Source organism: Triticum urartu, chromosome 7A (assembly GCF_056163025.1).
Source record: "Triticum urartu cultivar PI428250 chromosome 7A, HENAU_Tu73, whole genome shotgun sequence".
NCBI classification, from domain to species: Eukaryota; Viridiplantae; Streptophyta; class Magnoliopsida; order Poales; family Poaceae; genus Triticum; species Triticum urartu.
The window spans coordinates 361288394-361360482 of record NC_141879.1 but is presented as its reverse complement, the minus strand read 5'-3'; the positions used below and the strand labels follow the sequence as shown (position 1 = coordinate 361360482).

The 72089-nt window shown below is 45.3% G+C and overlaps 1 long non-coding RNA gene across 1 annotated transcript; it reads left to right on the top strand.

Moving 5' to 3' along the window:
* The first annotated feature begins 57349 nt into the window (after positions 1-57349).
* On the top strand, positions 57350-59598 carry LOC125521078 (uncharacterized). The gene is made up of 2 exons (XR_007289002.2): positions 57350-57827; positions 57965-59598. It is a non-coding gene; the product is annotated as an uncharacterized LOC125521078 (long non-coding RNA).
* The last annotated feature ends 12491 nt before the right edge of the window (positions 59599-72089 follow it).

Here is a 72089-nt window from a genome sequence, read left to right as displayed (position 1 = left end):
AATACCAAATGTACCTTGACCGAAGTTGAAAGTGGATCGATGATCACTCCAATGTAGGACAAGGAAATAGCACAATTGGTACCAATTCTTGTCGGTTTCTCACGCCTACACAAGTAAAAGATAATGGTGGAGCTTGATTAGGATGGTGGCACAAAATTTGATGCAATTTGTAAGTGAGCTTCAATAATGTTGGAAAAGATTCGCTAGATGCAATGTAACAAGTAGACCAAGCATATAAGGTACACGGAAACACACGCGCAAAAAGATAAGTGGGGTCGTGCAACCAAGGGTGAGCCAAAATGTGGAATCCACGAAAATGCTCTTGTTGTACATGACTAGAGAGACGCTAGCACGATTGCACAATAGGCGGATACAAGAACTTGTGCACAACCTACGTATCAAGAATGCAACGACTTCTATCCCAAGTATGCTCTATGCAAGGTGTTGCTATGATATGATCCAAGATGACCGAGTATGACAATCTTAATGTTGTATGGTGCCATGGTTCTTGCTTAAAAGCTCTTTGCTTATCTTTTCTCTTTGCTTAAAAGCTTGTTTGGCTCTTTGATGTTTGAACTCTTTTCTCATGCAATGCTTGACGAACCGATATAGCAAGTGAGTATGCAATGACAACTTTGTGACACAAGAGATGATACCAAGAAATGGAACAATGATGTATGTATGCTATGGGAAGTATGATCACTAATGTGCACAAGTCTCGTTGCCGGCAATACTCAATGGCTAGTATCGATGGGTAAGCAATGCAAAGGAGTAAGGCTATGATGTCTATCAATGTAATGGCAAGAATGTTGTATCACGATACCAAGATGAATTTACCGTTGTTGCTTCGGGATGGTGTCAAAATGGTGGCACGAATACCAAAGTGTAGTCGAGGTTGTCGTTGTTGATGACACGTCCGTGGCGAAGATGAGCGGCAGTGATGTTGATGTCGAACCGTACCTAAATAGCCGAAACACAAAAGGACACGGTACCGCAACTCAAATTCTCAAACCTCGAAGTGGCAGCACATGTCGGAGTGCGAAACAGGCACAATGGTGGTGTTATGCGGAAGTGGTGATGGTGTAGAGATGGTTGAGGCAAAGATGCCAATCGGTATGGGCGGAAACTGGGCGGAACGGTAGTACCGTTGGTACATGCGGTAGTACCGCTGGTGGTACTTAAGCGGTAGTGTCATTCGGTGGGGCGGTAGTACCGCTGGTGTCGGAAAAATCACAAGATCTGGATCGGGTTGGTTTTTGGGGCGGAAAAGGATGATTACGTGGTCAAAATTCGAGCGATTTCATGGGTGGACGGTGGAGAAAATTGGGGAGAATGCTAGATCCACTTGAAACCAAGCAAATCCACGGATGAAATCCAACAAAACATGAACACACCAACAAATCACAAAAAAAATATTTGGGGCTATTTTTGGTGGGGATTTTCGAAATTGGGGAAGAACACAACAAAATTAGGCTAGAAAACAATGAGGGGGCTCCGAAATCGTGATCAACGAGGCTCTAGATACTAAGATGATGTAGGGTAGAACCCTAATCGGCCGATCTTTCATGAAAGGAGCGGATCCCGCGAAGAACACAAGGAACACGAGGGGGAAAAGAGGGAAAACACAAGGGGAATCACAAGAGGAAACACTAAACCAACACGAATAAGTCACACATGTGCTAGATCCTCGAGTACATAAGGAAAGATACACGATCCACGGACAACTAAGGACGATACAAGGGTAGCCGGTCATCTCCGTGAGGAGGTCTTGATGTTCTTCCCTAAAGAGGGGTCTTGAATCCGCTTGATGGACCTTCTCCGGTGGAGGCTCTGTAACACCCACGATGCGGCTATATCTCCCACGTGTCGGAGCACGACTTAGAGGCATAACCGCATAGTAGGCATGTCGCAAGAGGGGTAATCTTTACACATACCATGTACTGAATAAGATTGAGATAAAGAGTTGGCTTACAATCGCCACTTCACACAATACATAAATATAGCATTACATCATCCAGATACAATCAAATTTAGACTATGGAACCAAAATAAAAGAAGAAAACAACAAATGCTAGATCCCCGATCGCCCCAAGTGGGCTCCACTACCGATCGAAAGGAAAAGAAACAACACAACGAACACATTTTGAATCCTCGTCGAACTCCCACGTGAGTTCGGTCGCGTCCCCTGCACTGGCATCCTCGACACCTGCATCTGTTTTAAAGTAATCTGTGAGTCATGGGGACTCAGCAATCTCACACCCGCGAGATCAAGACTATTTAAGCTTATGGGTAGGAAAGGGTAGTGAGGTGGAGCTGCAGCAGGCACTAACATATATGGTGGCTAAATTACGCAAATGAGAGCGAGAAGAGAAGCAAAGAAACGGTCGTGAACTAGGAATGATCAAGAAGTGATCCTGAAACTACTTACGTCAAACATAACACAAGAACCGTGTTCACTTCCCGGACTCCGCCGGAAAGAGACCATCACGGCTACGCACGCGGTTGATGCATTTAAATTAAGTTAAGTGTCAAGTTCTTCTCTACAACCGGATATTAACAAATTCCCATCTGCCCATAACCGCAGGCACGGCTTTCGAAAGTTCAAAACCCTGCAGGGGTGTCCCAACTTAGCCCATCACAAGCTCTCACGATCAACGAAGGATATTCCTTCTCCCAGGAACACCCGATCAGACTCCGAATCCCGGTTACAAGACATTTCAACAATGGGAAAACAAGACCAGCAAAACTGCCTGAATGTGCCGACAAATCCCGATAGGAGCTGCACATATCTCGTTCTCAGGGCACACCGGATGAGCCAGACGTCGGGTTGGCATAGACCCTGGTTGCCCAGGGGGCGCCGGACATCGCTCAGGTTGGACCAACACTTAGAGAAGCACTGACCCAGGGGGGTTAAAATAAAGATGACCCCCGGGCTCAGGAAACCCAAGGGAAAAAGGCTAGGTGAGGCAAATGGTAAAAACCAAGGTTGGGCCTGGCTGGAGGAGTTTTATTCAAAGCGAACTGTCAAGGGGTCCCCATAACACCCAACCGCGTAAGGAACGAAAAATCAAGGAACATAACACTGGTATGACGGAAACTAGGGCGGCAAGAGTGGAACAAAACACCAGGCATAAGGCCGAGCCTTCCACCCTTTACCAAGTATATAGATGCATTAAAGTAAACAAGATATAATAAAGATATCCCAACAATAATCATGTTCCAACAAGGAACAAACTCCATCATCACCTGCAACTAGCAACGCTATAACAGGGGCTGAGCAAAGCGGTAACATAGCCAAACAACGGTTTGCTAGGAAAAGGTGGGTTAGAGGCTTGACATGGCAATATGGGAGGCATGATATAGCAAGTGGTAGGTATCGCGGCATAGCAAAAGAACGAGCAACTAGCAAGCAAAGATAGAAGTGATTTCGAGGGTATGTTCATCTTGCCTGAGATCCCGCAGGGAAGAAGAACGAGTCCATGAAGAAGATAGGCAGACGTAGTCGAACGAATCCTCACAAATCCGGAACAGAACTGAAGCTAACGAGAGAAGCAACCCGGAAAGAAGCAAGCAACATAGTAAACAACCATCACATAAACATGGCATGATGCACAATCAAGTATGATGCATGTCCAGTTTAATGAAGCAAGGCATGGCAAAGTGCACAAGCAAAACTACAAGTTAAGTGGAGCTCAATATGCAACGAGTTGCATATTGACGAAACACCACAACAATTATTTAGTTCTCTCCCGTTTATGTAACCAACAATATTAAATGTTGATTAACATGGCAAGGGGGGTGAAGCATAAAGAAATTATCTATTTAGGCAAGTTAAATGAGGCCGGAATGCCAAACAACAATTCCGGTAAAACCCCATATGCTTTTAGCAATTTAAGGCAAACAACAAATTTAAACATTTTAAATGTTATTATCATGATGCGGATGACATGTGCAAGTTTTATGCGGGTTTTATGAAAATGTTAACAAGAGCATATTATGAAGCATTTGTCATCGTGGCGGAAACGAAAGGGATGCCACGACAACGAGTCCGAAAATGATGCCACGGCAACATTCCGGTTCCGGTAACTCGATTGAGATGCCGGTGCAAAAGGAAAAGTGACGGGAGCGTGTCATGCAAAGATGATGGGGTGATCCCGGTAACCAGGTTCCCACGAGTCGATGGCATGGAAGCGAGAGACACTACGGACACAGTGCAGACAAAGGGTGCATCTCATACACCACACATGCATTCGTTCACGGGCGTCGCCTCGGTGTTATACCTTTGAAGCGTGCGGTTTTGCGGCGGTTCAAGTTCGTAGTGGAAGTAGTGGTACTCGCGGATCATAGTGGAAGTAGAGGTTCACGAGTCGAAGAGGAAGTAGTAGTTCATGTTCGAGGAGCGGTAGTGGTACACGGTCGTCATCAAACTTGGCATCACATCACGTAGTCGTACACATTCCGTATATGTTCATGTCATCGGTGTCGTGGTACTTGGGGTCTTCGAACTTTCCCATCCCATTCTTGCGACAGTCGTAGTGGAAGTAGTAGTGCTATCGTTCATCTATGATCATCGGGACGGTAGTGGAAGTAGAGGCACATGACATCTTGTCGAAAATCACGGCGGCGGTAGTTGTACACATGTTGTAGTTGAACTTGATGGAACCAATGTCCTCGAGGGTAGTCGTGGTACTCGTCGCGTTCCGGAACCGAAGTGGTACTTGGCAACATCCCGGATGGTCTTGGCGTTTCGGTGCGGTGTAGTGGTACATGTCAACGGTCATCGTGGTACTTCGTTCCGGTCCTGTAGTCATACTAGGCATCGGTGGACCTTCGAGGGACTTGCGTATCCGAAGGGGTACTTGGCGATCGACGGACGTCGTGGTACTTGATGGTCTAGGTCTTGGCGTATCCAAAATGGAAATGGTCGTCGGTGGTGGAACTTGGCGAACCCGGGGGGGGGGTATGCCTTGGCACAGTTGCGCGAAGCAAAGAAGATGAACTTGGTGGCAAAGGTTCTCGTGCTCACATAACAACGAAGACACACGGAGGCGCTGGACGCACACACGGTGGAGGCCTCAGACAGGAAGTACAGAGCAGGAAAAGGGTTGCAGGGGCTGACTGCAAAGGCAGAGCAGCAGCATGGCAAGCAGAAGGGGCCCGAGCGATGAGGCTCCATGGAGAGGCGACGGCGTAGGAGGAGAGGCTGCAGGGGCGCCGGGGTTGGCGCGGTCGGAGGCCAGGGCCACGGGGCGGAGCTTGGTGGCATCTTCCTGTCGGAGGTGATGATGGGGAGGCGTGGAGGTCGCTGGCGCGGGCGTCTGGTCGGTGCGGGGACGCGGGTCGACGGGGTAGCAGCCGGCAACGGCTTCGGTGGCCGGCGTGGTTTAGGGAGGAGGCAAACGGGCGAGGGGGATCCAGGGGTCGCCGGCGCTGAGGTACTTGTGCTGCTCGGCTTGGACGACGAACGTGCACAGGAGAAGAAGAGCTCCGGCGGGGCTGCTTGCTAACGACGGCCGGAGACGGAGGCGGGGCCCTCGGACTCGAGCGGTGGCGAGGTGCGGTGGAGATCGAGCGCGGACGCTCCTGCGTGCATGGGTGGAGCGAGAGGCCACTCCTCTCTGGCGGCGCGAGCAGGAGAAGAGGGGAGCGGGAGAGAGAGATAGAGGGGATCGGGCTCGGCTGCGTGCGCATGCGGCGCTCTCCTGGCGGCGCTTGGAAGAAGGAAGGATGAGGAGGGGTTCGAGGGAGATGGTCGGGCCTAGGGTTAGGTGGGAACCGGGCAGGCCTGGCTAGGAGATGTTGGGCCGGCCTGGGAGTCAGGCTCAAGAGGCCAGTGGGCTAAGGGGAGGTTGGACCGATGAGAGGCCTAGCTGGGCTGGACTCTCCTCTGCCTGAAACTCTCTTTCTTTTAACTATGACAAAAAACCCAAACTTGGAAGAAATGCCGAGAGGGATAGCAGTGGAGTTTGGGCAGGAAGTAAATTTTCTCAGACTCGCAAAAATGATCTTGATCCAAGAAAAATGGAAACAAACACGTGGGTGAAGTTTGAATCAAACTCATTTGAATTTAATTCAAATGGTTTTGCATAGGAAGTAGGTGATAGGGGGGTCCGAAAATGTTGAGGTTTTTGCTGGAACTCCGGAAAGTGAAGAAAGAATTTAGGGCAAAGGTTGGAGACCAAGAATTAAGATAGCAAAGGCATTGGGATATTTTGCAAGTGTGTTAGAATATTTACTATAGTTCCCTAATATATTGAGAGGATATGTTATATAGAGAAATCCCCATGTGAGTTCCCTCAATTTAAATAGATCAAAGATCTATGCATTTTATTTAGTTGAGTATTAAAACGGGTTGCATGATGACATGATGGAATGATGAATGCAACGAACCAAACAAATCACACGACAAAACCCGGAAATCATGGAAGGCACCTGAAGCTCCGGTCTTGGGGCGTCACAGGCTCGAATCTTCGTGGAGAAGGTATCCAAGTGGATGAGCATAGCTCTATCTCTCAAATGAGCTAAACCAACGCTGACCCTAACTAGGAGGATGAGGGGGAGTATATATAGTCTGAATCCACGAAAGGGTAAGTGAAGAGGGGATATATGGGCCCTAGGCCCGTTCTCTGCGCACAGGCAGGGCGGTAGTACCGGGCGACAAGCGGTAGTACCGCTTAAAGCGGTAGTGCCACTGGCACGAGCGGTAGTACCGGACCCGGGTCATGCGAACATAGGGATTTGTCGGGTTGAGCGGCAGTGGAGTGGATGCCCGGCGGTAGTACCGCTTGGAGGGCTTCAGCGGTAATGCCGCTCGTCCTGGCATGTGCGGCTCCTCTTTGGGCTCTTGTCGTCCACCTCGCTCCATAGCTCCTTCCAGGCTGGTTTCTTGTTACCTAAGCACACAAAACATCTCCGTTTGAGGTAGTAACCATGTCTCAAATGGATCGAAGTGGAATTGTGAGAGGAGAGATGTCACCTCGGTTTCAAGAGCTCTTGCATGTGCCCGTGTCATGGGTCTAAGAGGTGTCGTAGTAGATGTAGTTGGGTCCATGGGGATGGCCTTGGGATGCTCCGCGTCACATTGTGCCCAATCTGATTATGAAGGCAATTCTGCACACATCTCTGATAAGTCGCATGGGCACTCTTGAGCCCAAAAGGCATAGACACATAGCAGAAGGCTCCAAAGGGAGTTATAAAAGTTGTCTTCTCCTGGTCCTTAACTGCCATTTTGATCTGATGATAACCAGAATAAGCATCCAAAAAGCTCAAACGTTAACAACCCGCCATAGCATCGATAATTTGATCAATACAAGGGAGAGCAAAAGGATCAGCCGGACAAGCCTTGTTTAAATCCATGTAGTCAACACACATACGCCAAATGCCGTTCTTCTTAAGTACCAGCACCGGGTTAGCCAACCACTCAGGATGTCTATTGCTTCAGGAGGTAAATCGACCGTATAGTTACGCACCTTGCGAGGACCCTTGAAATCCTTGGGCAAACGCTCATTACGTAGAGCCGGTACTAAATATGGCACACCCAAATTCCTTAAGGTTACACCTAGCTCCACTGAAGTTGTCGGACGAACTGGAGAAGGTTGACGGGCCGCATACTGCGCCGCTAGCTCGGCCTCTCGACATGCTCTACCTTGATCCACCACATTCTGAGCATCAACGCCACCGCCCGTCGGGTTATGTCCGCCCACTGCTTGACACAGCCGGTTCATTGATATGCCTGCTGTAACTCCGACTCGGGCGAGGGGTGGAATGAATCATGTCCCGACTGTAAGAATAAGCCTGCTGCTGAACCAGTGCTGTCTGAAGGAGATCTCTAGCCCTCCGTGTTTCAACCGTCGTCGGAGACTCGCCTTCAACCGGGAGAGCCGCCAATCATGACGCCGCAGCGAACATGTTATCCAAAGGGTTAGAGTAATGACCTGTGGTGTCGGCACATGCTGCGGCGGGTTACTATTCTGACGGGGCGGGTCCGTCGTGCGCGGCTGAACTGGTGTACCCCTTCCAGGTGCTTCGACCCGGTTTACCGCTATCATGTTACTGGTTCCTGCTCCTGGCGTGTTAAAGAGATTTCTTGCCTCGTAAACCGAGGGCAGACGAGTCTGATGCCTCCGCCTCATGACTTCGTTTGAAGCGTTCTGATCTAGCATGAGCCGGTAAGACTATGACTGAATCCGTTGTGCTTGAGCATCCAAAGCAGCCCGCTCCTCGGCCATCCTAGCATTTTCCGTGCTAAGCTCCTCCTTGGCCTGCGCTATCTCATCGTGCAATTTTGCGACCGCCGCATTATGCTGATCCTGATCCACCGGGTTAACCACTGCTGTTAACAATGTTATCAGCTTATCCAGTAAGTCAGTTAAGACCTAACCCGGTGGGCGCACCGGGTCTCCTCCCCCGGCAGTCGTTGCCGTTGATACAATGACTCGGTCTCACCGGTGGACGACTCATCATCAGAGTAAACGATCGTCTCACCACCAGATGTCGTTCTATCCTCAGATTTCGCTCCATGGATAAATCCCACGAAGGCACAATTCATGGCGGGCTGAACCCAGGCAGGTCTCGCACGCTGAGCCGTCTCGATGATGTCGGTGCAGATGTCCGGCTTAGGGCCCGGATCGCCGATCTTGCTGATGAATACGTGAATTCCGCCGAAGGGGACCCTGTACCCGTACTCCATTGAGCCGGCCTCAGGGCCCCAGCCTGCATCGTCGATGTAGAGCTTGCGGCGGCGACTCATGATCATCCGGCCCATGACATATCCCTTGATTCCTTCGAAGTTTCCCTCTAAGAACTTGAAGCCATCATGCGATAGCCCAACAGTGGGCGCCAACTGTCGTGGAATTGTCATGGCAGATGTCCTAGTGTGAGGACTTAGTTGTGGAGCCATCGCAATGAGATTAGATTAAAGGGGTTAATCAGGACAAAGGACACGAGGAGTTTATACTAGTTCGGCCCCTTGCAGTGAAGGTAAGCCTAATCCAGTTGGAGGTGGTATTGCTAGGGTTTCGATGACCAGGGAGCGAATACGCTTAACCTGGCTCTCGATCTGTTGTTTTCCCTGTCCCTAAACCCCCGCCGGGTCATCCCTTTATATACACAGGTTGACGCCCGGCGGTTCACAGAGTCCTGGCCGTCTCATAAGCGTGTCCGGCTCGGTTTCTACTCTATCTTATAATACAAGTCATACACCTATGGTGGTTTACATTTACGGGCCCTAATCCGCCTTTGGGCTTTGGGCCTCCTTATTAAGTCTCCTTCGTGAGTCGCCATCTTCTACGTCTTCATGGGCTTCAATATTGGTAAACCATCTGGAGCATAACCCGACCCCACCTGGGCGGTTTATACTCAAGAGTTATATTCCCAACACTTTCCATGATGGGCTAGCAGATGTGGGGGATTGTTGGTGTACTGGCTATCTATCGGTTAAGGGACCTCTTCAGAAAGACTATGTCTCGGTCATCCGTTTCTCAAACACCATGCAGCACGAGAAATACAACAGAGGAGATCGAGTCTTGTGGGGAAAAGTGTGCAAACCTCTGCAGAGTGTATAAACTAATCATGGTTAGCCGTGTCTCCGGTTATGGACATCTTGAGTATCTGGTGCTTGAATTACTATGTTGATCTCATCACTTTACTTAATTAATTTGTGGGGTTATTGATTATTAATTTGGGATTGAGATGGGGTTACCATTCTCAATGTTTTTCAACCAACTTTGTAGTTAAATAAAATATATTCCTTTGTTGTAGGGAAAAACTGGCTTTACGCAAAAATGATAACCATAGAGCCTCCACTAGCCATATATGCATATAGTTATAGTTGTTACTTGTTCATTGCTCTATAGTGTTATCTTGCCAGCATATTCCATGTGCTGACCTACATAGGCTGCAATGTATTATGTTGCAGAGTTTTCAGACGAAGAGTAAGGTGCGCTAGGTCGTTGTCATACACTCAGCAATGACGTTGGAGTTGATGGACTCATTTACCCTCAAAGCTTCCGCAGTTATATTATTTAGATGGCCTTAAGCCATATTATTGTAATAAGTACTCTCTTTGAGACATTCGATGTAATAAGTGTGTGATTGCAGTCTGCTATAAATCCTTGAGTACTGTGTGTGTCAACATTACCGATCAAGGGATGACACTTATACACAGAGATTTGACCGTTTGAGGTCGGATCGCTACATGTATTATATTTAATGTGAAGTCGAAGGTTTCCGAAATACCAGGGGGAGCCCACTTGGTGAAGCCGAAGGTGTAAGCCGGATACAGCATCATCGCCGAAAAGCCGAATACAGTTCCTTTTGATCAAATTGCTTTGAAGTGTTCGGAGGAGGAATCCGCCTTGCAATGCCAAAGACAATCTGCGAGCCAGATCGTCATTGAACCCTGGTTCAGGGGCTACTGAGGGAGTCCTGGATTAGGGGGTCCCCGGGCGTCCGGGACTCATGACATGGGCCGGACTGCTGGGCTGTGAAGATACAGGATAGAAGATTTCCCTCCATGTCCAGACAGGACTCTCCTTTGCGTGTGTGGCAGGCTTGACATCCGGATGTATGGTTTCCTTCCCCTGTAAACCGACCTTGTACAAATCCTAGCCCCCTCTGGTGTCTATAAACCAGAGGGTTTAGTCTGTAGAGGCAGTCATAATCATACATGCTAGACATCTAGGGTTTAGACATTACGATCTCATGGTAGACCAACTCTTGTAACCCCTATATTCATCAAAGTCAATCAAGCAGGACGTAGGGTTTTACCTCCATCAAGAGGGCTCGAACCTGGGTAAACATCGTGTCCCCTGCCTCATGTTACCTACGATCCTTAGACGCACAGTTTGGGACCCCCTACCCGAGATCTACCGGTTTTGACACCGACAAGGAGGAGGTGACCTCCAAGAAGAAAGTACTCAAGAAAGAGTATTCTGCTACTGCCACCAAGCCTGAAATGCCCAAGAAAGCTCCTACTAAGAGAGCTATGTCAAAGGCCAGAGCCTCAACTCAAGGAACCATGGAGTTCACTCTTGAACCAAGAGAGGAAGTGGCTGCTGGAGGAAAGAAGAGGAAGGAGAGAGTCAGAAAGACCATTGCCAAAGTCATTGGCAAACCTTCTATGATGAGAGATTCTGATGAAGATGAGGAGGAGGAAGAGCCTGTTGTACCTCCTGCAAAGACTCAGAAGCTTATGGGGGATGCCATAAGGACTGGGGCTGCTCCATCTAAACCCAAGTATGCTCCCAAGCCTCCAGCACAAGCTCAAGCTCCCAGACCATCTGTACCCAAGAGATCTACCAGGAACATCCACTACAAAAAAAAGACACACCCGTGACATTTTGGGCCGAACGAATTTTTTTCCGTCATACTTATGACACTTCTATGACGATAATTGTGACAAAACCCAGTATCATCATAGATGTGGCGGGGTCCTACTTCTATGACAAAAACTCATGACAGAAAATGGGCTTTTCGGCCTGGGCGGGTCAGAGACGTAGATGCATGACATTCTTTGGGCCGTCCATGACGGAAAAAACCATGGTAGAAGCGAGGGCGAGGAAAATATAGGGGAGTTCCCGGTTACGGTGTGTGGTTGGGGGACGAGCGATGCGTGTTTCTCTCGTACATATGCGCGTGTGTGCGAGGCGTTGGGCTCTAACTGAACCCGAGCGAGGCGTTGGGCTCTAACTGAACCCGAGTGATTGCACTGCAGGCTATGCATTACTGAACCCGAGCGATCGATCGATCCCTTGCTGTTAACTGAACCCGAGTGATTCCTTCACTACTGCTGCTAACTGAAGCCGATCGAACACTGCTGCCTCCTTCCCTGGATGAACTATGAGCGTTGTTGAGGGGGTTTGGATGAACAGTTCCCGGTGGGGGGTTGGATGAACAGGAACCCGTGGTAGTAGAGGTCGTTGCTACTGAATGAATAGTACCCCGATCGATCGAGCCGCTGGATGAACAGGACCCCGTGGAGGGCTGGTTGAACAATAGCCGGTGGAGGGCTGGTTGAATAGTAGCCGGTGGAGGGCTGGTTGAACAGTAGCTGGTGGAGGGCTGGACGAATAGTAGCCTTTGGAGGGGTGGTTGAATAGGACCCCCGTGGGGAGGGCTGGTTGAACAGTAGCCGGTGGAGGAGTACGCGGTGGGGGCTGGATGAACAAGAGCCCGCAGATGAACAGTCGCAGGTGGAGGCTGGAGGAGGTCGACGGTGGATGAACAGGAGCCCGTGGAGGCTGGAGGACGTCGACGGTGAAGATGAACAGTATCCCGTGGAGTCCCGTTTTGCGGTACGCCACACCCCTGATAGAGGCAAAGGTGTCCTGATGTTTTGATGAGATGGTGGCTATTGTTTTCTGTGGGAGTCGACCTTGACGATCCGACTACGAACGTGCGAGACGTTGCGCCTTAGCAATCGCTAAACCAACTTACAAGGGTTATTGACCATGCCGGAGCACGATCAACCTGACCATGAGGGTCTGTTTCCTGCGAGCAAACAAAGAACAAGCAAGAAACTGAGATTGCAATCTGGATATTGCGAATATAAGATCAAAGGTTTATTGATCAAGGTGGGGTTCTGTGACGCCTTGGTCTGGTCGTTGGACACAAACGAAGTACGCGAAGTTGCAGCTATGGCGAACTTTTAGTCTAAACAAAACCCAAAGCCTAAACGATGCCCTAAGGGCTGTATATATGGAGGAGAGAGGGGAAATTTCATGGCCCTTGGTGGAGGGGTCCGAAACCAACCCTAACTCTTGTTTCCCCACACATACGGACTCTAAAAATAGCCTATACTTAAGTACTTCGAAAATACATGGGCCTGGCCCAATAATAAGGAGACGTAGCACCTAAAATAGCCTCTGGACGAAATTTATGAAGTGGCATCTTGTATATTTCGTCCCATGCTTCATGCACTCATTATGGTGGCTTCAGAGTCCTGGAATCATCACTTGTAACTCCGTTCTTGTTCCCCTTGCGCATGCCATCATCTCCATGCTTGAACTTGCTCCAAGGTTCATCTTTCTTGTCCAAGCTAGGCCCTTCATTTGTAAGCAAAACAAATGTATCCAATTTAGGCAGCATCATATTCTCATGAACATTAGAATCGTTACCAAGAAACGAAAGTACCTGATAATTCAATTGGCGTGCGCGAGCTCTAGTAATCGGTCCAGTGTGTATAGCAGCAGGGGTTGTGGGTGTAACAATGGTATTGATGTCCTCATCATCCTCCCCTTCTTGAAATGAAGTCGTCCTCGACGAAAGTTCATCGTCCTCACCCAAATAAGGCTTCAAATCTGCAATGTTAAAAGTGGGACTAACCCCAAAATCTACAGGCAGCTCAAGTTTATATGCATTATCATTTATTTTCTCTAACACCTTAAAAGGACCATTAGCACGTGGCATTAGCTTTGATTTGCGCAAATTAGGAAATCTATCCTTACGCAAATGTAACCAAACAAGATCTCCAGGTGCAAACAAAACATGTTTTCTACCCTTATCTCCAGCAAGTTTATATTTAGCATTCATACGCTCAATGTTTTCCTTAGTTAACTCATGCATTTTTAAAATAAATTCAGCACGTTCTTCAGCATCAAAATTAACCTTCTCTGAAGATGGAAGAGGCAACAAATCAATAGGTGCAGGAGGTAGGAAACCATACACAATTTCAAAAGGGCACATCTTAGTAGTAGAATGCAATGAACGATTATAAGAAAATTCAATATGAGGCAAGCATTCTTCCCACATTTTCTTATTATTCTTCAAAACAGCCCTAAGCATAGTAGACAATGTTCTATTGACTACTTCAGTTTGTCCATCAGTCTGGGGGTGACAAGTAGTACTAAAAAGCAGTTTAGTCCCCAACTTAGCCCATAAACATCTCCAAAAGTGGCTAAGAAATTTAGTATCACGATCTGAAACAATAGTATTTGACCCACCATGCAAGTGAATGATTTCACGAAAGAACAAATCAGCAACATTAACATTATCATCGCTTTTATGACATGGTATACAGTGTGCCATTTTCGAGAACCTATCCACGACAACCAATATGCTATCCCTCCCCTTCTTTGTTCGAGGTAAACCTAAAACAAAGTCCATAGATATATCCTCCCAAGGAACACTAGGTACAGGCAAAGGCATATATAAACCATGAGGATTGAGTCGTGACTTAGCTCTTTGACATGTAGTGCAGCGAGCAACAAAACGCTCAACATCCCGTCTCATCTTTAGCCAAAAGAAATGTGTAGCAAGTATATCCTCCGTCTTCTTGACGCCAAAGTGTCCCATTAATCCTCCTCCATGCGCCTCCTGCAACAACAAAAGACGAACGGAGCTAGCTGGAATGCATAGCTAGTTAGCACGAAACACAAATCCATCGTTAAGAATGAACTTGTTCCAAGTTCTCCCTTCCTTACAATTCTGCAATACATCTTTAAATTCAGCATCATGAACATATTGATCTTTGATGGTCTCCAAACCAAATATTTTAAAGTCAAGTTGTGAAAGCATAGTATAACGATGAGACAAGGCATCAGCAATAACATTTTCTTTACCCTTCTTGTGTTTAATGACATAAGGGAAAGTCTCAATGAATTCAACCCATTTAGCATGTCTACGGTTTAGTTTTGCTTGACTTTTAATGTGTTTCAAAGATTCATGATCAGAATGTATAACAAATTCCTTGGGCCATAAATAATGTTGCCATGATTCTAAGGTCCGAACAAGAGCATATAATTCTTTATCATAAGTAGAATAGTTCAGACTAGGCCCACTCAATTTTTCAGAAAAGTATGCAACATGTTTTCCATCTTGTAATAACACACCTCCTAATCCAATTCCACTAGCATCACATTCAAGCTCAAAAGTCTTATTGAAATTAGGAAGTTGGAGTAAAGGAGCATGTGTCAACTTATCTTTCAATACCGTGAAGGCTTCTTCCTGTGCGGTACTCCAAACAAAAGGCACATCCTTCTTTGTAAGCTCGTTGAGAGGTGCAGCAATGGTGCTGAAATCTCTCACAAAACGCCTATAGAAACCAGCGAGGCCAAGGAAACTCCTCACTTGTGTGACCGTTTTGGGCTGCGGCCAACTCTCAATAGCTTCAATCTTGGCTTTATCAACTTCAATTCCCTGTGGGGTAACAACATAGCCAAGAAAAGATACTCGGTCGGTGCAAAAGGTGCACTTTCCAAGGTTACTAAACAAACGTGCATCACGTAGAGCAATAAAAACAGCACGCAAATGTTCCAAATGTTCCTCCAAAGATTTGCTATAAATCAATATGTCATCAAAGTAAACTACCACAAATCGTCCAATGGAAGCACGTAAAACTTCGTTCATTAACCTCATGAAAGTACTAGGTGCATTAGTTAACCCAAAAGGCATGACTAACCACTCATATAATCCAAACTTAGTTTTAAATGCTGTTTTCCATTCATCTCCCAATTTCATACGAATTTGATGGTATCCACTACGCAAATCAACTTTGGAGAATATTGTCGAGCCACTCAATTCATCAAGCATATCATCTAGCCTAGGAATAGGATGACGATAACAAATAGTAATATTATTAATGCCTCTACAATCAACGCACATACGTGACGTACCATCCTTTTTTGGCACTAAAATGATAGGAACAGCACAAGGACTAAGGGATTCGCGGATATAACCTTTGTCAAGCAGTTCTTGTACTTGACACATAATCTCCTTCGTCTCCTCTGGATTGGTATGGTATGGTGCACGGTTGGGTAATGATGCACCGGGAATTAAGTCAATTTGATGCTCAATCCCTTGAATAGGTGGTAATCCCGGTGGCACGTCTTGTGGAAAGACGTCAGCGAACTCCTGCAAAATGTTAGTGACAGCAGGAGGCAAAGAGGAAGGCACGACCTCGAATGAAAATAATGCCTCTTTGCACACAAAAGCATAGCAAATAGATTTGCTAAAATCTAGATCATCAATATCAGATTTGGTGGCAAGTAAACATGCACTTTTCAATTTAATTTAAGAAGCAACACTAGATTGTTTATTATTATTAGGCTGCATTTGTTGCTCAAATTCTTTTGCCAAAATCTGATTTTCACTCTTATTTTTCTCCTGTTTTGCTTTATTAGCTCTATTAATATCATCTTTCAAAATGGAATCAGGAGTCATAGGAAGCAAAGTAATATTTTTATCCTTATGAACAAGAGTATACTGATTGTTTCTACCATGGTGTACAGAATTTTTATCAAATTGCCATGGTCTACCAAGTAATAAGGAACATGCTTGCATAGGTACCACATCACAATCAACATAATCAGCATATGTAGAGATAATAAAATGCACATGAACATTACATGTTACCTTAACCTTGCCGCTGTTGTTGAACCATTGGATGTAGTAAGGATGTGGATGTGGTCTTGTGGTGAGAGATAGATTCTCCACCATCTCCATGCTAGCCAAGTTATTGCAGCTCCCTCCATCTATGATGACGCGAACAGAACGTTGCTTCACAACTCCCTTTGTATGGAACAAATTATACCTCTGATTTTGCTCAGCTTGTGTAACCTGCACACGCAAAACACATTGAGCAACTAAACATTCATACCTATCAGCATCTTCAGCAGCCATGTATTGCGTCTCATGATCAGAATCATCTCCACCGTGTTCTTCACGTGTAATAAGAGCCAAAGTATCCTCATCATAGTCACTAGCGGACTCATACCCACCATCCTCGGTAGCAATCATCACACGCTGAGATTGGCATTCTCTCGCAAAATGTCCTCTTCCCTTACAACGACGACAAATAATATCACTTGTGTGCCCTGTTGATGCCAGGGAAGAAGAAGAGCTCTGCGCAGGTCTAGCAGGTGTGCTCTTGGCAGATAGTGGTGGTTGTGCCTGCTTTCTTGTATCACGGCTGGAGGTGGCACCTGATGGAGGTGCTGGTGGAGTGGAAGTAGAGGATGCACGTGGTGTCCATGATGAAGATCGACCCGCAGAAAAGTTAGTTCACGCTAATGCCTGTCGATCCTGCACTTCACGTTCAGCTTTACAAGCAAGCTGGAATAAACGAGTGATATTATTATACTCCTTATACTCTAGGATGGTCTGAATCTCTCTATTTAATCCACCCATAAAACATGCAAGCATAGCTTCATTCTCCTCAACAATACCACATCTAATCATGCCAGTTTGTAATTCCTGATAATATTCTTCTACAGAATTTTTTCCTTGTCTTAAACGCTGCAATTTTTGAAGTAATTCACGTTGATAATATGGTGGAACCCAATGAGTACGCATAGCAGTTTTCAAAGCAGCCCAAGTAGCAGGAATAGGATATAATCTACAATGCTCAGACCACCAAACACATGCAAAACTAGTGAATGCACAAACAGCAGCAGGAACACGTCTCTCCTCGGGATATTGTAAACATGTAAGTCGTTGTTCAGTTTCTAACTCCCAAGTAAGATATATATCAGGAACATATCTACCCTCAAATGGTGGAATATTCAATTTTAGTTTAGGGAGATGGTCATGATCTCGTACCTGAGGGTGAGCCCTACCATTGCCATTATTTGCATGTGGACGACCTGGTGGTTGCTGTGCTGGTGGTGGCACGTAGTTCTAATTTTGATCAACCTCATCCTCATAATCACCGGCAAAATCATCCTCCTCCGCATCAGCAGCAGGAGCCACAGAAGTATCAACAGCAGCACCAATAGTTTGGCCAGGCGCAAGAGGGAGACGGCTCGCTCGGCGGAGGGCTGTTTCACGATGTGTAGGTAGTCGTTGTTGTTGTTGTTGTAGAGGTGCGTTAGGTGCAGCCGGTGGTGGTGGTGGAAGATGCGCGAGCAATTCATTAAACCTGTTATCGAGCTTTGTTTCGAACGTCTTCTCCATGCCATCTATCTTCTCCATGGCCTCTTCAAATCTGTTTAGCACATCTTGCACCTGTCCACTCATCATTTGCTGAAATTTATCATGCAACTCCTTATTCGTCATGTTCTCCCAGTCAGTCTCGTCGGCTTGTGATCCTGCCATGGTTAGCAACAATAGAAACACACAAGAATATGATCCTACAGAATACTAACAAGAGGTGGTGGTGTCACAAATCCGTCAAGCCAATCTCAAATTCTTACCAGTTCTTACCCAGCAGCAGGCGGTGATCGGCAACTGTCGTAGTCAAAACTCTCAAAGCTTGGATAGAGCGATTACCAGGGAGAGTCAAACGCACGACATAGATGTATGTGGAGCTGGGAAGGCTTATAATATGGTAGCAAAAAGGGTCAGCAATAATCAATTCAGAGATGCAAAGTTGAATAAACGCTCAACGACGGTACTGTGCTGGTCCTAGGCTAGACCGTGCTAGAGACGCGAGCCTAGAACACTAACAAAATCAAGGCGCTGCACGTAAACAATGGAGGAGCACACTCTGAATTTTTTTTCTCTTTTTTTCACTTTTTTTGCACTTTTTTTCCTCTTTTTTTTGCTCCGCAACAATTTTTTTTCGAAAAAGTCTACAAATGGTCTAAAAACTGCCTAGCCAGAATTTTCCAGACTTAGTTTTTTTTGAGTTTGGAACTATTTTTCTTCTGCGGGTAGCACGGAATCTCAGGAGTCCTACTCTCTCACGACTCGGAGTATGGCGTGATCTAGAACTCGAAAACAAAGCAACAAATACTAGACACGGACTAGGACTTGTGGCGGAGATGAATCTGGTGGAACTCGGACTGTGGTGGTATATCTGGACTCGGATTGGTGGTGGTATATGGCGATGGTATATCTGGACTCGGATTGGTGGTGGTATATGGCGATGGTATATGTGGACTCGGATTGGTGGTTGTATATGGCAGCGGCGATGTATATGGTGGGGTGGTGGTATATGGTAATGATGATGACGATGGTGCGGCGGCGGCGTGACAACCTGTGAACAGAACTCGAAACTCTAAAGGACTAGACGCTAAGACCAGCAACTTGACACGACAATGCAACCGCAAATTCAACAAAGCAAATACAGAAAAGATTATGCAAAGGCTCAGATTGGTTCGGATAGGACGAACTAACCCTAATTTTTTTTAGCTTTTTCGTGGATTGTAGGTATGAAGAACAGACTCGATCTAATCTACTAAAAATTGTAAAATCTCACCGAGCAACCTGAAAATCTGATACTACTTGATAGAGGCAAAGGTGTCCCGATGTTTCGATGAGATGGTGGCTATCGTTTTCTGTGGGAGTCGACCTTGACGATCCGACTACGAACGTGCAAGATGTCGCGCCTTAGCAATCGCTAAACCAACTTCCGAGGGTTATTGACCACGCCGGAGCACGATCAACCTGACCACGAGGGTCTGTTTCCTGCGTGCAAACGAAGAACAAGCAAGAAACTGAGATTGCAATCTGGATATTGCGAATATAAGATCAAAGCTTTATTGATCAAGGTGGGGTTCTGTGACGTCTTGGTCTGGTGGTTGGACACAAACGAAGTACGCGAAGTTGCAGCTATGGCGAAGTTTTAATCTAAACAAAACCCAAAGCCTAAATGATGCCCTAAGGGCTGTATATATGGAGGAGAGAGGGGAAATTTCGTGGCCCTTGGTGGAGGGGTCTGAAACCAACCCTAACTCTTGTTTCCCCACACATACAGATTCTAAAAACAGCCTATACTTAAGTACTTCGAAAATACATGGGCCTGGCCCAATAATAAGGTGATGTAGCACCTAAAATAGCCTCTGGACAAAATTTATGAAGTGGCATCTTGTATATTTCGTCCCATGCTTCATGCACTCATTATGGTGGCTTCAGAGTCCTGGAATCATCACTTGTAACTCCGTTCTTGTTCCCCTTGTGCATGCCATCATCTCCATGCTTGAACTTGCTCCAAGGTTCATCTTTCTTGTCCAAGCTAGGCCCTTCATTTGTAAGCAAAACAAATGTATCCAATTTAGGCAGCATCATATTCTCATGAACATTAGAATCGTTACCAAGAAACGAAAGTACCTGATAATTCAAATGGCGTGCGCGAGCTCTAGTAATCGGTCCAGTGTGTATAGCAGCAGGGGCTGTGGGTGTAACAATGGTATTGATGTCCTCATCAACCCCTCCCGATGAACAGGACCCCCATTTTGACCGTAGCACTCCAACACAAGTCTGTTTCCTCTGTTTTGCGGTAGGCCACACCCCTCCCGATCAACAGGACCCTGTTTCGACCGTAGGAGGTCAGTTTCCTCCATTTTGCGGTACGCCAGACCCCTCCCGATGAACAGGATCCCGTTTCCATCGTGGTCGGTCGAACACAAGGCTGTTTCCTTCGTTTTGTGGTACGCCAGGCCTCGTTTCCATTGCCTGTTCCGTCCAAGCCGGTTGGCTCCCGATGAACAACACGCATTCCGTTGCCTCCTGATGAACATGACGCATTCCATTGCCTCCCCATGAACATGACGATGACGCAGTTTCTCCGTTTCGACCCAGCCACAGTCATGTACACATGTCCTGGTCGTACGTATGCACGAGTAGGTGTTCGAGACCCCGTCCGTATGTACGTATGTGGCCGTATTTACTTTGTTGGACCCTGGCCGTTGTACGTACGTGTACATGCTACGTGCGCGCCTCTACTACCACATGTGCGCGCCTCTACTACCATATACGCCCTTCCTCACACGGCCATGGTTCATCGCTGCAGCCTGTAGACAGGCCGATCGACCAGTATGTACGTACACGTTCGCGACCAGAATGACAACAGTATGTACGCTTTGATCGGGTGGGTCCCGACTGTCAGGCACTTCATTGCATGCGAAGATGTAGTTGGTGGGTCCCATCAGTCAGGGGGGCGAATCATTTTTTTGCCCATAATATGGACGCACTTCCTTGCATGCGAAGATGTAGCTGGTGGGTCCCAGCAATCATGGGAGGAACGTTTTTTTTCCACGAAATACGGTAGCCCATCTGGCGGGTCCCTATTGTCAGGTGGAGGAACAATTATTTTGCACGTAATAAGGAGGCACTCCTTGCTGCGGCCGTGGACCCAGCTGTCAGCCTCTCAACGTATAGTACTCTTCCGATGGAAGTCGGTCGTTGACCACATTGACCATGCCGCGCCGAGAGCACCAAGGTGGTGGACGACGGCGAGGCCTAGGAAGGGGACGACGCGGAGCCGGGGAAGACGCGGAAGTGGATGCCCACGCGGAGAGGAGTACGAGGGTTCATTGGTTCAGTTGTGGTGTGAGGATGCCGTCGTCGCAGGGCCTAACCACCGTTGGGAGTGGTAGGGGGAGGTGAGGCCTCCGCGGCAGCACAGCCGGCCACGGGAGGCAGGAGCAGGTGGCATGACCGGTGTTGCTTTGGGCGGCTGGAGCAAGAAGACCAGAGGTTGAAGAATCACAACAGTCGTTGGATGGACATCATACGGTCACTGCAGCTAGAATCGTTTATATTGACTAAGTTAACAAAGCCCTTGGTACGCGTCAACTTAGTAGGCCCACAGGTTAACCTCCGAAATGGTGCGCCCTAGATGTTAGGGGGAGAAATCATTTTTTGGCTGGCTGAAGCTAGAATATCCGAGATTGAAGAAGTACGACGTCCATTGGATGGAAATCCAACGGACACTGCTACTAGAACCGTGTGTTGACTATAAGTTGACAAGCCTTGCATACGCGTCAACTTAGTAGGCCCACAAGTGTGTGGCAGAGAACTTATAGCCCATTAGCGATTTGTAAGAATGTAAAACCCATTTTTGAATTCTAATGGAATTTACTACAGCCCATTTACAGTTTGTTAAAAGTACAACCCATTTTCTAGCTAGGACAACAATTAACAATTTCAACCAACGTTCAAAACAGAATTCAATAAAATTTCCCACATTTTGATGGGATTCGAAATATTTTTATCCCGAAATTTCTAGTCAGATTAAATACAATTTCAATATAAATTTGTATTACGTAAAAATCCAAAGAAACATTGCGTGCACAACAATTAATGAAATTAAAATTTTCAAAATCCAAAAATATTATTTTATAAAGTAATTATGTGTTTGGTACATTTTTTTATAGTTACTGCCTAGATTTATAATTACATCCCATTTATTATTTCTTAAAGCCCATTTTCTTGTTAAGCCTAATGCATCCCTCCTAGGAAAGATTTGCAGCCTAGTGGGGCGGAGAATAACAAGTTGACCTTGCCTGGGTATTCCTCAAAAAAAAGTATAGCTAGGCTAGCCATTTTCAACTTGAAAAAAATTAATGTCTGGGCTGGATATCTAGCCTGGGCTAGACGGGCCACAGCCCGCCCAGTTAATACCCTGCTCTCCTCTGAACAACAACGAAAACATCACTCAAGAAAAACTCTGCAGTGCTCACACCTCAAAAAGACAAATACTGCTCGAGATGCTTGGTCCTAGCTGTCGGTCGCTCCTTGTGCAATTCTCTCGTTTATTGACCGCATAGGTTGACAATGGTGTGCGACCATGATGTCATGAAACCAGGAGGAAGCAAAAAATGTTACAGCTGTATATAATAAGGTGGCACTAGCCTACGTGCGGCTATGGCCCTGGTGGGTCCCCACTGTCATCCTCTCCAAGTAAAGTCATCTCCTCATTCCTCATGTCGTTGACCATGTTGAGAACGCGAGATGGCGGCACCACGATGAGCGCAACAACTCGAAGGACGACGGAGAGGGCCTCGCGGGCCCTACGGATGGTCTAATACAGTGCCCGCTGCTCATTCGGGAAGCCAGGATCATAGGGCCACATGTCTGCGATGGCATTGTCGTTCGCTTGTTCACCGGTGCTTGTTGAGGAGACGGAGGTTGCAGCACAGGTCCTCCTGCGCTAGTAGCTCTTCCGCCATTAGGGCGTCGAAGTGGGCCGCACCTGCTCTATGGTGAACACGGCATGAACCGGCCTGGACAGTGGCGCTAGCTCATGGTCAGAAGCTACATCCATCGTCTGATTGTTGTCGCTCAGCTCGGCGAGCTCGCTAGCGAGCCAGCATGTCCCGGCTTCTGGACCGACCCGCTACCAAGCACGAGTCTGACTGCCCTGGCCCACCCAGACCGCCTCACTCGCCCGCGCGCGCTTTCCGCCCGAAACGGTCAGCGTTGCCCGCCCCGCTTCCCGGTGCAGGCGATTACTCCGCCTTTAAACAAGACAAGTGCCATCCGTCCGTCCGTCTGCCGCCCACACTAATGATACGCGGTTGCCGAGGCGGCTACTCTGGCGCCACACGTCCGTCCCTCCGCCGCCCACCATTGCTATATAAACTGCAGCGCCGACTATAGCCGCAGCCATCCGCCTCTGTTCCCTTTCTCCTCTCCACACCACTACTCCCACCATGGCTTCCTCGTGCTCCAGCACTCTTCGGGACGGGCGGACGACGGACCACAAGGAGATGGCAGCCATTGCTGCCGACTGGCTGGCTGGCAGGTAGCCGGAGGACGACGACGTCCCAATGGAGAACATGGTAGTCCACAATCCGACACCAACCCCCTTGATGTAGGGTAGGAACCCTAGGGGCCGATCTTTCATGAAAGGAGCGGATCCCACGAAGAACATGAAGAACACAGGGAAGAACGGAGAGAAATCACAAGGGGAAACACTCAAGAACAAGTCCAATCACACATCCACTAGACAATCAAACACACAAGATCCACAAGTTACATGAACAACAAAGGGAAAGATACAAGGTAAGGTTCATCTCCATGAGGAGGTCTTGAAGGGGGCCACCCAAGAGGGGGTCTTGAATCCAAGGGGATCTTCTTCGAAGAGGAGTCGCGGTCTCTCTCGTGCAGTAGATCCGTAATGGATGAGAAAAGCTCTATATCTAAATGAGCTACTACTTTGATAACCCTAGAAGGGAGGTGGAGGTGGTCTATTTATAGTTTGAGCCACGAAGGGGTAAGTGGGAGAGGGATCAAGGCCAAAGGCCCGCGGCTGCCCACAGGCAGGGCGGTAGTATCGGTCCTCGGGCGGTAGTATCGCTTCAGCGGTAGTACCGCTTGTATAGGCGGTAGTACCGGACATGTGCCGCTCAATCACAGGAGTTTGTCGGGTTGAGCGGCAGTAGAGCAGAAGTTGGCCGGTAGTGCGGCTTATGGGCCTTCAGCGGTAGTACCGCTTGGTGTGGGCGGTAGTACCGCTCATCCTGGACGGGGCGGATCCTCTTCTTCGTTCTCTTCCATGCTTCTCTCGTGGATGGTGTAGTTGTACACTTGTGCTCGCCCTTCTCCTCCTCGTCCATGGTGTTCAGAAAATACCTATGTATGCACACGAGAGGAGTGTCAAGTAGTATACCATCCTCGAAGGGGTCAAGTGAACACACGTAAAGGAGATGATTCACCTTTGTGTATGTGAAGTAGATATCACACGTGTCGCTTGCCGAACGGACTCTTGACATGGTGATGTTCATAGGATGCTCCGCATCATCCCCTCCCCCTTGGGAAAGATCCGACCTCGGATCAAAAACCAAATCACCATGGGAAAGAGATGGTGTTGTCGTGTAGAAGTGGACAATCACCAAGTACTTGTCAACTTGAAGCTCGAAATTGGCACTCTCCAATGTCGCACCGTCTTGGGATTCCTTGAAAGGGAGAAGGGACAACAAACACTTGGAAAAACAAATGTGGTTAGCATTAGTGCAAAACCAAGCATTCAAGTGGTGATTCACCAAACAAGTGTCGTCATCATGCAAAGCATATGTTTTGACGAAGGATTGTGACATGGCATGTAAGCACATAAATTGAGCACAAGCAAAGGTATCATGGGGACAAGCATGTAAATGTGAGGTAGTGATGCAAATATGAGTAACAAGAGAAGAGGCATCAACCTCAAGGTCATAGCAATCGTGCATAAAGCGCTCGACAAATGGTCGATGGTAGGTATAAGAAACATTCACAACACCAAATAAAATGAAGTGTCTAAACACATGGGACAAGTGTAAGATAATCCAATCATAACGTGCATAGGGTGTAGTGAAAATAGTGTGGCACTCAACACAATAGAAAGAACAATTGTTCATCATGTGTGAGGCAATCTAGTCAATCATGTGACAAGCAATGGACATGGCATATGTGAAGTGATGACATTGTTGCAACCAAACATATTATAGTAGCAAGTAGTCCAAGAATTGGATGCAACACACAAGGCATATATATCATGATGCATGGGAATGTGAAAATCATGAATGGAGGCAATATCACTAACATGTGTGCAAGCAAAGGGTCCAAGATGACAAATAAGTCTCATGGTGGAAGAAACACAAGTAGTATGATCCACAATATGCATGCTCATGGTTTGGGGGTTCTCAAAAGAGAAGGATATCACCTTGAAAGCATGTCCTTGTGCGTCCTTCACAATGCCGAAGCACACTCAAGTATGATGTAGGAGCGTCATGGTAGAAGGTGGTTCGCTCTCAAGAGCTCGGATTGTCAACTCACGTGACGTGGAATTTGACACGAAGTCCAAGTTTCCTACACATGCACAAAACAAAGCAAAGAACGTATGCGCATGGTAGATAAACACATCATCCTTCATGATGGTTCTCCTCTCTTGCACATAACCATTAGTAGCACAAGTTCATGAATAATATGATGCAACAATGGCTATATTCATGGCACTAGGTATATGGTGCAAAGAGGCAAGACAAGCATGCTTCACAAGAAAAATGTCAAAATCTCCAATAATATGTGAGAATTCTATGGGGGCAATCTCATTAGAAAGACTAAAATCATTGTTGCACTCAATACATGGAAAATCATCTAGCATCAGAGAGGCAACATATGGAGATATATGACAAGAAGCAATAAGAATCATGTGCAAAGCATGTAGATGGTTGTCATCAACCGCATGAAATGAGCAAGTATGAATCATCGGTGATGCAACAAGGCAAGCAATCATAGTATCATCATAGGAATGGGACACAAAGCAAACATGGCAATAACTAGCAATATCTCCACCAAGCTTGCAAATACACATACAAGTATGAGAATCAATCATCATGTGTAATGCAAAGCATGGGTCACAAATGCATGGCAAAAGCATAGTAATGAGCATATCATGCAAAGTGAACATGGCAAGATGGGCATAGAATATGTAGTGGACAATAACCCATAGCCAAATGAGGGTCATGTAGAAGGAATGCGCGAAGTCTTTACACGAAGAGAGAGGTGGCAAAGACACTCCATGGGATCCCATGTCATCGTTGCTCTCTAGAGCTCGTTTTGTCAACTCGTGGGATTGCGAGGTTGACAAGTATTCATGGGTACCTACACAAAAGAGACACAAGTGAAAGAAATTGTGTGTGTGGTAAATGTACACATCATCCATCATGATGTGTATGTGCACGTGAGAGTTAGCACAAGATAAGCATCGCTCAAAGAAATTTGATGCATGGTATAAGAACATGTCATCCATCATGAAAGAATTTTTGTTATGTATAACATGATGGGGATGCAAATTGAGCATACAAGTATAGCAAGTGTGTGGCACAACAATAACATTTTTATTCACGGGGAGCATATTGTGCACATAAGTATGAGGATCATGCAATGGATTGGATGGATCAAAATCTCCTAAAATGTATGAGGAAACTATGGGGGTCTCCTCATGAGCAATATTGGAAACATCATATGGAGAAAATGGGCAACACCCAAAACAATGCATATCCGAAGCTAGGTGGTCATGGCATGGCAAATGAGATAAATGATGCAAAGGAAGCATATCAATATCATCACAAGAGAAACAAATGCCAATAACCATAGGCTTGTCATCTATGCCATATGTGCAAATTGGGTTAATTTTAATGGCGTATGCATAGTCACTATGAAGAGATTGAAAATATGACATATGATTGATCTCATGCATAGCATATGACAAGTCAATCGGATTGTCAAACATGATGTGACCGAGAGAATTAACACAAGAAATCCTATGTAACATGGCATCACAACTAATAGACTCCACATGGCAATCATCATACTCATCATAAATGGGTAAATCATCGCATGGGGAAGTCACACTAGTATGAAGCATGGAAATAGGTTGATCAACATCATGCAAGCAATCAATGTCATAATAGTCCACTAGTGGGACAAGAGCATCACCTTCACCTATGTTACCTTTGTCATTCCACTCATGTGGTGTAGGTGTGGTGGGTAAGACCGAATGGTGGTCAAGATCATCATTGTGATGGAAACATGTGGGGGGTGCATCATATTCCACCACGGCCATCGTCTCGTCCAAAGGTAGGACGTAGTCGTCGCGAATCGGTGCGTCATCATATATGGGACCTAACACCAAATGAGAAGACACAATAGAGGTAGAGGTCAAGTCGTTAGTGTTGGAAGTGGCCTCACATGACCTATCAACTATGTCACTCTCTCTATGTGGTGGTTCACTCACTTCCTCGAAATAGGTGCGCTCAAACTCACATATGGTGGAGTCACTCATCTCACTCAAGAGGTGGGGGTTGTGGCTCTCCTCACATGGGAATTGTGGAGACACATCATATATGGGGCTAGTGGTGAAGTCACTCTCACTCTCAATATGGTGGCAAAAGTCACTCAAGTTATCATACGTCGCCGTGGTCGAAGGGAAAATCCCATGCTCAACCATATCATCGCCATGGATGAAGGCTGAAGATGGCACATCTTCACTCTCGCCTCCTAAGATGGAAGCATCATCCTTGCTCGTCACCATGTCGCTTGCCTCCAAAGCTTGGTCCTTGAGGGTCTCCGTAGTTGTACTCGTCGCCGCACCATCTTGAAAAAGAGTCATGGAGGACTCGGCATCATCAATGCCACAGAGAGGGATGGCGGTGAAGTCAAACGTGGGAGCATCGTCTTGGAGCTCGTCGGGCTTGGACATCTTGGTGGTACTAGCCTCATGCTCGTTCTCATGGAGCTTGGTCGTCGTGAAGTGAGCTTGGGGTGGAGAAGCTTTGGCCTTCATGAGTTCTTGTTCCGCCTTGAGAGCACCAATGTAGTTGTCATCGAGGGACTTGTAGTTCTCGAGGAAGATTGTCTTGGAGATGTCCTTGTGTAATCCCATCATGAAGTGGAACATCATTGAAATGGGGTTGTCCACGCCGGCTCGTCGCAACGCTTTCTTCATCTCCTTGAAGTACTCGTCGATGGACTTGGATCCTTGGATGGTGTTCGCCAATTGGCGTTGAAGTTGTTCCATGTAGATTGGGGCCACGAACTCATGCCGCAAAGCTCTCTTCGTCTTGGGCCAACTCATGTCGTAGGTCTCTGAAGGTGTGTGAAGCCACCATGTGGACGCATAGTCGTGGAAGTTCCTTGTCACGCACTTCATTTGATCTTCGGGAGGAACTTGATGTAGCTTGAGGTAGTCGTCCATCAAACGCTCCCACTCGAGATACTCCTCGGGTTCTTGAGTCCCATAGAAAGGAATCTCATGGTCGATGTCGAGGTCATAGTAGCTCGTGGAAGTCACGGACTTGAGCTTGGGGAGCTTCTCTTGAAGTGCTTGTGGGCGAAGATGCCGTATGTCCGTAGGCGAAGATGCCTTGAAGTCGCTTGGCGAAGATGCCAAGGGCGATGGTGAAGTCGTTGAGCGGTTGTTGGTGTTGAGCTCTTGACCTTCACGTTCATGGTGGTGATGGTGTCAATGCTGATGTGACCTTGCCGGAGATGGTGTCTCAGAGGCATGTGCTCTTGAGCGTCTTCTCGAAGATGAGGAAGACCGCTTGTAGGACTTGATGAGGGCTTTGATCTCCTCCATTTGAGCTTGCATCTTGGCATCGGTGGAGTTTTGCATGGCATCAAACTCATCGTTGTTGTTGTAGATCGAAGATGAAATGCCTTGCCTATCCATCACAAGACTCGAGCAAATATGAGTGGGAGAAAGAGAAGAACGAATACCAAATGTACCTTGACCGAAGTTGAAAGTGGATCAATGATCACTCCAATGTGGACAAGGAAATAGCACAATTGGTACCAATTCTTGTCGGTTTCTCACACCTACACAAATAAGGCTTATGGTGGAGCTCGGTGAGGATAGTGGCACAAAGATGTAAAATGTTAGCAGGAGGCAATAATGTTGAAAGAGATATACAAATTCGCAAGTGTAACAAGTAGACCAATAGCAATATGTGGCACACAGGAACACACACACGGATAGATAAATGGGGTCGTGCAACCAAGGATGAGCTCAAAATGTGGAATCGACAGAAAATGCTCTTGTTGAACAACTCTAGAGAGACGCTAGCACGATTGCTCAATAGGCGGATACGACACTTGTGCACAACCTATAGGAGAGAAAAATGCAACGACTTCTATCCCAAGTATGCTATGTATATGATGTTCCGGTGGTATGATCCAAGATGATCGGATATGACAATCTTATGCAATGTGGTATGATGCTATGGCAGTTGCTTACAAGCTCTTTGTTCACTCTTTTTCTTTGCTTAAAAGCTTATTCTCTTTTTTTTATGGCCACTTTGCGAAATGCACAAACCAAGATAGCTATTGTGTATATGCGGGAACAAACTTGAGGCACACGAGATGCTATGATACCAATATGATATGGTATGGTATGCAATGTATGGTGTAGATCACTAATGTGCACAAGTAACGTTGCCGGCAATACTCAAATGGCTAGTCTCGATAGGCAAGTGACGCAAAATGGGCTAGGGGTTATCAATGCAATGGCAAGGGAATATACAATGGAGGGATACCACGATACCAAGATGATATGGAGGTTACTGTCCGTGTCGATGATGAGTGGTGGTGATCTTGATGGAGATACCAAGATGATGGACACTCGTCCCTAAGTAGCCAAAACACCTTAGGAAACGGAAAAACCACGAACTCAAAATCTCAAATGTCAAATGGTGGTAGCGGGAATGCGGTGGTGGTTTTGTGGAAGTGCAATGATGGATTATACATGTAGGCAATGCGGAAGTGGAGGGTAAGGTTGGCTATACACGGTGTCGGATTTGAAAGCACGGTCCCTAAGTAGCCGAAACACCTTAGGAGACACAACTCACAACACTAACAAAATTGGGTTAAGTTGGGATGGTGGAAGTGTATGGTTGGTAAGCCTATGCGGAAGTGGTGGTGCTGGTTGATGAAGAAGCAACCGTCCCTAAGTAGCCTAGACACCTTAGGAGACTCAAATCACTCGTCAAGCAACCACTAATGCGATGGGGAACAAAATTGGTTAGGTTGCGGAAGTCGGTGGTGGTGATGCGGAGGTTGTGGTGGAAGCCCTAGGCAAAGATGCCAAAGTTCCAAAAATTTGATGGAATCAAATGGTGATGGTATTATTTTTTGGGAAGGTGGATGTCAAGACCTTCAAAACGAGGTAAAGAACGTCAAAAACGGACTCCGGATGAATTAGTTATGGTCAAGACGGTGAAACACCGAAGGCTGAAATGCCAGGGGCCGGACATCCGGGCTTGGGGGCCGGATATCCGGGGGCTGATGTCCAGAACCGTGCAGAATTTGTGCTCCATGAGCCGGATGTCTGGCTTGGGGCCCGGATGTCCGGCCCGATGGCCCGGATGTCCGGCCCGACGATTCCAGATCTCGTTTGGGGCGGACATTTTTGAATTGGGGGCGGAAAAGGATGATTCCAAAGGCAAAATTGGAGAGATTTCGTGGATGGGAAGTGGGGAAAATTGGGGATATGCTATATCCACTCGAAACCAAGCAAATCCATGGATCAAAATCAACAAAACTTCGTCAAACCAACAAATCACAAAAAAATGGGGCTATTTTTGGTGGGGATATTTGAAATTGGGGAAGAACACAACAAAATTAGGCTAGAAAACACAACGGGAGGCTCCGAAATCGTGATCAACATGGCTCATGATACCAAGATGATGTCATGAGACAAACTTGGCTCTGATCCAAGATGATGTAGGGTAGAACCCTAGTGGCCCGATCTTTCACGAAAGGAGCGGATCCCGCGAAGAACGCGAAGAACACGAGGAGGGAAACGAGGGGAAAATCACGAGGGGAGCACAAGAGAACACTCAAACCAACAAGTATGTTCACACATGTGCTAGATCCTCGAGTATATAAAGTAAGATACACGATCCACAATCAACTAGTTACGATACACGGTAACCGGTCTTCTCCGTGAGGAGGTCTTGAAGTTCTTCTCCGAAAGGAGGTCTTGAATCCAAAAGGATCTTCTCCGTAGAGGCCGCGGTCTCTCTCGTGGAGTAGATCTGATGTGGATGAGCAATGCTCTATCTCTAAAATGAGCTAAACCAATGCTAACCCTAAAACGTAGGTGGAGGGGGAGTATATATAGTCTAAGGGGCGAAGGGGTACATGGGCCACGGCCCAGATGCGCTGCACGCAGGCAGGGGGCCGGATGTCCGGGCGTCGGGCTGGATGTCCGGGCCTTCCCGAGACGCCGGATGTCCGGGCGCTGGGGCCGGATGTCCGGGCTGGCAGGGTCCAACCTTGCTGGTCTCTGGAATGGCGGGGTCCGGATTTCCGGGCAGGAGGCCGGATGTCCGGGGGCTCGGGACGCGCGGATGTCCGAGCTGGTCGCCGGATGTCCGGGCCCTGTAGACTTGGCCGTTGGCTCCTTGCTGCTGGTGACACTACCAGGGGCTGGATGTCCGGGCCGGGGTCGGATGTCCGGGTCCTGGAAGCTGTCTCCGTCTTCTTCCGTTGTTGCTTCCATGCTTCCCTCGCGGATGGTGTAGTTGTTCCTTGGCGCTTGCACTCCTCCTCGTCATCCGTAGTGTTCCGACAATACCTATGCATGCACACGAGAGGGGTGTCAAGTAGTATACCATCCTCGAAGGGGTCAAGTGAGCACGTGTAAAGGAGATGATTCACCTTTATGTATGTGAAGTAGATGTCGCACGTGTCACTTGCCAAACAGACTCTTGACATGGTGATGTCCATAGGATGCTCCGCATCACATTTTTGCAGTTCCCAATAATCAAGCTGAGCACCCCTATTTGCATAAATATAAAAAAGTGATTAGTATAAAGCAAACTGTACTATGAATTAACAGTTTAAATAGTCAACCTACATGATCCATGCAGAGCACACATTTAAAAAAATGGAACTCACCGGAAGGAATCGTAAAACAACATTGTATTGGCCATCACAGGAACAAAGATGCAGATCCGTGAGTCCTTCTGAGCTGAACTTAGTTTGTTCTTGTGGGCAATATGTAACCATCCTTCAACTGCTCTCTTCTTAACAAGAGAGACTTGGCTTCTTTATCCTGGCATAATCAGAACTAGGCACTTCACGCACTCCATATTCTTCTTCAGAGGAGGATGATCCTGTTGTGCAAATACAAGAGGACAACAATGCTAGCATCCCTATTTGCTCGAAAAAAGGAAAGAAAATATTTAAAACAACACAGATGAAGCACTTCTCAAGGACAATACCACTTTCTCATGACAGTATCTAACCAGTAGCACAACACCAATACAGATGAGAAAGCTCAATCATATGGATGAAATCCGTGGGCGAGTACCAGCCTTTGCCAGGGGGCTTATTGTGTAGAGCATACAGATCAAGCACTTCTCCGGAACCATCTATTGTTATCTACTGTGGTTGCCATGCTTACTATATACTGCTCGATTAGTTTAATGTTTCCGACATCTTCTTGTGCAGTTCCACTAAAATATATGGTATCTTCAAAGAAGATCCCTGTTTGCACAAGTAGAGATAATTACATATTACATTAAGAGTGGCATCAAATCAGTGGCAAAACAATTGCTCGTTCCAGCCATAGCAATAAATTAAGATGCCAAACTATATCATTACTTGTGTCATCATAGTTCCAGTGCTTCATTACAGCACCGGGAGTTGATTTTTGTTTTTCTTCTGCTTGTTCTTCCCCTTCATCACTAGGTTCAATAACAGACAAGCTTCGCCTTCAATGTAAGATTTGGCATGTCAATTAGGGAGTACAAGTATAGAACTAAACAACGATGTTAATTTTCAGATGAAAGTGGCAAAATACAGGCCAACAGTTGTGAAATATCATTATCTTACCTCAATGGGTTATTATGGTGCACATACAGATTGAAAGTCTTGTCTCCATTTGTGCAGTTCCCTATAATCAAGCAACATTAGCGTACAAGTAGCACAACATATGAAAGCACACTGCACAATCATGTGAAAGAAGGCCAGTACTAACCTCTCATGACGCGGAATTCAAACAACTCACAAGAAGAAGATCTGAACCAAATTTGCCAACACGGATAGGAAGTAAGATCTCCTCTTGTGACGTTCCACTAAGATCAAGCAATCAAGCAACATTGTCGGTGTGACATTTTGGTTGAACTGCACAAAACACTCTTAAAACAAAAGTGTTTTGTGCAGTGCAACAAAAGGTCAGAATAGCAATGAGGTGAGGTAGATAACCCTATTTACACAGAGGTGCAAAGGAAACAACTAGTGGTCAATAACGGTGGATGACACAGAAGCCAACAAAAAGAAGCATCTAACTTATCTAAATGGGAAAGAAAGCAAGATAGTAACATTTCTCAAACGGTGGCATTGATTAATATTGAAAAATAGATTATATTAACAATAAAATTCGTTAAACATGTAATTTGCTTTTAACTGTGGCATTGCATCAATTTTCCAGCGGCATTATTAGAGGGTGTTTGTTTACAGGGACATTTTGGTGTAGGGACTAAAAAAAGTCCATGTCAGTCCCATCTAAACCAAACAGGAGGGACTTTTAGGGACTAAAGAAAGAAGACCCTGAGGGAGAGTCATTTTGGGACTTTTTCCAACAGTTGCCCCTACCCCGCATCGCAGCTTGTCTCTATTAGTTCATTACTAGGGGTAATATGGTCTTTTAGCATGTCATTTAATAACCTCCAGTCCATGTTTAGTCCCTGGAACTAAGCAGGTATGGACTAGGGAGTTTTTAACCAAACAGGACCTTAGATTAACAACAGCTAAAGAGTTGCACGGGACAGTGGACGCACCAGCACCATGTGATCTACCGATGTATGAAGGGGTGATGCACAGTCTGTTGCAACAAAGAACAAAAATAACCAAGGAGCATATTTGTGTTGGTCCCAGTTTTGTTATCTTTAGACACCTTTCCCTATGTGAGCGCAGCAAATCTAGTCTCACTCAAACTCTACAGCCTTGTCCTCCAAAACAAAATATCAGTTTGTTACAGATGTGCGTACTGCGTTTGTCATTGTTTCCCCTTTCCGACCAACATAGGTGTTGGATAGCCAGTCTGTACTAGTACTTTCCCCCTTCCTTTCCTCTTTGAACCACATCCTAGATTCATGCTATACAACTTTCCCCACTACTTTCCTGTTTGATCCAACACCTAGATTCGAGTGCAGAAGCAGAAAAAGCCCACATGCAGCTAGAGCAATGCATGTGGAATAAGTAAATTATACCTTAAGGTTCTTGGGGTGGGGTTCGATGGGTGACCGAAGGCTGTTCGGCCCACACTATGTACGGCGGTGAGGAAGAAGGGGTCTGAGGCCCTCCCGCATCGCCGCTGGGTGAAAGAGAACAACTGCGCTGGTAGTGGATTCCCTTCCTCGCCGACAGCGACATCGTTAAGCCTCCTTCCCTTCCCGGCGGATGGATCCTGCCGGCTCTTTGACCAACAGTGAGGGAAGAGAGAGGCCAACGAAGTTTTGTTTAGATCTGGAGAGGGTGAGAGTGTGTGAATAGAGCAACTACAAGCACTGAGGCTCCAGCGTGTATATATATACTGGAGAGAGTGTGAAGAGTGCAAACCCTAGAAAACAAGCGCCAAGGCTGCAGCCAGCGTATACATGATGAGGTGATTATACGGTCACTACGAGATCGTATAGCTCCATATCCATCCATTTTGACCAGTCAAAGAATCCTCCTGGCACCGCCCCAGATCACTTTGTCTCTCTGTCATGCGGGGCCTACCTGTCATTGGGTGGAAGAAAGAAGTCGAACAAAAACAAAATTATGCTCAAGTGTAGTTATCGAACCCGAGATCACAAGTTCGACGAGCGAACAGGCTAACCAGCTACACTACCCCCATGTTATGTTTAACAAGAGGAAACTAACCTTTAATAAATTCCTGCATTCGTGTGCCAAGCATGTCGTGTCTTTTTTTGCGTGGGAGTCATTGGGTTTTAAATCATAATCGTGTCATGTGGCCTTGGTGGTAAGGTCTTTTGGGATTTAAAGCAGTGTTGGTAGTACAGAAATAATGCAGCCTTAGTCACCTTACTTTTCTCCACGTAGTATGTTGGGTCCCACCAGTCAGAGGGTGAAACAAAAAAATTAATAAGAAAAATTAAAAGCGCCAACGGTGTATCTTACCTCACACATCTCGCTACTACTCGTGAACATTTTCCAATTGATCCATCTATTCGCTCATGTGCTATTTTAAGTGAATCCGTATTATAACATGCACACAATTTTGGGCACTTGTATTCGACCTAAGTCAGTGTGCTGCCATATCTCGTACTACTCCCTCTGTCTAGATGTAATAAGTCACGTTACAAGGTGCAGCGGGACCAAGGTGCAAGCAGATTTTTTTTCGAAACGAGGTGCAAGCAGATTGGAGGAGAAGGAGAAACTTGACCGGTCCTTCCTCCAATCAATGCCCTGATTTCTGTCTCTAAACGCAACAATTAATCAAAGCAACTAAGAGATGCCATTTTAGCTACCATGAAGGGCCACGTATGCATCAACGCGTAGTTGCACTCCATGCATTGGGTTTCTGGGGGAGATAACAAGGCAGAGTAAGGAGCGTTTGGTTACATTGCTAGGTTGGTCATAGTGGTGAGTAACTTGGACTAGTAACATGCATATGTTACTAGTCTATGTTACTACTTTCATAGTAGGTAGTAACATATGGATGGTAACATGCAAGTCTTCTTTAATTGAGATATAGACTCATTTTACCTCGGTGTGTGTGTGTGTGTGTTTAACAGCATGTGTGGAGCTGTTTGGTTCTAGGTCTAGCATTGCCACACTTTGCCATACATTTTTGCCAAGCTTGCCTAAGGTTAGTTCATCAAAATGAGATCCACAAGTTCGCAAGCCTAAGGGAATCTTGCCACACCTTTTATGTGTATGCCATGTGGGGCCCAAGTGTGGCTTGCCTAAGGTGTGGCTTGAACCAAACACTCACCTAAGTTGGTCAAACTTGCCTAATCTTAGGTTTGGCAATCTTTGGCAAATTTAGTCACAATCCAAACAACCCCTGTGTGTTAGAGAGAGCGACACATCGACCTACTCCTACAGAGAGATGGTGTGTAGTGTACGATTTAGCCGCGAGAGTCGGTGCATCCTCTTGTTTTCGGGCGTCCGCTTGGGACAGGTAGGACATCTGCCACGCCCGCTCCTGACCAGCCTGGCCCACCCAAAGCCCCTCCGTCGCCCGCGCACGCTTCCCGCCCGAAACGGTCAGCGCCGCTCCAAAGAATCGGTGCAGCATTCATGCCCGAGCAGAGCGGACATGACCTCTCACTAGAGCCTGCATTGAAGGGAGAAGCGGATTCAAGAGTGATGGTTGCTTCGTCCGTCCAACTTACTGCAGGGTCTATGTCATTTGATGGCTCATTGGTCATTATTACTGAGGTGGTAGGACTGCCGGATGTCCCACGCTTTCGACGAAAGGAGGTACTACTAGATTATAATTTTCTCCATTCTCAGCGGAGGAGTGCGAGAGTAGTGAAAACACGCAGGCTCAGTGATTACATGGCCCACCTCACACTATCATCACATTTTCTGGACACCGTGCGACACCTAACTCTTTACATAGTACTAGTATAGTACGTAATGTAATTTATCAACGAGATAAATTTGTACAATGCTATGAAGCTTCCAGCTTCTGTTTCATGTATCTTGCGTCCAAGGTTGCCCGTTGCAACATTTCATCAAATACAAAGGAGACTAACATGCATGCTATTGCATCTCAATGATTGACAGATCATAGACAATATGTACTCCCTCCATTCCAAAATAAGTGTGTCAACTTTATGCAAACTTTAGTACAAAGTTGTACTACTATTAAGTTGACACTTATTTTGGAACAGAGACAGCTAAAGAAAAAAAATGATCCATGCAGTCCCTAGCCCTTGAACCGTAAACCCTAACTAGGCTTTAATTTGCTGGCAACATTGGAGCTTCCGAAGAAATGAATAAGTTTGCAACCCTTTGACCATCAGACCATTTTGTGTAGTTTCACCAAAATCGAGATGAGCATCGCTGTGGCAAAGAAATTGAAGAAGCATGATTAGAATAAGATTATTGGGACTAGTTGATGAGACATAAAATCATCACAAATACAGTACGTAGAAGCCAGTAGTGGTATGTGTGGGGCAAAGAAGTAGAGAAATATCCACATGGAGTGATGTAGGCAGCTGGAGCAGTGGTGCAAGCCGGCTGTAAGGGAGTTGTACCTGAGGGATGTTGGGACGTAGCTCAACCTAGTGGAGGGTGGCGGGAGGAGGCAACTGCCCACGTCGCAGCAGTGAGCAATGGACGAAGGCAACCTCACCGGCTTTGTGAGAGAGAATAGTGCGGACCCCTGATCGGGACGTGCCGATACTGGGTTTTTGCCATCGGCGACGGCGACCGCATCTACACTAAGCATCCACCCCTTCCCCCGGCGGACATGATGATAGAGGCGAAGGTGTCCCGATGTTCTGATGAGATGGTGGCTATCGTTTTCTGTGGGAGTCGACCTTGACGATCCGACTACGAACGTGCGAGACGTCACGCCTTAGCAATCGCTAAACCAACTTCCACGGGGTTATTGACCACGCCGGAGCATGATCAACCTGACCACGGGGGTCTGTTTCCTGCGAGCAAACAAAGAACAAGCAAGAAATTGAGATTGCAATCTGGATATTGCGAATACAAGATGAAAGCTTTATTGATCAAGGTGGGGTTCTGTGACGCCTTGGTCTGGTCGTTGAACATAAACGAAGTACGCGAAGTTGCAGCTATGCCGGACTTTTAATCTAAACAAAACCCAAATTCTAAACGATGCCCTAAGGGCTGTATATATGGAGGAGAGAGGGGGGAATTTCGTGGCCCTTGGAGGAAGGGTCCGAAACCAACCCTAACTCTTGTTTCCCCACACATACGGACTCTAAAAACACCCTACAATCAAGTATTTCGAAATTACATGGGTCTGGCCCAAAAATAAGGTGACGCAGCACCTAGAATGGCCTCTGGACGAAATTTATGAAGTGGCATCTTGTATATTTCGTCCAAGGCTTCATGCACTCATTATGGTGGCTTTAAAGTCCTGGAATCATCACTTGTTACTCCATTCTTGTTCCCCTTGCGCATGCCATCATCTCCATGCTTGAACTTGCTCCAAGGTGCATCTTTCTTGTCCAAGCTAGGCCCTTCATTTGTAAGCAAAACAAATGTATCCAATTTAGGCAACATCATATTCTCATGAACATTAGAATCGTTACCAAGAAACAAAAGTACCTGATAATTCAATTGACGTGCGCGAACTCTAGTAATTGGTCCAGTGTGTATAGCAGCAGGGGCTGTGGGTGTAATAATGGTATTGATGTCGTCATCATCCTCCCCTTCTTGCAATGAAGTCGTCCTCGATGAAAGCTCATCTTCCTCACCCAAATAAGGCTTCAAATCTGCAATGTTAAAAGTGGGACTAACCCCAAAATCTGCAGGCGGCTCATGTATATATGCATTATCATTTATTTTCTCTAACACCTTAAAAGGACCATCAGCACGTGGCATTAGCTTTGATTTGCGCAAATTAGGAAATCTATCCTTACGCAAATGTAACCAAACAAGATCTCCAGGTGCAAACATAACATGTTTTCTACCCTTATCTCCAGCAAGTTTATATTTAGCATTCATACGCTCAATGTTTTCCTTAGTTAACTCATGCATTTTTAAAATCAATTCAGCACGTTATTTAGCATCAAAATTAACCTTCTCCGAAGATGGAAGAGGCAACAAATCAATAGGTGCACGAGGTAGGAAACCATACACAATTTCAAAAGGGCACATCTTAGTAGTAGAATGCAATGAACGATTATAAGCAAATTCAATATGAGGCAAGCATTCTTCCCACATTTTCTTATTATTATTCAAAATAGCCCTAAGCATAGTAGACGATGTCCTATTGACTACTTCAGTTTGTCCATCAGTTTGGGGGTGACAAGTAGTACTAAAAAGCAGTTTAGTCCCCAACTTAGCCCATAAACATCTCCAAAAGTGGCTAAGAAATTTAGTATCACGATCTGAAACAATAGTATTTGGCACACCATGCAAGCGAATAATTTCACGAAAGAACAAATCAGCAACATTAACAGCATCATCGCTTTTATGACATGGTATAAAGTGTGCCATTTTCGAGAACCTATCCACGACAACAAATATGCTATCCCTCCCCTTCTTTGTTCGAGGTAAACCTAAAACAAAGTCCATAGATATATCCTCCCAAGGAACACTAGGTACAGGCAAAGGCATATATAAACCATGAGGATTGAGTCGTGACTTAGCTCTTTGACATGTAGTGCAGCGAGCAACAAAACGCTCAACATCCCGTCTCATCTTTAGCCAAAAGAAATGTGTAGCAAGTATATCCTCCATCTTCTTGACGCCAAAGTGTCCCATTAATCCTCCTCCATGCGCCTCCTGCAACAACAAAAGACGAACGGAGCTAGCTGGAATGCATAGCTTGTTAGCACGAAACACAAATCCATCGTTAAGAACGAACTTGTTCCAAGTTCTCCCTTCCTTACAATTCTGCAATACATCTTTAAATTCAGCATCATGAACATATTGATCTTTGATGGTCTCCAAACCAAATATTTTAAAGTCAAGTTGTGAAAGCATAGTATAACGATGAGACAAGGCATCAGCAATAACATTTTCTTTACCCTTCTTGTGTTTAATGACATAAGGGAAAGTCTCAATGAATTCAACCCATTTAGCATGTCTACGGTTCAGTTTTGCTTGACTTTTAATGTGTTTTCAAAGATTCATGATCAGAATGTATAACAAATTCCTTGGGCCATAAATAATGTTGCCATGTTTCTAAGGTCCGAACAAGAGCATATAATTCTTTATCATAAGTAGAATAGTTCAGACTAGACCCACTCAATTTTTCAGAAAAGTATGCAACATGTTTTCCATCTTGTAATAACACACCTCCTAATCCAATTCCACTAGCATCACATTCAAGCTCAAAAGTCTTATTGAAATTAGGAAGTTGGAGTAAAGGAGCATGTGTCAACTTATCTTTCAATACCGTGAAGGCTTCTTCCTGTGCGGTACCCCAAACAAAAGGCACATCCTTCTTTGTAAGCTCGTTGAGAGGTGCAGCAATGGTGCTGAAATCTCTCACAAAACGCCTATAGAAACCAGCGAGGCCAAGGAAACTCCTCGCTTGTGTGACCATTTTGGGCTGCGGCCAACTCTCAATAGCTTCAATCTTGGCTTTATCAACTTCAATTCCCTGTGGAGTAACAACATAGCCAAGAAAAGATACTCGGTCGGTGCAAAAGGTGCACTTTCCAAGGTTACTAAACAAACGTGCATCACGTAGAGCAATAAAAACAGCACGCAAATGTTCCAAATGTTCCTCCAAAGATTTGCTGTAAATCAATATGTCATCAAAGTAAACTACCACAGATCGTCCAATGAAAGCACGTAAAACTTCGTTCATTAATATCATGAAAGTACTAGGTGCATTTGTTAACCCAAAAGGCATGACTAACCACTCATATAATCCAAACTTAGTTTTAAATGTTGTTTTCCATTCATCTCCCAATTTCATACGAATTTGATGGTATCCACTATGCAAATCAACTTTGGAGAATATTGTAGAACCACTCAATTCATCAAGCATATCATCTAGCCTAGGAATAGGATGACGATAACGAATAGTAATATTATTAGTGCCTCTACAATCAACGCACATACGCGATGTACCATCCTTTTTCGACACTAAAATGGTAGGGGATTCACGTATATAACCTTTGTCGAGCAGTTCTTGTACTTGACGCATAATCTCCTTCATCTTCTCTGGATTGGTACGGTATGGTGCACAGTTGGGTAATGATGCACCAGGAATTAAGTCAATTTGATGCTCAATCCCTCAAATAGGTGGTAATCCCGGTGGCACATCTTGTGGAAATACGTCAGCGAACTCCTGCAAAATGTTAGTGACAGCAGGAGGCAAAGAGGAAGGCATGTTCTCGAATGAAAATAATGCCTCTTTGCACACAAAAGCATAGCAAACAGATTTGCTAAAATCTAGATCATCAATATCAGATTTGGTGGCAAGTAAACATGCACTTTTCAATTTAATTTCAGAAGCAGCACTAGATGGTTTATTATTAGGCTTCATTTGTTGCTCAAATTCTTTTGCCACAATCTGATTTTCACTCTTATTTTCTCCTGTTTTGCTTTATTAGCTCAATTAATATCATCTTTCAAAATGGAATCAGGAGTCATAGGAAGCAAAGTATTATTTTTATCCTTATGAACAAGAGTATACTATTGTTTCTACCATGGTACAGAATTTTTATCAAATTGCCATGGTCTACCATGTAATAAGGAATATGCTTGCATAGGTACCACATCACAATCAACATATGTAGAGATACTAAAATGCACGTGAACAGTACGTGTTACCTTAACCTTGTCGCTGTTGTTGAACCATTGGATGTAGTAAGGATGTGGATGTGGTCTTGTGGTGAGAGATAACTTCTCCACCATCTCCATGCTAGCCAAGTTATTGCAGCTCCCTCCATCTATGATGACGCGAATAGAACATTCCTTCACAACTCCCTTTGTATGGAACAAATTATGCCTCTGATTTTGGTTAGCTTGTGTAACCTGCACACTCAAAACACGTCGAGCAACTAAACATTCATACCTAGGAGCATCTTTAGCAGCCATGTATTACGTCTCATGATCAGAATAATCTCCACCGTGTTCTTCATGTGTAATAAGAGCCAAAGTCTCCTCATCATAGTCACTAGCGGACTCATACCCACCATCCTCAGTAGCAATCTTCACACGCTGAGATTTGCATTCTCTCGCAAAATGTCCTCTTCCCTTACAACGACGACAAATAATATCACTTGTGTGCCCTGTTGATGCCATGGAAGAAGAAGAGCTCTGCGCAGGCCCGGCAGGTGTGCTCTTGGCAGATAGTGGTGGTTGTGCCTGCTTTCTTGTATCACGGCTGGAGGTGGCACCTGATGGAGGTGCTGGTGTAGTGGAAGTAGAGGATGCACGTGGTGTCCATGATGAAGATCGACCTGCAGAAAAGTTAGTTTGCGCTAATGCCTATCGATCCTGCACTTCACGTTCAGCTTTACAAGCAAGATGGAATAGATGAGTGATATTAGTATACTCTTTATACTCTAGAATGGTCCGAATCTCTCTGTTTAATCCACCCGTAAAACATGCAAGCATAGGTTCATTCTCCTCAACAATACCACATCTAATCATGCCAGTTTGTAATTCCTGATAATATTTTTCTACATATTTTTTCCTTGTCTTAAATGCTGCAATTTTTGAATTAATCACGTTGATAATTTGGTGGAACCCAACGAGTACGCATAGCAATTTTGAAAGCAGCCCAAGTAGTTGGAATAGGATATAATCTACAATGTTCAAACCACAAAACACATACGAAGCTAGTGAAAGTACAAATAGCAGCAGGAACACGTCTCTTCTCAGGATATTGTAAACATGTAAAACGTTGTTCAGTTTCTAACTCCCAAGTAAGATATATATCAGGAACATATCTACCCTCAAATGGTGGAATATTCAATTTCAGTTTAGGAATATGGACATGATCTCGTACCTCATATGGTGGTGCAGCCCTACCATTGCGATGATATACCTAAGGACGACCTGGTGGTGTTGGCGCTGGTGGTTGCACGTAGTTCTGATTTTGATCAACCTCATCCTCATAATGGTCCTCCACCTCTGTAGTAGTAGCAGGAGCGACAGAAGCAGCAACAACGGCACCAGAATTTTGCCCAGGGTCAATGGGAATGCGCTGTGCTTGTCCCACTTGATTTGAGAAGCGACGTTGTTGTTGTTGTTGTAGAGGTGCGTTAGGGGCAGCCGATGGTGGTGGTGGAAGACGCGCGAGCAATTCATTAAAATTGTTATCGAGCTTTGTTTCAAACGTCTTCTCCATGCCATCTATCTTCTCCATGGCCTCTTCAAATCTGTTTAGCACATCTTGCACCTGTCCACTCATCATTTGCTGAAATTTATCATGCAACTCCTTATTCGTCATGTTCTCCTAGTCAGTCTCGTCGGCTTGTGATCCTGCCATGGTTAGCAGCAATAGAAACACACAAGAATATGATCCTACAGACTACTAACAAGAGGTGATGGTGGGTGTCACAAATCCGTCAAGCAAATCTCAAATTCTTACTAGTTCTTACCCAGCAGCAAGCAGTGATCGGCAACCATCGTAGTCGAAAACTCCCAAAGCTTGGATAGAGCGATTACCAGGGATAATCAAACGCACGACGTAGATGTATGTGGAACTGGGAAGGCTTATAATATGGTAGCAAAAAGGGTCAACAAGAATCAGTTCAGAGATGCAAAGTTGAATAAACGCTCAACGACGGTACTGTGCTGGTCCTAGGCTAGACTGTACTAGAGACGCGAGCCAAGAACACTAACAAAATCACGGCGCTGCATGTAAACAAGGGAAAAGCACACTCTAGAATTTTTTTTCGCTCTGTTTTTTTGGCGCTCCTCTTTTTTTGGTGAAAAATCACTATAATGGTGAGTGTCTCAAAACTCTTCCCTCGTCAAACTGACAGGATGGCCACAATTTTTTTTTTGACTTTTTTCGGAAATCAGGGCAGCGATGACGAAAAAGTGCGACAAAAAATCACTATGATGGCACGTGGCCCAAAAGACTCAGAAAAGCCTAAAAATAGGATAGGGAAAAATATTTTTGACTCTGAAAATTTTGGCCTAAAAACTGCCAGGGGGTCTCCAGACTTTTTTTCTCTGAAACCTACTCAGGCAAGGAAACACGAATCAGAAATTAGACGGACCTCGAAAACAAACCTAATATGAAAGGAACTCAGATTGGTGGTGGATATATGGTGGTAGGATATGGCAGCGGTGGTGGTATATGGATGCGGATTGGTGGTGGTATATGGATACAGATTGGTGGTGGTATATGGATACGGATTGGTGGTGGTATATGGATACAGATTGGTGATGGTATATGGAGACGGATCGATGGCGGATAAGCGGTGGTGGTAGATGGCAGGGGCGATGATGATGGTGCGGCGGCGACGTGACAACTTATGACCAGAACTCGAAACTCTAAAAGACTAGACTCTAAGACCAGCAACTAGACACGACGATGCAACCGCAAATTCAAAAAAGCAAAATACTGAAAAGACTATGCAAAGGCTCAGATTGGTTCGGATATGATAAACTAACCCTAATTTTTTTGGCTTTTTTCGTGGACTATAGGTATGAAGAATAGACTCGATCTAGACTACGAAAAACTGTAAAATCTCACCAAGCAACCTGGAAATCTGATACCACTTGATAGAGGCGAAGGTGTCCCGATGTTTCGATGAGATGGTGGCTATCATTTTCTGTGGGAGTTGACCTTGACGATCCGACTACGAACGTGCGAGACGTCGTGCCTTAGCAATCGCTAAACCAACTTCCGAGGGGTTATTGACCATGCCGGAGCACGATCAACCTGACCACGAGGGTCTGTTTCCTACGAGCAAACGAAAAACAAGCAAGAAACTGAGATTGCTATCTAGATATTGCGAATATAAGATGAAAGCTTTATTGATCAAGGTGGGGTTCTATGAGGCCTTGGTCTGGTCGTTGAACACAAATGAAGTACGCGAAGTTGCAGCTATGCTGAACTTTTAATCTAAACCAAACCCAAAGTCTAAACGATTCCCTAAGGGCTGTATATATGGAGGAGAGAGGGGGGAATTTTGTGGCCCTTGGAGGAGGGGTCCGAAACCAACCCTAACTCTTGTTTCCCCACACATACGGACTCTAAGAACAGCCTACAATCAAGTATTTCGAAATTACATGGGCCTGGCCCAAAAATAAGGTGACGCAACACCTAGAATAGCCTCTAGATGAAATTTATGAAGTGGCATCTTGTATATTTCGTTCAAGGCTTCATGCACTCATTATGGTGGCTTCAAAGTCCTGGAATCATCACTTGTAACTCCGTTCTTGTTCCCCTTGCGCATGCCATCATCTCCATACTTGAACTTGCTCCAAGGTTCATCTTTCTTGTCCAAGCTAGGCCCTTCATTTGTAAGCAAAACAAATGTATCCAATTTAGGCAAACATCATATTCTCATGAACATTAGAATCGTTACCAAGAAACGAAAGTACCTGATAATTCAATTGGCGTGCGCGAGCTCTAGTAATTGGTCCAGTATGTATAGCAGCAGGGGCTGTGGGTGTAACAATGGTATTGATGTCCTCATCACATGATCTGCTGGGATGTTAGAGATGTGGCCACAGTCGTTTTGTGCGAGAGAGTGTGAAGACTGAAGAGAGCAACCCCAGCAAGCAACCGTGTAGGCTCGTCCTGCCTATGTATATAGTGGAGCGGTTCCCTTTTCTCTCCATATGAACCTATTTATATTGCGTACATGCCACTGAAGAAAAAAACTTTATTTATAAATGATGTGGCACCTACTACTCGTTCTCCTATAAACCTTGCGCTTAGCATCTCCAAAATACTAACCTTGCGATTGGCTCTTCGCGTCTTCGGGAAGTCGAGCAATAATGGTACTGCAGTATATATCGTTGTGGCTATATGAGACTGAATGAATTGCTGCACGTCCACCACGTGGGCGAGAGTCGAGGGGCGAGGGAGAGTGCGTACTATTACGTCCGTTTCCATATGGACTACATACGGAGCAAAATGAGTGAATCTACACTCTAAAATACATCTATATACATCAGTGTTTGGAGTATGTACTAGTAGTTCATATTGAAATCTAAATCTACTAAAGGACATATATTCCAAACAATATGATAATCTCTCTAACTAAGGTAGGGACGAGGATTAAACGGAGGGAGTAGTAAAATTTTCTCCTCGTCCTGCGAGCCATCGCAAGCGTGGGCGAGGGAGCAGGCATAAGGCATACTAGTAAGAAAGCTTCACCTCATCCTACGAGCCACCGCGGCCGTGGGCGGGGGATACGGCGTACTAAGCAAGCTTCTCCTCGTTCTGCGAGTTGACGGGACACATCAAAAGTACTCCAGTGTATAGAGCCTTGCCTGTAAGGTAGGCCCGACATGGTTTGCCTCTTTTTTAACATAACACATCAAGTCACAATTTGTTTGTTCACCCATGGTAGACAATCCTCCATCAAGTGGACAACCAGTAGACGTGTCAAATTACCACGTGGGCTGCCTTTTTGTACAGAAATGAGCTCCACCGTGTACCCACACGGTTGTGGTTGGGAAAGAGACGGGAGTACGGGCGCCGTGCATGCACCTCTTCTCTTTGTGCATGTCCCCCACCTATGTGGGGGTGTGTAATAGAGATACAAACCTAGACAGATCGCGTGTGCATTCGTGAGTGTTTTTTGTTTGGGGGGGGGGTGATTTCGTGAATGTATTTGTGGGAATATGTGTCGATGACATCTCAAACAAAATTTTGCATGCAATGTGTGTGAAATAGAGGCATATCCATATCATATAGAGACGGCCAGTGGGGGCGATCCACGAAAGAGAGGGAGGGGTCATAGATATCGATAGAGTCGAAGAAAGGATCAAGTGGGTGGGTGCGAGATGGATGAAGAGAGCCATCAAAATTGTGTGTGTGCAAGTCAAAGATATAGGGCGACTGGCCTACCAGAACGTCAGAGGGCACAGGCAAGTTTGTGTGTGACAGGGAGACATGACTAGAGCACTTGATGTATCGGTGTTTGTGGGGGGGGGGAGGGGGGAGGCAGAGGCCTAACTAAAGAGGTAGAACGACTTGTATGTGTGTTGAGAAGGAAAGACCCATCTATGTCTTGAGGGAGATGGGTCGACATCCATACATAACTGAAGGACGGGAAATAGGTTGGGACAGAGAGAGTGAGAGAGAGAGGAGAGGGAGGGAGGGAGGGAGAGGGGTTAGAGTGCTGGATGGGAGAGGCCTACTAGACAAACTGAGGGTAGAACTGCAATACTATCAATAAGAGTGGGGATGTGTTTCTGTGTATGCCTGTGCGTGATAGATCTGTCGGGATGCATGCATGGATGATGATGGGGAACCATGTGTTTGCTAAGCAAAACTAACTAGATCGATAGATCAATTGTTGTTTGTCGGAGGAAGGGAGAGACATAACTAATGAGGTAGATCGATCAACGCATGGGGAAAACGAGTTATAATTAAGGACCTAGCTAGCTATATGTATAGCGGGAGATCGGTCGGTGTGCATCCATTTGTTAGAGGCAAATAAGGCCCAGCGACACAGATAGATAGAGAGAATGGAGCTAGGAGGTGGTGCGAGAGGCCAAGCTACTAGCTAGATAGGGGGAGGAGTGTGCGGTTGTGAGATCGATGAAAAGAGGGGTGAGAGTTTACACGTGTGTGGGACCGTATGAGAGACACGAGGCATGGACACAAAAAGGAGGAGATGGAAGGTGCATGTGTACGTATGTTGTAGCCAGACGCTAGTGAGGTTTATCGATCGGTGTGTGTCAGAAAGGAGTTGTGGAGACTGTGGGACAATGACCTAAAGAAAAAAATGAATGTGCGCGATGGACAGAATGCTGTGGGAAGGGGGAGGACGAGGAGGGCGTGTGCATGCACGAGAGAAAGTTAGTGCTAGCTACAAAGGTTAGAGGATTGTGCAGGTGTAAGAGACTAACAAATATCATAATTTGATATGAAAGTGGATTCATATATTTGAATAGGAGATCATAGTGTTATGAACATATGCATGCATGAATATAGCGGTGATACGCGTGCTGTGGTTTTGCACATGTTATACCATAATGTGATAATGCATGGCGTTTGCAACTCACAACTAAATGTCGAACAATCTAAACCATACTATATATCGAACAATCTCACATTTTATTTGAATTTGTGATAATGTGTGGCGTTTACATCTTACAACTAAATATCGAACAATCTAAATAATACTATATATCGAACAATCTCACATTTAATTTGAATTTGTGGTAATGTGTGGTGTTTGCAACTTACATGTAAATACTTGTAGGCGTAGGGGGCGGGGCACCATAAATTATGTGATAAACACATTATACATATGAGACATGGTTTAGATTATGAAGATCTAGCTAGAGCTTGGAATGTATTGTGATTTCAAATCAACATAAAGTGGAATCAAAAAATCGAGTTCGAGTTCATATAGTACACATAGTTCATATCTAACTCGAGAGTAATCATGTGGTGTGGTGTGAAGATAATACACAAACGATGGTTTAACATGACAATAATGATGATTGTAGATCTTATTAAAATAGAGAAACGAATTCAAATGATTTTACTTCACAACAATCATCATTGTAGATCTTATTCAAATAGAGAAACGAATTCAAATTTAGTTCATATTGAAGCGGTAGTATATACGTTTGGAATGCACAAAAACGTTCATTTGAGTAGCAGGTTGCATGCATTATACACGTAGCAAAATATTTTAATTGAACATAACATGAATTCAAAGTTTTGAATGACATTTGTAGTGCTTATTGATTTGGTATAGTACACGGGACTAGACTCTCTTGTGTGATGTGAATTGATTTCTTTTTGGTTTTTCGTCGACGGAAGTGCGAATTGATTTGGTATAGTACATGTTGGGCTTGTCCGGAAATTTCAACCCGCGCCTTGTTACCCTGAAATATTTAAGATATATCTTTGTATCATTGTGCTCCGACAACTCCCTCCATCTCAACCCGCGCCTTGCTATTCCAAAATTACAACACGCGCGAAAACTCCCACCTCCTGTGAAAAACCGACACGCGAAATGCCCGTGATACCCCTGAACCGAAAGAATCGCCTATCTCAAATTGGTGAGGGTAATTTCGTAACTTGCCCCACATTTCGGACAAGTGCGTCCCTAAGCCATGGTTCCCCACTCCCATCCCATCCGCCCACCCATTCCTACACCAAGGCCGTGAAAACCCGTGAAGCCCCACACCCTCCTCCGTTAACCACCCAGCTGGAGCCTCTTCCTCGACAACATCGTCCACAGCAACACCTCGACGTCCCTCATCCACCATACTGGATGAGGATCCGTCGTCGATCTCGTCGTCCCGATGGTTCAGCCACCCCGTCCTCCACCTCCAAGGAGCTACCCCAGTGTTCCCCTCGTCTTTCGCACCACCTCCATTCCCACACCGTCGTCTTCACGTGCACCACCGGAAGAGCATCATCATCATCGTTTCCTCGGATGAATCTGAGGCCTAATCGGCGCCACCAAAGAGGTTGTACAGTAATCACCTCATTTCCTTCTTGATTCGATCTCACGGTGCTGCCGACGCTCGGTCCCGAGCCGACACGGCGCGGCTAGATCCACGGCAGCGTCGCCGGCCACTTCCTCCATGGCGTCGCTCCCTCGGTGGAGACGTCCACATTAGTAGGAGCTGCTGCTGCTTTAGCTCTCGCTCACACTACTGCTCTGTTCTTGCTCTCGGTCCCCTGCTTGGTCTGCTCTTGTTCTTGCTCGCGCTGCTGCTCTCGGTCTTCTTCTTGCTTGCGATGCTGCTCCGATTTAGCTACACTTCAGTCGACTGAATCGACTTTCGGGTCAGTCGATTTTCAGGGAGTGGGGGGCTCGCCAGAGTTAAGGAAGAACCAGCCGCAGTGGGGAGGGGGGCTCGCCGGAGAGGTACCCCACTATCTATCTTAGGGTTCAGGGTGGGGGCGGTGGTCGCCCCGGCGGTGGTGGGGCGGTGGCGTGGGGATCGCCGGAGAAAAAGCTCGGCACGGGGTGGGGGGTGGCTAGAGGGATGGTCGGGGCAGTGGTGGACCAGCGGTGGGGAGAGGTTTTGGGGCGGGCGGGGCGGCGCACCACCGGCCACGGGCGGTGGGGGGGGGCGGCTGTTCGGCCGGTGGTGGCTGGCGGCTCAAGGTAGCATCACCTGATGCTGCTACATGACCAGGTGCCCCGTCTCTCGCACGCGCTGCTGCTACTGCTTTTCTGCTACTAGCTAGTGCGTTCAGTTTCGACAGTAAAATTCAGTTTCGACAGTAAAATTCAGTTTCGACAGCAAAATTCACTTTCAATAGTTAAGTTCAGTTTCGACAGTTAAATTCAGTTTCGACAGTTAGGTTCAGAGATGAGTGCCTGATGTATTTTACAACTAGCACCTTGTGGTTATGTATTTTACGTCATCTATTGCAGATGCTATTATAATTCCACTCAGGTTAACGTTGTCTCTCTTGTCCTGCTTCAGCCTCGGCATCGTACAACTCACCGGAGCTGCTCCAATGACGAAACCCTCCATCACAGCGGAGCAGTACCTCGGGCTCCATCTCCAGACGCCTAAGATCTTGTTCCCGTCCTCCGACATCCAAGTCAGTCGGATCATCCTCACTGACCAACCCAATCATGCTGAGATCGACATGGCTTCGCCAAAGAGGTTGTACACTTGTTGCATCTCTTTTTTACTCTACATGTTATATATATTGTCCACTGAGCACATGTAGTAACGTGAAATACGATTAGTTTCTCCTACTATATGACAACCAGTGAGATACCAGGCAACTTAGCTATCCATGATGGACTCTCTTGAACGCCATCATTATTTATCTCTACGTGTTTGAGCGATGCATTTGTAGATGGGCCTGGTTGTTGAGCTAGTACGGCAGTGGCCTGGGTCCAAAGTAGTAGAAGTAGGCAAGTAGCACAAAAACATTCTTTGAGTGTAGCTTTTCCTTGCTCAAGCCTGCCTACTAGAATCGCCAGTGCTTGAAAGGAAAAGTGAAGGAAAAAGATAGAAATTGGAAAGTTTCCTATGGTACTACTATTCATGCATTTGGTTCAAAGGAATGGAGCAAATGAAAACTGTAGGATTTGTTCCTTTAGTGTCTCCTTGATAGAAAAACCATATGGATTTTAATTTCCACTTGTCCTCCTTGTCAAATTCCTATTCATGAAGGACAAGACTAAGAGATAGTAGCATACTAGCATTATAACCGTACATTTTCTTGTGGTTTGACTTAATCTCACCATGCTTCTTTGCATCATGTGATCTTCCAATTCTTGTGAACCAAACACACAGATTGGCAGAATTCTGTGTTTTTAAATTCTCTGTTTTGCACGTGCATTCCTATCCTATTACTGTGTATTTCCTATCCCTGCGTTGTTAGAATCCTCCAATTCAAACGAGCCCTTACAGAATTACTTCTCTTACAGATAGTTGTAAAAGAAAACCTTGTGTGGTTTGTCCCGCTCCTGCTGCACCGTCGTCCACCCAAGCTCAGCTGCTCCAACGATAGAAGGGTCTAACACAGCAGGGATCCGGCCTCCAGACTGTCTTTCGCCGCATCCGATCTTCTTCCCGCCACCGGCAACCATGACAACTGCATTACCATCATCAACCGAGCAGATGACCTCAAGGACTACACGGGTCCGCAAGAGAGGTCGCATTCTTTCGTGTCTACTCACGTTATGCATCGCTTAATATTACATGCTACTTTATCGTCTTGTTCACCGATTAGACTCAGCTCCAAACTAATGGTCAAACTTGAGTTTTTAAATGGTTGGGGGTACATATCGGGGCCGCAATCAATAGTATCTATCTACTATCTGGTTAATCTCTGGTGTCTACTATGAGTTTCATGTCGGGTGGGAAACAAACAATAAAGAAGCACCTACTATCTGGTTAATCTCTGGTGTCTACTATGAGTTTCATGTTGGGTGGGAAACAAATAGTAAAGAAGCCATTATCTGTATTTTTTAACTGAAGCCATTATCTGCCTGCTATAATTGGTTTTGGGTCTATCCACATGTTGCTACCATCACTCTGGATTTCTGCATGCACTCCTTACATAATCTCACTATGTTTTATTTCTATGCATGTCAGTTATTGTACACAATGGAACTGAACATGTAGAGCAAAAGAGACGAGCCTTGCGTGGCAATAAAATTTTATGCAGACGTCGCTCCATGGTAGGCGCAAAGGCAGCCCTCCTCCACCCATTTCGGATTGTAATCGAGAGGAAGATATCTGTTCTGAGGGGGATTCAGAAGGAGAAGACCACTCCTATTTACCCCCTAAGGTCTTCGCTCTAACCTGGCAGCTGATGTTGGTTATATCATGCATATGCTGCCTTGCATTGCTTACTTTATACATCAAATATGTCAACTGCTTAGTTTAGACATGCTTTGTGTGAATGCCATCTCTTTAGTTTATTCATCGTTTATGTGAATTATGCAACGCCATATTGTTTAGCCAGGCATCATATATGTGAATTTCGCAATGCCATCTTGCTTCGCCAATCATCTTATATGTGAATTATATCAGGCCATCCTTTTCTTTCGCTACATATTACATTTGTCAACAATGTTAGTACATTCAACTACTCTTCGTGTGCATCAGCCATTTGACACGTTGATGGAAAATTCTGGAGTGAAAACAAGGTCTTCAGAGCAGACTATGCTATCTGACGAAGCGCATATCTCGCTGGTTATGGATAGCTCCTCAGAGGAGGATTCAGAGATAGATGACCAGTCCTATCCCCCCCGAGGTGTATGCTCTAACTTGGCAGGGTTATGTTGCTCATATCGTGAGTATAGTGTCTTGCATTGCTATGTCATTTGATTAGTTTAGACATGCTTTGTGTGAATGTCATCTGTTTAGTGTCTAATTACCATATATGTGAATTATGCATTGCCATTTTGTTGCAAGACATTATGTATGTGAATTATGCAATGCTATCTTGTTGCAAAGGCATTATATATGTGAATTATGCAATGCCATGCTGTTGAGCCAATCGTCATGTATGTGAATTATATCATGCTATCATTTTTTGTATTACATGTTCCATTTGTTGACAACGTTTGTATATTCAACTACTCTTCCTGTGCATCAGCCATTTGAAGCGGTGATGGAAGTATTTGGAGTGAAAACAAGGTATTCAGAGCAGACAATGCTACCTGCTGAAGCAGACATCTTGCTGGATACAGAGAGCTCCTCAGAGGAGGATTCAGAGACTGATGACCAGTCCTATTTCCCCCCTGAGGTCTATGCTCAAGCTTGGCAGGGTTATATTACCTATGTCATGCATGTTGTCTTGCATTGCTTAGTTTTTACATCATATATGGATTGCCATCTGCTTACTTGCTTACTATATAAGTCATATATTTGAATTATATCATGTTTACATACACAGCATCTATTTGAATTATGGCATGGCAACCCATTTAATAAAGACATCATATAGTTATATCATCTCATCCTGTTTAGTGTTTATAGTCATCATATTTTGAATTATGTCATTCTATCCGGGAATTATATCATGTTATCATGTCTCCATAGGCGGCATGTATGTGAATTATGGCATGCCAACCTATTTAATAAACACATTATATGGTTATATCATGTCATCATGTTTACATAGTCATCATATTTTGAACTATGTCTTTCCATCTTTTTTAGTTAGCCATCATAATGTCAAATTGTGTCATGATATCCTGTTTAGTTAGCCATCATATATGTGAAATTGTGTCATGCTATCCTGTTTGGTTAGAGAACATAAATGTGAATTATTTCATGCCCTCTTTTATTCCCCACTATCAATTACACCTGTCTATCATACAATGTCTGTACATTCAATTACTTTTCTTGTTTATCATCCATTTGAATTGGAGAGGGTGATGGCAGTATCTAAGGGAGTAACATGACGGTCTTCAGAAAAGATAGTGCTACCAGTTGATGCAGATAGAACCACGATTGTACTTGCCCAAGAACCAGGTCCACCACACATAACCCAGACTCTTGCAGACTGTACCCCTACCCAGTTGGACAGAGAACCAGCTACACCCCTTCTAACCCCAACCCCAGCAGATAGTAACCCAGTTCCAGTTGACACAGCACCGTCTCCACCACAGAGAACCCAAACACGAGTAGTTAGTAAGGGAACTGCAGTGCCCAAAGCACGAGGATCACCACTCCGAATCCCAACTCAACGCTTAAAGGAGAAGAAGAATTGTTCTCAGGTCAGGTTCTCTAGCTATGGTTCATACTCCTTTCCCCTTGCATCACTGTATTTACTCAGACCAACTATTTTCAAATTTGAAGGATGGAATTGAAACTCCAATGGTGCAACAGGTATGTTTTAAACCTGTTTCTTTAACTGGTTTGCTGTTGTAACTTGCTCTATGTTCATTCCAGTTTCAATTGAATATACAGTTATGTTCTCATGTCATGCACATTACAAGTGTTGTTATTGCTCTATAGTTTCCCACACTTATATTTTGTCTATTATGCTTTGTCTTGTACAAATATTATTTGAACTGTGTCTCTATCTTGATTTGGCAAAAAAACTGGAATCATATAGACCATAAAGTGACCATGGTACATAGATATATGTTTGTTTCATGCTGTTATCCTGTGCACTTTACTACTGAACTGATTTACCAAAATGAGCTTCATATACAACATGGTAAACCAGTGATGTGTCTGCTTGTTTCTCTTGTAGAATGCGGACAAAATATTGGAGAACAGTAACCCGTTATGCAATGGTAAAGGAAGTAATGCAGATAAGGTTCAAGACAGTGAGACATCCCTGTTGATCTCCAAGGAAGCTGGTAAAAACTACCTTGACGACAGTGAGAGAACCCAAAAGTCCTGTCTTGATGTAGTGTTCGAGTTATTGGCCGCTACTAATGGCACAAGCTCTTCGAAATCGCTTGTTGAATCAGTTCGTCTTCTTGAGTCTCAACTTCAAGTTGAAAGACATAGATCAGATGTGCTGCGACAGGAAGCTGAAGGACCGAGGAAGTCCCTGCAGAATTTAGATGCATACTTTCTGGTGTAACAGCAAGCGCTGGAGGATTTAAGCGCCAAACAAGAGAAAGTTAATAAGCTTGCTAAGCATCTTGCCAGCATTATGGGTACCCAGGATATTGTTTCTTGAGATCTTCTGAAGTGGTTTCAGTTCTGGACTTGTTTTGTTGCGGCGTTTATTTGCACTGGTCGCCAACTTTGACAACCAACGTATATGATATGCTGCTTTGTTCCATATATTTGCACTGGTGGCGAACTTTGATGCCCAGTGGATGTAATATGTGTGGCACCCCGGCTCGGAGCAACCGGTTTACCATGCATTGCCAGCCCAGAGATCATGCCTTCTGGCAACAGACAACATCTTGGTACAGAAAACAACTGCTTTATTGATGCTAGCGGATCATAGTTTATATTACAACAGGTGGCGAGGCCAAGCGGCACACTCGGTGCGGCTGAACAATATGTACATTATTTAGTGAACATAAAGGGGCCTCGATCATCACAACTACGCGGCAGCGGAACAATGCCGTAGCGAAACTCCATAGCACAGGGACACCGATGTGGACACGATCTAGACTCGGACATCACTCCTTTCCAACGGGGCCTTCCTGAAATCTGGCATGACACGCCAGGTCAGTACATTGAATGTACTTGCAAGCTCACAACAAGCATAAACATAATGACAAACAACATCATGATAGTTAACCAATTGTTTAATAATGCAACAATATATCCGACATGCTGTGATCATGCTCTTGTGATAAAAGCCCCTCGGACTTGCTTACCAACGGTGATCGCTCTTGGATCACAAACGGACCACACATCGGGGTTTTAAAATCAGGTTACCTCGTAATCAAACGGAGATCTTTCCGGCGATCATAACCACGACCTATACTTGGTCTCAAACAATGATCTTTCCAGCGATCACAACCACGACCAACACTTGGTCTCCAACATCAAGATGGTCTACCCACCATCATCAACAGTGCAAAGTTCATAACTTTAGTGTGCAAAATTTATTAAACATTGACCCATGGTGTGACCTACTTTCGAGCGTGTCCATAACCGTGGACTCGGCTATCGATAGATTTAATACACTCTGCAGAGGTAGCGCACTGTACCCACACCACGGAACCCATGGCCTTGCACTCCCATTCGGGTGGACCAACGGCATTCCAACGAAACCCCTCCATTGCCATGACACTCTCTCGGCCACTCTGACTCACTCCTTACTGCACTAGTCCCGGGTGGCCCCGTGTCTTCCAAAGACACCAACAGCCACCGTCATGGCCAAACATAAACGGTCCCAAATGGGGACAAGGTACCATAACATCAACAACAGGCATACAAGGTTATGTCTGCTTACCAGGCCAGGGTACCGCACGCCCATAACCTTCCCTCGTTGGAGGCACCGATCAGAGGCATGACAACAGACCGAATAAAGGCCTTCCCATAAAGGCAAATGTGGTTGCATGGAAAAACTCGATTCAGTGGCACCATGACCCGGTCAATGATATATTCAAGTTGAGTTATCATTAGGTTTGACTTAAAGTGAAATTAACCAGTGTCATAATATGCCATGAAATGCAGCACTAATATATGCATCATATATCATCGGAAGTAACTGGGTCAACTTTATGCACTCTAAGCATCAGCATCACAACTCATATCACTTCTCTGATTCTGATTAACCATCACTTTAAACAGAATATTTACTTAGCAAATTTATCATTTTCTCCTCCAAGAAAATAACTCAAAATAATTACTTATATCCATATCCATATTACTTCTTCATATAACTATTTCTTCTAGTTATTCAACCAACTTAGTTAGCTTCATACTTGCTGTAAACTAAGCATATTAACTAAAACAAGCAACCAACATAATATAAATAATATAATGGTGATTTAAATGCATGGATTAAATCATTCATTCAAGTTGAAACAAAAATCACAAATATTGTAATGGCACCATGAAAATGTTGTTGTGGCTTGCCTTAGTATAGATGAGGTTCACAATCCTCTTGGTGATCCTCAAGACAAGCTTCACTCTCTCAAAATATTTATAAACACAAAAGAAAACATCAAGAACACTTCTGAAATTCACCAGAAAATCTAGACAGCAGAGAAAACTCTCATTTTGGGCGAGCTGCTAGATTTCTTCACAAAGAATACAATTCAAAAAGAATCAATTGATTTGGACTTATGGTTAAAAAGTTGTGGCTGTTTGAAGCTATGTGGACAAAATTAAATCTTTACCTACTCATAAACCGGCTGTAGCTTCTAGTTGTACGTCGTCATCAATTTTGTAAAAAAGTCCCTGTGATTTTCCTTATTCAACCCGCAGTCCCATTTTAAGTGGCTAATTTGGGGAAAGGTTTCGTTTTTACAAAAAGGACCGTGTGGTTTGGTATATTCAACCCGCGGTCTTTTTTACATCAACGCGGTGGCTGGAGCGGCTGGGGGAGCGGCAGATCTGTGCACGGCAGGGGCTGGGGTGGCGGATCGGGTGGCGGGCGGCGAGGCAGGGGTGGTCAGTGATGATGAGGAAGGCCAGAGCGTGGCTTCCCGGGCGGATCCATGGCAGAAAAGAGACAGGGTGGTGAGGAAGAGAAGATGGGAGAAAAGAGGGGCGGTGTGGTGACCCAGGCATGCTCGCCGGAGCCGGGTCATGGCAGACGGGCGCGGGAGACGGAAGGATCTAGCATGACAGCGCGAAGTCCTTGTAGTTGGAGGCAGGCCTCCATGGCCACAGCGACCCCTCCCCTTCTCTCCGTGGCCACGGCAGCTCAGGCAGGGGTCAAATCCGCCCTCCCTCCCTCATTCCTCACGCTGGATAACCTAGCCGCCAGGCCATGGTGACCGACGGTGATCATGACGGTGGTGGCTACCTCGACGACGGCGGTATGACTAAAAACCCCTCCACCCCTTCTCTTCTCCCCCGGCGACTGCTTGAATCCCATGAGGAGAGGGGAGTGCCGACGCCAGGGTTCTGCTCTTCTTTCCTCCCCTTCCCTGATGATATTCTCTCCCTCACGCAGGCACACACCCAACATCGCCATGGACCAGTAGCTCAAGCATTTTTCTTCCTGATGGTGATGGGGTTCCATCACCATATTCAGGTCGTCATCCTTGAGGCCTCCACCATCTGCAGGTCTTCCTTCTTTTCTTCTCCTCTCTGTTGGATTCCATTGGATTCTCTGCTCTGCAGGTGAAGCTCTATCTATTCTCTACTACAGTGTCTACAGTGGACTGTTTGCACCTTCTGTGCAAATACCTGATTGTATATGGATTGAATGGATGGATAGATTGCAGGGTCTACAATGCACCACCTTGATTTGATTCGGTCTGGAGCAGCAGCATCAGCTCCTTCCTTCCGTCTCAACCATCTGTATTTACATTACTACTGTAACATTCTGAAATGTAAATTATGCTAGGACAATTCCTCTTTAGCTTTAACTATGATATTCCTAAATGCGCAAGTAAATACTACTGGGATTACAACTACAAAAAAATACATGACATGCGAGCAATTCTCGGTTTAAATACTGCGAGCTTAAATAACAGGAGCTAAACTGTTGTGCTATGTTCAGAATTGGTACTAGCAAAGATAATCTAAACTGCACATTCTGAAAGTATATTTGACTCTTTCCCTCGGGAAATTAGTCTTCTAAGCATTACTTTGTAAATGAATGACATGATAACTTGTTGGTTCAGTTTAAAGCTATAGGCAGAGGCTTGCGTTAGGGGGACAATCACTGCCAGTTGAAAACCAAAACTTATATTTGTGAGTATGATCGGGACTGTGCTTTTCTGAAAGTATGTTAGCCAATGTTTGTATATCTTTCAATTACTTCTGAACAAAAAAGATGTAGTGCCATGGTAAGTTTGGATGTAGATTTGCAATTTAACCTGCTTTGCAGCTCCTTTTTGTCTTGCTACAACAATGGCTTGCCTTAGTGGTTCCGGGGTCATGAACTTACATGGGCTTCCTCTTCCTTCATGTATTAGATATGGAGTCCACGCTGCTTAGATTTTCTAAAATTTATCTTCATTTCTACAACTTTTCTTGTCAATGAACTTTACGGCTATTTGGTCATGTATTTGACTACTTATATTTTTTTATTTCCTAATTGTGCACTTAGTCTGCATAAAATTCATTAGCACATATTTCCTTGCAATTATACTAAATTTCTGTTTGCATCCTTTTACCATTTTGGTGGAATGTAAACATTGGTTAAGATGTAGTTTGATATTTTTCTAGGCGCAAGTTATCAGGCTCTTCCAGTCCAGGGGCAACCAGGCCCGAGTCACCATTATCCTGATGTTGCCAGGATGGGCGGCGGCAGCGGACAGACCAATGCACCTTGCGGCGATATCTACGCTAGGGAGTGTGTTGTTGCCGTCCACCACAATAACAACCTGTGTTGTGTCGATTTTAGATTCTTTGGTGACGAATTGGACTACATCCCACTGAAGGCCACTTATCCTGCTCATGAGCGAGGCTACTTAAAAACAATCCTTGGTGACTGATATGTTCTTTGTCATGTCATGTATGTAGTTCCACCGACCTCATATTGGATCAGAGTGTTTTGTACAGGATTCTTGTGGCGAATTCTTGAAGAAACAAAATCATTCTTCAAGATGATGTTTTTCAAGCTCTGAATAGTGATTATCTTTGTTCTATAGTATACCAAAGATCATGCTTTTCTTTATGTCACAGAACAGATATGCTCTAAATTCCAATGGCACTAAACATCTTAAGGATAAAATAGAAGCAATCTTTAGGAACTGGGCATGTATGCTCTATAGAACCCCTGTTCTTATACCATGATTTTGTCTGTAACCTAGCGTTAGGTGTAAGGAGCAGCAGTGGTTATATTAAAAGGATTTTCTTCCTCTATTCCATCGCCCCTCACGGGTCCCCCACTCCCACACGCTCCCTCCTTACTGCTCCCATTCATCCTCTATCCTGGATCCCACACCCATTGTAGGTCAATCCACGCTGTAGTGTGCATCTCCAGTTATTGGTGCTAAGGAAAACACTGCCTCCTCGCCACCGGGCGGCACCAACCGGATGTTGCCGTGTTGTGTTTGTGTAAAAATATATGGTAAATAAAATATATTTATGAACACTTACTGAGCATACAACGGTGATAAATATATGTAATTTCATTTACATCACCTGTTTTGAACTGTATTTTATATGCAATTTCTATATCATGGTGGAACACAAAATTTGAATAGAAAAGAATAACACTGACCAATGTATATTTTGCAAGTTCAGATATATATATATATCCATACTTAACTAAAGTACGTACAGTGCATACTGTGGAATCACAATGCAAATATTCATGCTTAATTAAATGCATCTGCTCCATTCTGGCAGCAGTGAATCTTGGGACAGTTCTGTGTGGCCTTGGACGAATCCTGAAGTGAATGGTGTTATCTGCCCATTCTCTTTACATGACCCAATAAAATATTTGTAGCTGCTTTTGCTGAGATGAATTGTTTGTGTCACTGATCCAAGCGTTGTTTTGGTGCTAAACCAAATCCTGGACCGAAGCCACATATGGTCTCTGCTTAATTGTCTTATAAGCCGTAGTGCATCTGAGTTCTGGAAATCCCACCCTCCTTGCTAGTAGCAAGATGTGACTAAATTCATAAATAGGGATTAGAAAGAAACATGTTACTTTGGTTACTTTTATCTTTATTTTACGTAATTTAGCTTATTGCAACTGTGGTTTTATGTTGAAGTTGATAAGATCCTTAAAGTTAGCTGGCAATCTTCTTGTATCCTTTTCATTGTACTATGTTTTTGAAGCTCGGATGTTTACTTAAAGAAAATTGAAATTAGCAAAAGATTGGAAATTTTGTTTCCCGCTGCTCGGTCAGGCAAAGCCAGTTGTTCACCACTGTGTGCGGTTCTCTTCCATTTCATGGCGTGTAACCGAATATGGCACAAGACTGTAGTTGTGTCATTGTGAAGTTTACGGATGTTGATGTTTCTTTTCAATATAATAGTATTTTTTACCAATTTGGCCCCTGGATCATGAACTAATTTCTCTTTCTATTCCTTCTAGATAATTTGCTTCAGTTCTAGCTACATGGTGAAACATGCATATTGTTTCCCGATATATTGGGCATAAGTCCACCTCTCATGAGATCTCTGAATTTTTGATCCATATTATATTTGCAGAATTATTTCTTCAATATAACTATGCTTGGATTCACAAATGCATGCAATTACCTTCAAATGGAGGTTAGTTCTTTACTAATTCTGTGCTATTCTACTTTCAAGTTTTTGGTTCCAAAAGTGTAATACTTGCTAGGTTAGCTGCAGAATTGGGATGTATATGGCCTGAATTTATATTTCAGAGTGTATAAACTGATTCAGAGTGTTCTGACATCTGAAACATTTTCTTGTATGGTTCTGTCTTGAAAGAACTGAAGTAATTCTTCTAAGGGAGAGAATATAAACGTGATTCTGAAATAACATGCTGCGTCATTCAGTTTCTTTTAAATATATCATTATAAAATGGTTGCTTCAATGATTGCGTTTTGTATGGATTCTGCAAGGGTCATTTCTGTGGAATTATAAATTAGTTTTACATTTTTCTCGCCGAGCTCATTGTCTTTGGATTGCCATCTTCGGACTGGTTCGTGATCAAGTGGACACCAAACATCCTTTTTTAACTACGGACACCGAGAGTGCATTTTTTTAAAAAGAGTGTTTCAATTTGTTCTTGCTTTCAAAAAATATTCACATTTTTCAACATGTTCATGCTTTTAAAAATATTCTCAAAATTTTGCAAAGATAGTCCATTTTTAAAAACACATTCAAAATTGGTCACAAAATTTAAAATCATAATACTCCCCCGATCCATATTAATTGTGTTTCAAAAAAATCATTTGTTCAAAAAGTTCTTCAAAATATGTTTCAGTTCTAACAATAACAGATAAATTCAAATTTGTTCATTTTCTTTAATAAAACAAAGAAATATTCATGTTTTTCCAAAAGGCAAAAGATAAAACCGAATGAAAGACGTTTAGGTGGCTTCTTCACGTCCACAATTTGTGCTCCGAAAAACGATAATAGTGTAACCTTATTACCGATGTTTATCAGAAATTACTATAGGAAATGGCGAGTAATGGCACACCGAACAGGTGTAAAGTGTTTTTCGCCCGTTGCACTTTTTGAGCAATTTCGCCCATTGCAACGCATGGGCATTTGTACTAGTTTGAACAGAACTGGGGTGACATCGAAGGCGTAAACCTCACGGGCGCCACCACTTGTACCGCTTTGCGCGCGTACAGAGTGGCTGACTAGCGGGCCTCGCTAGTCAGGTGAGGGGAAGGGGAGAGGGAAACAGAGGGCAGCGTGGTTCCGCCGGAGCACTTGCCGGCGAGGAGAGCTTCTTGGCCAGAACGAGAGGGAGGGATCGAAAGAGAAGATGGAGACGCACCTGCCCATACCCGTAGATTAGCTAGGGTTGGTCAGACGGCGTCAGAATCAGCCTCTCTAGCGAGGACAGGAAGCAGAGGTCGCCGGAGATGAAGACGACGGCGACCAGAGGCGACACCAGGGGCTCCAACCGGGCGGAACGGCACCACCGAGGCACGGTGGGGGCCCTGGAAGGGTTGCCCGGGCCTGGGAGGGGCTGGAGCTGTGGAGATGACCCAAGGGGATCGCCATCGAGCTTGAGCTCGGGGATGGTGGCCCGTGGCCTGCCCGGCCGGGCTACGGCTTTCTACAAGATCGTGGAGTGTGTGGGAGTAGTGGATGATGCTCTATGAGGCTGGGGAGGGCTCTATTTATAGCCGAGCATCGAGGGGGGGTCGGGCTCCGCCGGAGGACACCTGGACACGGTGCCCGGCAACGAACGGCGTCAGTGAGTGAGGGAGAAGGGGACGGAGCTCACGCCGGAACTGTGGGCGAGCAGAGACGAGCATAGGGGCACGAGGGTGACGACGAGCATAGTGTGCAATGCACTGTTGCGTTGGCCGGACCGCTCATGTGCTCGCTGCGGCAAGCTCCGGCGTCGGAGAGCGCCAGGAGAGAGTTAAGAAGATCGGGACGATGATTGTGGCGAGGTTTGGCAAGTTTAGGCAGGTGGAGAGGCGAGCACGCGATCAACATAGGCTCGGGTGTGTCGCAGAGCGCGTCGGCCGTATGCCAGCATGCCTGGACGAACGCGGTCACCGCGTGAACTCTGGCCTCAGGCCGACCTAAGCCCAAACTTCATGTCTGGCCTGTAGTTCGTGGTAGTTCTAGATGTTACCACACTTTGGTTTGGACTCAGACGCAGTAGAATAGATTTCATCTTCCTGGTAAGTTTCTGGTCAGTAACTTTGAGAGCTTACTGAGGTCAAACTACTGAGAGTTTGGAGCTGGGTTTTGGAGGGTAGCAATCATCTACTAAGGTGATGATGCACAAGAAAAATCAACCACAATAGATAAAGTAAAATGGTAGTTGCTGTAGAAACTACCATTTCTGTCCAGAACAGAAAATATTTTCTGTAGCAAAAATATTCCAAAAAGTGATGAAATATTTTTGCTCAGGAAGGTGCCCTAGGGTTCAAATAATATTTGTGAATTTTCTCAGTTTTTGCGGGCAAGAAAAATTGAGGTTGCTTTGGAGCACATTGAGCTAGCTAGGGTTTAAGAGAGGGAAATGAATGTTTTTCATTTAAGAAAAATATTCAAAATTTTATTTTGAGGTGAACCAGAGAGAAAGTGACAGTTAGGGAAGGATATGAGGCACTTGGGTGAAAGTCAAGGGGTACCCAAGTGTTTAAGTCCATATGAAAAGATTCAAAACTCCAATTTTCAAAACCAAATCAAATGAAAATCGAACGAAAAGAAAGAGGGTAAAAACCAGGCTGTCACAAACCTCCCCCACTTAGGATAAATCTCGTCCTCGAGATTCGGTTGCTTGGGAAAACCATTCTGGGTAATGTGCCTTTAGAAATTCTTCTCGTTCCCAAGTTGATTCTGCCTCTGTGTGATGCTCCCACTGAACTTTGTAAAGTTTCCTTGCTTTACTACGGGTGACCCTTTGCATCTGATCCAAAATTCTGACCAGTCTGTCTTCATAGGTTAAATCCTTCGCTAACTCTATTTAAATCATAGCAGTCTTTTTCTCGGGTGGCGATATGCATCGCCTCAACTATGAAACATGAAGCACATTGTGCACTTCCGACAATTCAGGGGGTAGTTCCAACTGATATGCAACAGTACCCACTCTGGACATAACTAGAGACGGACCAACAAATCTGGGTGCCAACTTTCCATGAGTCTGGAATCTCTTGACTCCTTTCATAGGAGTAACTCGGAGATATACATGTTCCCCGGGTTCAAAACTGACATGTCAGTGTTTTGCATCATAATAACTCTTTTGCCATGATTTGGCCAATTGCAATCTGTCTCGGATTTCCTTAACTTGCTTCTCAGTTTCCATCATGAGATCTGTTCCGAAAACATGGCTATCTCTAGTTTGAGACCAATTTAAAGGAGTGTGGCACTTACGGCCATAGAAGGCCTCATACGGTGACATCTTTAGACTGGTCTGGAAGCTGTTGTTATAAGAGAACTTGGCATATGGCAGGAAGTCTTCCCATTTAGGCCCTTGGGCCAAAGCATAGGCTCATAACATAGCTTCGAGTATTTGGTTTACCCGCTCCGTCTGTCCATCAGCCTAAGGATGATAAGCGGTATTATATTTTAGCGCTATCCCCAAGGCTTGATGGAGACGGGACCAAAAAGCAGAGGTAAAAAGTGACCCTCGGTCGGAAGTGATTGTTTGTGGTACTCCATACTGACTGACTATTCTAGATATATATTGTTGTGCAAGTTGAGCCACCCGATATGTGGTTCTGATCGGGATAAAGTGGGCCACCTTGGTTAAGGTGTCCACTATGACCTAGATTGCATCATTGCCTCGCTGAGTATTAGGTAGACTTGTGATAAAATCCATGCAGACATCATCCCATTTCCATTGTGAAACTGGCAGTGGTTGGAGAAGTCCGGCTGGCTTCTGATGCTTTTCCTTCACTTTGTTGCATATGTCGCAACAGGCCACAAAGTAGGCGATGTCACTTTGTTGCATATGTAGTAGATATCTGGAAGAGTCAACACAGGTGCGGTCGTCAGCCGTATCTTTAGCTCATTGAATCTTTTCTCACAGTCCCCAGTCCATTCAAACTTCTTATCCTTTTTGACCAGCTCCGTCATGGGTTTAGCAATCTTGGAAAACCCTTCAATGAAACGACGGTAGTATCCGGCTAATCCAAGAAAACTCCGGATTTGGGATACGGTTATGGGTGGCAACCAATCGAGCACATCCTTTACTTTGTTTGGGTCCATGGCTATACCTTTGGCGGATAGCACATGTCTAAGAAATCCAACTTGCTTTAGCCAAAACTCGCATTTACTGAATTTGGCATATAACTGATGATCGTGGAGTCGCTGTAGCACTGCTCGGAGGTGTTCTTTGTGATCTCCTTCACTTTTTGAGTATATAAGTATGTCATCCATAAAGACTACCACGAACTTGTCGAGGAAGTCCATGAATACTTTGTTCATCATATGCGTGAAGAAGGTAGGGGCATTGGTGAGACCGAAGGACATAACTGTATATTCATAAAGACAATATCGATTGGTGAATGCGGTCTTAGGAATATCTTCCTTTTTAATCTTGAGCTGATGATATCATGTCGTTAAATCAATCTTAGAGAATACCTTGGCCCCACTGAGCTGATCAAACAAATCATCAATCCTTGGCAGCGGATACTTATTTTTGATGGTGACATCATTTAGCTGACGGTAATCCACACACATGCGGAGACTACCATCCTTCTTGTCCATGAAGATAGCATGTGATCCCCATGGTGAAGAGCTGGGACAGATATATTCTTTCTGGAGCATTTCATCAAGCTGTTTCTTTAGCTCCACTAGTTCTAATGAAGGCAAACAATAATACTTCTTGTATAATGGTGCGGTTCCGGGCACAAGATCTATTGCAAACTCAAGCTCTCGATCTGGTGGCATGCCTGGCAGTTCTTCTGGAAATACATCATGAAATTCACTGACCACGGGAATTAATTCCAACTCACCAGCGACAGCGGTGAAAACCATTTCTTTCTTGGGTATGCTTATACGAGCATAAAATTTGGTAGCCTGCCCCTTCTGACTGGTCAAAGTGACTTCTCGGGTCGCGCAATTTATGCATACGTGATATTGGGTCAACCAATTCATACCCAAGATAACATCCAACTTTTTAGACTCAATGATTATCAAGGAAGTTGGAAAACACACTCCGTTGATATTGATTTCTAGATTACGACAGACTAGATTGCTCTTGATTAAGGATCCCATGGTTCGTACCAGCATATTCTTGCCCAAAAGAGAACACAGGAATTTGTTTTGGGCAACAAAACTCCGAGAAATAAAAGAGTGGGAAGCCCCAGGGTCAAATAGAATTACGGTAGGTATGTTATTAACAGGAAACATACCAATGACGACTTCGGGGTTCTCTTGGGCTTCATCTGCAGAGAGGTGATGAACGTGCCCAGTGATGTTTTGCTGGGTCGGGCATGACTCAATAAAATTGACTTGTGGCCTGATTAGTGCACTTGTCTTGCCGTTCTTGGGACACTGTCTGGCATAATGTCCAGTTTTCCCACAACTGAAGCAAGAATTGTTGCACTAGCGCTCCTCGTGCACCGGGTTGGTCACGACATTCTTGACTTGGGTGGTGGTCTTGTTAACATTCTGGTGCCAATTGGGCTTGGATTCCACCTGAGTCTGCTGCCAGGTACGAGCCTTTTGCACTGGTTGCCCTTCCTTCCTTGGCTCAAACTTGCGCTTGTGATCGTTATTAGCAGGCATGTTGTCCGTTATGAGCTTGTGCTCCCTTTCAGCAATGAAAGCCTTGTTCACTAGAGTTGGGAAATCTAGGAAATCAAACATACTAAGGGTACATCGGAGTTGCGAGTTTAATCCCCCAAGAAATCTGTCAATCTTTCTTTCTTCGGTGGCCACGTCATAAAGGGAGTAACAGGCTAGATGATTGAATTTTTGCAAATATTCACCCACAGACTGATTTCCTTGGATGAGTGCGAGAAACTCACGCTGTTTAACCTTCATAGTTATAGTAGGAATATGATATTTCCTGAACTGATCCTTGAATTTTGCCCAGGTGATTTCTTCATCAGCAGGCCACATGGCTTTTGCATTTTCCCACCATATGGCAGCACTGCCTTCAAGATAATGAGTTGCAAATGGAACTTTATCATTTTCTTTAGTACGAGCAATCTCAAGCTTCCTCTCAATGGTTCGCAATCAATCGTCTGCATCCAAGGGATCAATAACCTGACTGAAATTGGGAGGCTTGGTCCTGTGAAAATCTGACAGCTTGGAGTGATGACCGTTCTGATTTCCATTCTGTCCAACCACAGCTTGCACACTTCTTAATATTTCAATCAGATCATTATTCCTCCTTTCCTCAAACATACGCAATATTTGTTTGGTGAAGGGTGGATTTGGCGGTGGAGGCGGTGGTGGAACGTACGGCTCGGAGGAGTGTCTTGCCTGTTGTGCGGAATGACGAACAGGAGCATCCTCATGAGCGCCGCTACTGCTGCCTCCCCGCGGCATCCTATTGTGTATTGTTCCCAAGACAACGCAACCGAGATGAGAAACATCCAAATAAAATGGGGAAAAGCCAGCAACAAATCCCGAGAGAAAACGAAATAACGAAGAAAATACAGCGAAAAAATAGAGTCCCAACATAATTATACATAGACTCATACATGAAAGGTAAACAACATGCCAGGTTCAACTAATCTCATACAGGAAATGAAACATAATGACACGTACGACTACATCCGTACATCATCCTGACGACTGCGGATACTCCGAAGCTCTACTGCTCTGCTGGTGCTGCGGGGTCCTCTCTTGAAGCGCACTTGGATCCTGAACTGACGACGTTAACGGAAACCTCCGGATTAAAGGAAACACGACGACTCTGCCTCGAGGGCTCTCCCTCCGGGGCAGGTGCATGGTGAAGCATCGGGGCTATGGGAGTAGTGAGAAGAGAAACCCACTCAGCAGGAGCACTGAGAGGATTCACGGTCGAGGTGCCCGAGCTACTCGGATGGGTAACCGATGAAATGGGGGAACTAGAAATGGCGGGAACATAAGGAGTAAATCCCAGGGAGGATGGAGCAGTGACAGATCTAGTAGAGGCTAAGGCAGTACGAGCACGAGTCAGCTCTCGAGCCAGCTCATGGATCATAAGGTAGCTAGCAGTGATATAACGAGAAAGATGGCGAGCAACACTATCAGACTCCGGGTCAATGATAGGGAAACGGACACGACCATTGTCGTGCAGAGAGGGATAGTAGTAGAAACCTGGGTGATTCTGCATCCGGACCTCGTTATAATGAAGCTCGACAAGGACCTCGAATGCAGCAAACTGAACAGCCTGAGAAGCGGCAGAAGCGTAACCGCTCCGAGAATTACGAGTGCAAGTGCTGGAATCGGAACTGGTGCGCAGAGTAACCACTGTGTGATACTCATACACTGAGTCTGCTAGACGCTCCCGGTACACACGATAGACTGGGTCGTCACCGAGAGGGTAAAACCGACGCCACACGTTACGGAGAAGATGCGGCGACGTGTACGACATCAGCTGCAACTGGCACGGATATGGCACTGGAGCCATCTACACTCACAACCATTAGCAGGTTAGCATAAAAATAGAATGAGTGCATGCAAAGCAACAACCAGCTACAAATGCTACCGGCACTCAACTTAAACTCGTATCTAACGTCCAATTAACACGTCGTAGTCTAGCATGGCCTACAGTCAGCGCGGCTCTGATACCAAGCGTTGTGGCACCCCGGCTCAGAGCAACCAGTTTACCATGCATTGCCAACCCAGAGATCATGCCTTCTGGCAACACACAACATCTTTGTACAGAAAACAACCGCTTTATTGATGCTAGCAGATCATAGTTTATATTCCAACAGGTGGCGAGGCCAAGCGGCACACTCGGTGCGACTGAACAATATGTACATTATTTAGTGAACATAAAGGGGCCTCGATCATCAAAACTACGCGGTAGCGGAACAATGTCATATTGGAACTCCATAGCACAGGGACACCGATGTGGAGACGATCTAGACTTGGACAGCACTCCTTTCCAACGGGACTTTCCTGAAATCTGGCATGACATGCCAGGTCAGTACATTGAATGTACTTGCAAGCTCACAACAAGCATAAACATAATGACAAACAACATCATGATAGTTAACCAATTGTTTAATAATGCAACAATATATCCGACATGCTGTGACCATGCAATGGTGATAAAAGCCCCTCGGACTTGCTTACCAATGGTGATCGCTCTTGGGTCACAAACGAACCACCCATCGGGGTTTTGAAATCAGGTTACCTCGTAACCAAACGGAGATCTTTCCGGCGATCATAACCACGACCAACACTTGGTCTCAAACAATGATCTTTCCGGCGATCACAACCACGACCAACACTTGGTATCCAACATCAAGATGGTCTACCCACCATCATCAACAATGCAAAGTTCATAACTTTATGATGTAGGGTGGAACCCTAATCGCCCGATCTTTCATGAAAGTAGCGGAATCCCGCGAAGAACATGAGGAACACAAAGGGGAAAACGATAGAAACACAAAGGGGAAACAAAGAGGAACACTCAAACCAACATGGATAATTCACACATGTGCTAGATCCTCGGATACATGGAACAATACACGGTACGCGATCAACTAGGAACGATACAATGGTAATGGTCTTCTCCGTGAGGATGTCTTGATGTTCTTCTCTGTGAGGAGGCCTTGAATCCAACGTGGATCTTCTCCGTAGAGGGGCCACGGTGTCTCTCGTGGAGTAGATCCGATGTGGATGAGCAATGCTCTATCTCAAATATGAGCTAAACCAATGCTAACCCTAGAAAGTTGGGCGAGGTGGAGTATATATAGTCTAGGGGGGAGAAGGGATACACGGGCCTCGACCCTTCACTGTCCGCAGACAAGGGAGGCTGGATGTCCGGGCTGGTCGGGCCGGATGTCCGGGCTTTCAGGCGACGCCGGATGTCAGGGTTGGGGAGGCCGGATGTCCGGGCTGGAGTGGTGGCATTTGTTGCTCTCGGGTTCGGAGGGGCCGGATTTCCGGGCTGGCGGCCGGATGTCCGGGGGCTCGGGAGAGGTCGGATGTCCGGGCTATTGCGGCCGGATGCCTGGGGCCTGTCGCTTCTGGCGGCTGTGCTGCTGTAGTGGACGATGCTCCAGGTGCCTATGTCCGGGGTCATGGCCGGATGTCCGGGGCCTGGGAGATGCTCTTGGCTCCTTCTGTTGGTTCTCCTCATCCGTGGACTTGGGTACTTGTACATCTTCATGCGCATATTCGAGAGGGTCCTCTTGGTGCCTAATCATGCACAACACCTCAGACTTAGGTAGTAGCCATGTCTCATGCATAGAAAGTGGAAGCTCGGAGAGGAGTGAGTTCATCTTATCTTCGATAGCCTTGGCTCGGGCTCGTGTCATTGGTCCAAGTGGTGTCGTTGGAGGTGTAGGTGCATCCATGGGGATGATCTTGGGATGCTCCGCATCATCTCCCCTCCCTTGGGGTAGATCCGTCCTCAAATCGAAATCCTCATCACCATGGTAGGGCGAGAGATCTTTGATGTTGAAGATGTCGCTCATGGAGTACTTGTCACGAGGGATGTCGATCTTGTATGCATTGTTGTTGTAGCGTGCAACCACCTTGAATGGTCCATCCACGTGTGGTCGAAGTTTGGACTTGCATTCTTGGGGAAAGCGGTCCTTGCGAAGGTGTAGCCACACGAGGTCTCCAATGTTGAATATCATAGGGTGCTTGTTGACGTTGAGCTTGATCACAAGGCGTTGTACTTGGCGCTCGATGGTGTTTCTTGTATCTTCATGCACCTTCTTGAGATGGGTCGCTCGTGCACTTGCGTCCAAATTGATGCGCTCTTGGAGTGGTAGAGGAAGAATGTCCAATGGTGACAATGGGTTGAATCCGTAGACGACCTCGAAGGGGGAATTGCTGGTTGTTGAGTGTCTTGCTCGGTTGTAGGCGAACTCGGCGATAGGTAGGCACTCCTCCCACTCCTTGATGTTCTTCTTGATGAGTACTCGAAGTAGAGCGGAGAGTGTGCGGTTGGTCACCTCCGTTTGGCCGTCGGTTTGAGGATGGTATGCCGTGGTGAAGAGTAGCTTGATTCCGAGCTTGGTGCATAAGGTCTTCCAAAAGTAGCTAAGGAACTTAACGTCGCAGTCCGAGACGATAGTCTTTGGCACTCCATGTAGACGCAATATTTCCTTACAAAAGAGATTAGCAACATGTGAAGCATCGTCTATCTTGTTGCAAGGAATGAAATGTGCCATTTTTGAGAAACGGACCACAACGACAAATATTGAATCTTTCCCATTTCGGGTCCTAGGCAAACCAAGTACAAAGTCCATGCTAATGTCTTCCCATGGTTGGTATGGAATTGGTAGAGGCATATAGAGGCCATGAGATTGAGCTTTGGACTTAGCTTTGCGACATGTAAAGCATCGGTTGGTGAAACGATTGACGTCCCGAAACATCTTTGGCCAAAAGTAGTTTTTCGAGAGTGTGGCGAACGTCTTGTCGCGTCCGAAATGTCCCATTAAGCCTCCTCCATGAGATTCCTGCAAAAGCAACAAACGAAGAGAAGACTTGAGGATGCAAAGTTTGTTAGCTCGCATAAGATATCCATCCTTGATGTAATAGCGTTCCCAAGATGTATGCGACAAACACTTGTCATAAGGAGTAGCAAAAGTTGCATCATGCTCATACAAGTCATTGATATGTTCGAAGCCAATGACATCTAACTCGAGTTGTGTAACAAGCATGCATATGCGGGAAAGAGCATCCTCTATGATGTTTTCTTTACCCTTGATGTACTTGATGACATAAGGAGAAGACTCAATAAATTCACTCCATTTAGCATGACGCTTGTTCAACTTGGTTTGGCCCTTAAGATACTTGAGAGTCTCATGATCGGTATGAATGATAAACTCATGGGCACGAAGGTAATGTTCCCATTCATGCAAAACACGGACTAAAGCATA